The 52,627-nt window shown below is 37.3% G+C and overlaps 3 protein-coding genes and 1 long non-coding RNA gene across 4 annotated transcripts in view; 2 read left to right on the top strand and 2 right to left on the bottom strand.

Annotated features, from left to right (window-relative positions):
* Positions 1 to 101: 101 nt before the first annotated feature.
* LOC112143771 (double-strand-break repair protein rad21 homolog A) lies at positions 102 to 8,267 on the bottom strand. The gene is made up of 14 exons (XM_024267970.2): positions 8,113 to 8,267; positions 6,946 to 7,136; positions 5,920 to 6,049; positions 5,722 to 5,821; positions 5,164 to 5,270; positions 4,852 to 5,049; positions 4,621 to 4,746; positions 4,391 to 4,516; positions 2,511 to 2,734; positions 1,821 to 1,974; positions 1,512 to 1,657; positions 1,126 to 1,305; positions 877 to 960; positions 102 to 774 (listed from the first exon to the last, which is right to left on the bottom strand). The coding sequence occupies exons 2-14, from the start codon at positions 7,087 to 7,089 to the stop codon at positions 583 to 585; spliced, it is 1,911 nt and encodes a 636-aa protein (XP_024123738.1). The 5' UTR covers positions 7,090 to 7,136; positions 8,113 to 8,267; the 3' UTR covers positions 102 to 582.
* Positions 8,268 to 11,162: 2,895 nt separating this feature from the next.
* LOC112143494 (exostosin-1b) lies at positions 11,163 to 42,091 on the bottom strand. The gene is made up of 11 exons (XM_024267523.2): positions 40,202 to 42,091; positions 20,099 to 20,192; positions 18,067 to 18,174; positions 17,418 to 17,537; positions 14,790 to 14,922; positions 14,330 to 14,448; positions 13,869 to 13,964; positions 13,503 to 13,592; positions 13,199 to 13,359; positions 12,934 to 13,105; positions 11,163 to 12,579 (listed from the first exon to the last, which is right to left on the bottom strand). The coding sequence occupies exons 1-11, from the start codon at positions 41,134 to 41,136 to the stop codon at positions 12,394 to 12,396; spliced, it is 2,214 nt and encodes a 737-aa protein (XP_024123291.1). The 5' UTR covers positions 41,137 to 42,091; the 3' UTR covers positions 11,163 to 12,393.
* On the top strand, positions 18,190 to 20,300 carry LOC118599791. The gene is made up of 2 exons (XR_004949294.1): positions 18,190 to 19,931; positions 20,062 to 20,300. It is a non-coding gene; the product is annotated as an uncharacterized LOC118599791 (long non-coding RNA).
* A 7,169-nt stretch (positions 42,092 to 49,260) lies between the features above and the next one.
* The window catches only part of washc5 (WASH complex subunit 5), an 11,988-nt gene continuing 8,621 nt past the window's right edge, over positions 49,261 to 52,627 (top strand). The window contains exons 1-7 of the mRNA XM_024268125.2: positions 49,261 to 49,881; positions 50,701 to 50,955; positions 51,133 to 51,278; positions 51,456 to 51,540; positions 51,901 to 52,001; positions 52,099 to 52,291; positions 52,373 to 52,525. Of these exons, the coding sequence (XP_024123893.1) occupies positions 50,770 to 50,955; positions 51,133 to 51,278; positions 51,456 to 51,540; positions 51,901 to 52,001; positions 52,099 to 52,291; positions 52,373 to 52,525 (864 nt within the window). The 5' untranslated portion in view covers positions 49,261 to 49,881; positions 50,701 to 50,769. The remainder of the gene's footprint in view (positions 49,882 to 50,700; positions 50,956 to 51,132; positions 51,279 to 51,455; positions 51,541 to 51,900; positions 52,002 to 52,098; positions 52,292 to 52,372; positions 52,526 to 52,627) is intronic.

Below are 52,627 nucleotides of genomic sequence, written 5' to 3'. Positions count from 1 at the left end.
TAATGTATAAAGATACGAAAACAAAAGAAACATTTTTACATAAAACTTGAAATCAATTACTTTTGAGAATTATACATCTGGAACATGACTTTAATGCCAGGTAAGATTTGATGATTTATTGAAGAATTTGCTTTTTGATTGTTAACCACCAAGTGCAACAGGGGAAGAAAATAGGGAAGGTTACATGTCTGAGTAATAAGTACCTTTTCAGGATATTTGCAGTCAATACAGGATTCATTGAGACAAATGCAGGTATTTTATCTAAAAAGTTACATATTTCAATTGAAAGAGGGGCACCAATACAAAAGGCATGGAATGAGCGAACAACAGATTTAAGTTAAAAAGTGAAGCTAAGTGTACAAATTGGTGACTGAAAAAGGTTTTTATTTTTATAAATACACTTGTGACACATTCTTCCTCACAAAATATGAACCACTACTGCATGATTCCATCTGAGGTACAGTAAAATCTTTTTAAAAATAAAAAAAGGGGCAATGGGAAAACAAAACAGGTACAGTTGAGTAAATTATATTAAAAAAAAGCATGTTTGTTGCAAGCAGAGTGTATTGTATTTTCCAATGTCTAAATAAGATTGAATCTTGGTCCAGCGGTGGCGATGATGTCGCTGTAGGGCTGAGTCTGAGTGACCTCAATGGCTTGCTGCTTCTTGAGGACCAAGAAACTGTAAAACTTGGCAGCTGCCTGCTTCCTGTTGTTATTTCGGCACAGGTCAAGCAGGCTAACTGAGTCTGCACCAGTTTTAGCCATAACACGCTGGAAGGAGTCAAGGAGGGGATACATTCATAAAACTATTCATCAAATGAGGTGATAAAAAACAGGCAAGAATTAAAAATAATCACAAAACAACTGTTTTACCTGTAAACCGTGCAGCATCTGTTGGGTTCTTTTGTTCCATCTCTTCTCTTCCTGATCCTGGTCACCACCCTGACCTTCTTCCTCCTGAGAAAGATACAGAGATTAGCATCAACTAGTCAGGTCAACACATCAACGGATAAAATAGATCTAAAGTGTCTATCAATCGAGTGTTCAGGTTTTATGTGACCGATTTATAATAAATGCCCCAGTGTTGTCTTAGGAGGTTGTTGTTTATTCGTGCTCTCTCACCTCCTCTTCATCACTCTCGTCTTTCTTGTCTTTGCCTTTGCTGCCAAGAAGGTCAAGCTCAGGGACAAGCTGGGTGAGGTTGACAGTGGTCTCCTCGGGCGGGAGATCGACCTGAGGCATGTCTAGCCTCTGTGACAAGTCTGAGCGGTCAGCCACTTGCTGCTGCTCTAGAGGAGTCATCTGTCAAAACATGGACAAGGTTAGAGTTCAGCACAGCCATGTATTACACATCATTTCTCATGAACATATTTATCATTGATTAATGTTAACAAATTATGAACTAGCAGATAACATAACAATGCTTAATCATCATTACAATAAATCTGATTCTATATTTGTGTTTTGGGTTAAAATAAATAAACAAGTCTTGAGCTGAGGCTACTCACGGGAAGGGCAGCCTCTTTGTCAATGTTCTTGTGTTTTACACCGCGGGGGGTGGATGGAGGGGGCATGACAGTGTCACTCAGTGTTGCCCTGCTGCTCTCCATGGCAGAAGCTGACAGCATACTGGGCTCCTCCATGATGGTCTGGTCTGAGAGACAGACGGTGGAAATAGTTAAAACAGCAGAAAATGGGAGGCGATTGCAGAATTGTCTACATCTTTGACAACATTAACAATAGCAAAGTAAATTAGCTAATTTCTTTACTCTTGATTCAACTAAAATGTAAGATATGTAACTCCCACAGTAACTCACCAATGACATCTCTGTGTTGAGTCATGACCTCTTCTCTAGGAACTTCAGGATTTTCAAGTTCTTTAAGGAACTCATCCAGGCTGTCTGCTTCACCACCTTTTCTCCTCTTCCTCAGTTCATCTGGCACCAGAGGTGTTAGGCAGCGTGTAAACATCTGGCAAAAAAAGGATTAAGAGCCAAGAGTGTCACTAAAAATGGCAGTGACAAAGAACTCCCCAAAAATAAATATCTTGACTTTTCTAAAAAAAAATAAAAATAAATAAAAATAAAAAAAACACAATCTAAACAGAAAACCATAAAATGTTCTAGAAACTATCAAAATTCATCCAATTTATAGCAAAGTTTTGCATCTGCACATGTATAAATGAAAAATCCTGGATAGCAATGCAATGCATAACCTAAACAATAACAGTTTTCTCCTTGCATCGTTAAAAAATAAACACCAAGTTACCAAAGCTAATCTTACAATTGTTGATACAACATTTACCAAGAAAAGACACCCAGAAGTATCAAAAAACAGTTTGAAATATTTGTTGTTACACAACTGCATTCGACAATATAAATCAAATGTTGAACAGAATTACTCCAAATGATCAGATTTGGTGGGTATGTTAACTGGCTCATTGATTGACTGATTCTATTCTAAAGATTTAAATACACATTCATAAACGGTTCAGAACTTCATGATACCTTGAGCAGCCTGGCATTCCAGAGTGGTTGAGCAGGAAGAGAGAAGAGCTTTTCCACTCCTCCAGTCTCTTTCCACATCATGAGCTTCTTAGTGGGAGGTGCAAGGTCCAGGGTGGTCACAATGTCAGAGTAGTCAGACAGCTGGGCTCTGATGGTCTTGCTGTCCAACTCTTTCACGCTGTCCACAATCAGTTTCCTCTTACGCTTCGCCTTGGTCTCTTTAACTGGACATACGAAATACAAATCAAATGAAAACCGCTTCAATAATTATTCTGATTATAATTAGTCCCCCCCCTCATCAAATATTTTGAACACAGATTTAGAAAAACACCATGGATAGGTATGAATTTAGACTACAAATATACAAGGATGACCTGGGAGACAATTAAACAAAAAACTACTGCAAGTTAGCTAACATGGTTGTGGTGGTCGCTCTGGCATGGCCAGCATGCCAAAGATGTTCCCAAAAGAGTTCAGTGGAGTTGAGGTCATGAATAACAACTGACTATTCCTGACTAAAATCATCTGGAGGTTCCAGAAGTTTAAAACTGCAACAGCAGAATGAAGTGTTTGGGATTTCAGAGAAAGTGGGAAAATTTGATTAGGAATCTTAATCAGCTCTGCTGCTAATTACAGAAACACAAGTTCCCTACAAATGTGGCCCCAATTAAAAATGAATTAAACTTGTTTTCTAACAGAGAGAATCTATTGCCAAAGAGAGTGGTTGAAAAAAAATAATTGACCAAACAAGAATTTTAAAGTTTAGTTATAAGGTCCAGTGTTTTCTTTTCATTTGAACGAGTAAAGAGATCCAAGAATTGTGTGATTTGTCAGCAATTAAACAGTAAGTCCAGTAGTAGGGTTGGTGCAATGTGAAGGTGGAGCACGCTTCACCTTTTCTTAAAGAATAAGACATAAACCCATCTCCAGAGGCTCCATGACGTTTGTCAACATTATAGATTGATAGTTTTAAGTTCTCTCTGATATTGTAAACGGAATTTCTATAACTAATAAAACCTGATTGTAAAGATTAAATTTAGTGTTCACATTTAACACAAGCCAGAAGGGTTGAAATGTTAACCATCAATGAAGCATTTGGTCATTTGTGGGAAAAGGGACGTTTGTCTTCCTGTCTGAAGTGTAAACATTTGAAAACCACCGGCAGCAAAAAATAACCAATTATGAAATAAAAATCTCTCTTTTAAACAACTTCTACATTTACAGAAGAGATAAGTTAGACTATATATTGGGAACACTGTACCTTAATATTTTAGTATTTGTGCCTTGCAGGATATTCACTTTGTATCTGCTTAAACAATAACAAAGAGATGATGTTTTATAATAAGATTCAACTTTAATAATGTTGTGATTTTTAAAAGGAAAACCAACTTCATAGAGCTGCAGTCGAATGAATGGCGGTCTACACCACATGTGTCAAAGTCAAAGCCCGGGGGCGAGATTCGGCCCGCAAGGTAATAATATCCGGCCATTTTATGTTATTGTTATTAATGACCCAATGTTATCTTACGCTTATTTCTAACTAGTATAACTTTTTTCAAACTATATTTTAACTGAGAGTTAAATGTTGAAAGTTATTTTAGGTTTAAATTGATTTATTCTGGAATAACATTCCTGCCTTTTTATTATTAATTTTTATGTTAAAAAGTTGTGTTTTTTTTTTAAGTTTTAAAATTGTAGTTTTAGTGTGTTCAGTAAGGCTTTATCCTGTTCGGCCCAGGAACTACAGTGTGTTTTAGACTTTGGCCCCTGTGCAATTGAGTTTCACATCCCTGGTCCACACAGATTCCAACAATAACACATTAGAACTACATAAAACCCCCTTTTTAGATGCATTTGTTCACAGAATAGATGAAACCTACCTGTGATGTCAATTGGCTCCAGAGCAAAGGCCTCCTCTTCATTGTGGACCAGAGTAGTTTGCTCTGTTTGGTCAGCCATTGCTGGCAGTGGCTCTGCTGGACCAGAGTCTGGACTGTCTGGATTTGCTAGATTAAAAAAAAGGTATAAATTAGTGGAAAAAAATAAACATTTGCTTAAACAACAATGAAAACTTCTTTAATTTTTCACAAGCAAAGTGTTTTAGCCTTACGTGACTGGAGGTTATCAAAGTCGTCTTCATCGTTGTCTTGGTCTGGAGGCATTATGACGCTCTCCGGGATAGCAGGGGGATCATCAAAGATACCACCTCCATCTTCAGAGCTCAGTAGTTTGTCGACTGAAAGATAAACATTTTTTTTACTTCACTATAAATATCTCATGGATTGACAGCTGATCAAAATAGACGAGAGTGAAATAAAAATAAACATAAAAGACAGCGTACCCAGCATTCCTCCATCCGAGTTGCCCATGGAACCATCCCCAAAGTCATCATAATCCATGTGGTTGGATTTGTCAGGAAGATTAGCTGGACCAGGCTCAGCCTCAAGCAGAAGGTTTGATGCTGTGGCACCGTGGATGATGTCCTCCTCAAATGTACTGGCATCACGCATCATCTCTCTGTCATCCATGCCAAAGTCAGCTAAGAAGAACCAGAAATAATTACATATAATAAAGTATAAAAAAACAAATCTCATGACTGTGGTATAACATGTTTGAATCAAAGTGGCAGAGTCAGATTACCGGTTTGACCTACCAAAGTCAGTGTCCTGCAGGAGGCTGAGGTTACCAACATCTTCTCTCATGGTGATTTCTTCTACTCTGCTTTGGTTCAAAGTGAACTGCTGAGCAACATCGATGTCACTGTTGTAAAATAGAAAAGTATCAAATTAAGCCAAAACTCAACAACACAATTTTCTTCAAGTGTTCATGCAATGTAGATGAAAGTGAGTGAGAATCATTTTAGCCGCACATCACAGGGACGCTTCAATTTTGAACTGCTGAATTTTTGTATAAGATTTCATATTTTTAAAACACGTCAAAAATTTGTTTCAGTACTGCAGCAAAAAAAAAATCTGGTAGTTGAATATTAAAAAACTCCTACATTCTAGGGGGGAAAAAAAATCAGATTTAGTAAATGATGTGCAAAATAGCCTTAAAGAAAACATTTAAAAATGTATAGTTAATGTGTTATCAAATATGAAGCCTTTACAGGAAATAGGTTTGTACTCATGTGTCATAAAGAACCACAACTTCTAACTAACACAAACAGGTCTACTTGATTTAACAATGATTGTTAATCTAGTAAACCTACTCCAGGTCAGGAAGTGGCTGGTCAAAATCATGGAACTCCTCAGGTAAAGTGATTGCATTGTATGCAGCCTCTCTGTTTTCCTCAGGTAGATCCACCACACCTGAACAGAAACAATGTCAACATGCAGACCGTCTCTACTATCTGCTTAGCATCAAGAGAATCTCAAACCATCAGCATTTTGATTAAGTTTCCCCTTACCTGGTCTGAAAGCCATTTTAATCTTGATAAAGGCTTCATTGCAGTCAGCAAGCAGGTATTTTGCCTTCCTATGGTAGATCCTGACCACCCCAAGGAGCAGGTGACCCGATGTACGCAAAGCCATTTTCACCTTTAGGAAAAAAAAGTCAAAGAAATATAAGGAGGTATTTACTTTAAGAATATAACAAAACTAGCAATGGACTTTAAAAGTGCAAACACATTTTCTGAATGGTCAACTGTTAGCGAGCACCTGGTCTAACAGAAGCCATTTTAAAAACGAAAATGTCATCACTCAGTTCCTGAACTTCCACAAAAGCTTAAAGTTTTGGGTATATCATAAAATTTTTTAAATAAAGTCTTTGCTTTTCAAACAGTGTTGGAGTCATGTTAGTCAATGAGCAAAGTAGTAATTGTTTAATGGAAACATTGTTGCTTTGTGCACCGTTTAATCACAATATTTTTGTCACAATTTCCTCAGACACTTTCACAGCACGTGGCAGAATCAATCCAACCCAAAAGTAAGACTTTTTATGGTTGTGATTAGCCTGGTGCCATCTCTTGACTCTGCCTGCCAAGCTCACCTCAGAGAGGGGTGCCACAACACTGGCCCGTGGACTCAAATACGGGATAGTGGTGCTATGAGCACAAGCTGTGACTGATTTATCAGCCAATAGAAAGAAGAAACATCTGAGAGTTGTACTAGGCACTGACTAAGGAGCAGAGCCAGGAACGGTTAGCAATCAACTCCCTGTGGTGCTGTTGGCACAGGCCAATTGGTGTACTTTTGAGTAGAATTTTAGTCAAAAGTTTTGCCTTTGCAGTAATAAAAGGAGGAACCTCAAATTGCTAGAATAATAAGATCAATCAGTTAATTTCTATATATTTAAAGTGGGTAAATAAAAAAGTATCGGCTGTACAAGCTTTGTTTTTGTGATTTAAGCCTATACACCTGGAGTAATTCTAATAACAAACATCCCTTAAGATAGCCAAACAGAATCACTACATCTTTTCTTTTCTTTTTGTTACCTTAGGTGAGATGATGCTTTCCACGCTGCTCTCCAAGTTACACTCAAACACATGGGCCTTGGTCAACTTTTTGTCCCAATGGGCCGCCAGCCAGATTTTGGCCAGCGGCCCACGTTTGCTGAGGACAAAGTGGGCGTAGAACATTGCCCCTGTTCACCTGGCCCACACACTCAGACTGCGGGATGGTTCACCTGAAAATACACAAACCTATTTTATGATAACCGACCACTCCAAGGAGAAAAAAAGATTAGACTCGAAACATAGAAAGTTCATAGACAAAAGACAAACTAGTTTTATTCAAAAGCATTCAAAATATGGGCGTAAAAAAGTTATAATAATTTTTCAATGGATGAAAAACGATTAAAGAACACTTAAAAGCACATGTGTGTACGATAAATATAAAGACATTTGAATTCTACTTTACGGAACTCAGGAAACTTCGGTTAAACTTAGTGGCGCGGTACAGACTTTCGCTAAATTAATACTAAAGTAATCTTACTATTTTTCTAATTTTGCCAAAAGACGTTTACAATTTATAGACTTAGCTTGGTAAAAGACTTTATATACGCAAGAAGCAAGAGAAAGAACGAACGTTTTCAAAATAAGCGCCGTCTGAAGTTCCACCTATTTTCAGTCTGGGACCCAAACGCCGCAGAACCACATGTCAATCGAGAGAAAAATATAGCATATTACACAACGTCGAGTACAAATTATGTTGCCTTTTCACGTCAAAAACATTAAGAGAAGAGAAAAAAAAGCAAAATGTGTTACACTGGAATAGAACATAGATATGAATCGTTAAGAGCGCAAAGTAGTACGCAACGCCAGTACATAGTCGGCGCCATCAACGGTTGAAACAAATTAGCTAAGGGCTAACTTGTGAAAGAACAATAAAATTACAGGGAATGTGATTAAATAATTGGCATGTGTGTATTTATAGTAAATTCGCACTTCAACTAATAAACCCCAAAAAACAATTTTCATTTAAAGAAATAAGGCGCCAATCGATTCCCGTTCATACTTTTCTCCGACTAACGTAGTTAGTTGATGGCTAACGCTTGTCTATACAGGAAAGGCCGCATCGACAATACCCGAAAATGCATGAGTCTTTCATTTATTAAAACACACCAAGCAACACAAAAATATTCCCGCTGCAGAAATACGTACGGAAAAGTTATTCTTTAGAGTGAAATCCCAAACGTTAGGTTATTTCTCCCAGCGAATTGTCCCCTGTTGTACTCATTAAAACAGTCAAGATGGCGCCAGCCGCCTTCCTCCCGCTCAGCGCTGTCCTTTTAAAATCGGCAGGATGTTTACAGTCAAAAATGGCGGAGGAGGAGTCTAGCGAGGAAGCCGGGAGGCCGGGAAACTGCCGTGCCCTCTGCCGGACCATAGGGGGCGTTGTTATACCAAATCTTTATAGGCAAATGCACTTGGTTAAAAATTAGTAGGAAATATAAAGGAAAATATAGACAATAAAACACAATATATGGTGCAGGATTTTTTTTATAATTGCTTAACATGTTGGGTGTAATTTTCCGTAAAATATAAAAATGAAAGGCTATTAATAGAAGTAAACACCTAATAATTCAACAGCAATTCATTTTACTGCCAGTTTTTGCTTTTTAAAACATGTCTATAAGGATTTTTGTTTTTTCCTTGATTGCAAGTTTCAAGTTTGTTTTAATTTATTTAATCTAAACACAAATCTTGTTATTTGAACTAAGAATGACATGCAATACCTTTAAATTGCATTTATTTGATTGGTTGAGTGGTAAACTTCAGATAGTCAAAAAATGTTCTCTAAGACTGAACAGATCCCCAAACTTCTTTAAATTAAATAATTTAATCCAATTGCTCAGTCAACTGGACATAGATGGAGACTCTAAAACTAATTTCCTGTCCAAATAACAGGCACAGAGATGAGAAATATGCTTGACAGACAGACTGACTCGTCTACAATCAAATTGTGAAATGGGTGTGCAGTAAAGAGGATTTGTCTCATAGGCATCTGTTGCAGTAAAACGGCTGCCAGTGGAGCTGGTTCATAATTCAGCAGTAGCAGAAGAGCTTATTGTTACTGTGTAGACTGAGAATCTGTTTGCTTTCATTATTTTTTCTCTTTCTTTTTTTTCTGAAACTATTGGAAAGAATAGATTAATTCCTGAAAAGATAGATTTAGTGAGACCCTCTGATGTTTTCATTCAATTCTTTATCATTCACACATTTGTGAAATTCTAATATTACTTTTGATCCATAGGCCAAATGTCGTCCTGAACAACACAGAATCAAAAATTAAATTTCAAATTAAACATGCATGTTCAGAAGGAGTCGTCAGTCCTTTTTTCAGGCTATTTTTGTCCAAGATTTCCAAGGCTGTGCAAATGGTGCTGAGCGTGGTACATTATAACACAGCAATGCCGAGTCATAGAGACACAGCTTTGTGCTCCCATCTGTTAACCAAGATAACTTTGTTTAGATGGGCAGCTGCTATAATGAACTATTCAGCATGATTAAAGAACGAAGAAAAAAATACTTAGAAACAAATTCTTTAATTCTGGTATTTTAAAGTTGTGATTCTCTTTAAATATCTCACAGCATACATGAATATGACTCCCTTCAAACTTGAGAAGCCTTTAATGTAAGAAACATCACTGATTAATCATTATGTTTTGCAGAAGATGTACATAAAATATCTATTGTGCTGATTTTTTTCCACTTTTAACCTAAGATCTGGCTTGCTATTAACTTTGAAGCATCTAAACCTCCTTAGAGAAGTCCCCTCTCATTTTTTGGAGGGGTGAATTTTGAGTATTTTTCCTGGGGATTACCTACATTTCTGCAGGTTTTCACCTCAAAGGGGATGGAAATTGCATTTGACTCAATCTCCCAAAAGCAATTCAAAACATTTCATCTTCATAACTGCAGAAAGGTTGGAAAACATGTGGGGGTAAATTCATTTGTTATGGAATTATGAATGAAAATGTTTGGAATAAGTTTAACTCAGATGTATGTCTGAATGAAAGGGATCACATCAGAGGAAAGCAATTTTAGAGCCATAGGATTTTTTTTTTTTAAAGAGGAGAATCAAAGCTCTTCTTCACAAGCGTGAGTTTATCAGCAGACATTTGACTGAGCGTGCTGCTCCGATATCTGATGGAGAGATGACAGGAGGAGAGGGACGTTTCTCAAGCTTGCCCTTAAATCACAGTTTAATCCAGCAGCAGACCCGTTTGCATGCCAACTAATATTTATCTCATCCATAGGATTAAGAGAAGTTGAGCTAATGCCCACCATTAAATCAAACAAGACTGTTGGCCAAAGATAAGCTCCAGGGTGAAGAGAAACACTGCAGCCGTAATGTGACATTTTATGTCTTGGTTTATCAAAAAGTCACATCTTTCGACACACTACATATGACAATCTTGTGCGTTTTCCACAAAACTAGTCATGGTTGGTAATATTTATGATATTTAGAAATTTTTGATCGCTCCTAACCGTTAAAAAAGAGGCAGAATTCTTATCAAAAATTTTATTTATTTTGGATTTTTTTCAAAAATTAGTTTTTATAAAAACTCATTTACAAAATTGTGACGTTCTTTGACAATTTTTCCACTGTCGTAATTCAAAGCATGTCAGCAGTTTCAGCAGTGTGAAGGAAACAGATGAATCCCAGACATGATCTTGATAAATATTCTGTGGAGGAGAGAGATCCACATGTACTACTTTAACTGTGACGGACACAGAGAGCTCCTGGGGTCTAGCATGTACAGCGAAGCAGTACAATAAAATGACTGTCACAAGACGGCAAACATCTCTGCATTAGGGAAGCCGGAATGTCAATAATTAAGAGGCGAGGTGGCAAATCTCAGGAGCATCCAAGTGTCATACACATCTGTGTTACCGTATGCTTGTAAAGGAAGACAAACGCACAAACATGCTTTAAATTAAACAAAAAAATGCTTAAAAATGGAGAAAAAAATTAAACTTGTGAGCTGTATTTCCTCTGAAGGCACATTCATATAGAATATATCCAATGCCCCGCCATAACTTTAACACAACGGAGAAAAACAAAAATGTAATCCTAAATATTGCACTTTGAAATCTGACTGTCAAAATATTCCGATGTCCTCACAGCACCATGCTTAGTTAGCAAAAGTGTGTATTTGCTTTCAAGCTGCTAACACTTTCACACAAGTAAGACACCAGCCCTCCTCCTCTGTGCAGCTTCGCATCTACTTTTCACTCCCACGTTCTTCTAAAGACAAAAAAATTCAACTTTGATGAAAAATACAAAAAAATAAGCACTTCTGCAAATGTCAGTCTGAAATACTGACACATGTCAGCAAAGGAACTTGGATTTTTGATTAAGGATACATTAAAAAAAAAAAGTACAGCAGTTTCTATTTTGAGTAGAGTTGTTTTCAACTCAAACATTAATTATCTAATGCAAGGGCTGGCTTCTAGTAGTGTATCTTTATTTAAATTAATTCAAATGAAATTAAAGAAATAATTGTCCTGGTTTTATTCCAAACAGAATTATGAATATTACTAAATAGCAGTCTACACATCTGTTCTTATGGAGCTAATAAAATAATCATGACATGTGACTTTGGGATTATTATGTTGCTAGAAAAAAATGTTCAGAATGGCACATAATGGCAAATATATATATATATATGTGTGTTTAAATCGCTTAATAGTTTTCTCTTCTGACCTGGAGAATGTAACGTGCTGCACTGAAAGTCACAGTTCACAAAAATAAAACCAGCAAAGGTAGCAATCTGTGCCAGGTGATTTTTTTCTTTTTTTTTTTTAAGATTTCCACACCCGATGCTTTTGGATAAATGGTGAGGCACTGTGGATGTCACAAGGACTTGACCTCCTAATCCACCTTTCATTTGGGTCTAGTTAAGACATTACATGTAGAGCGGTACCGGCCTTTCATTCACTGCATAAAAAAATAACAAAAACAATTCAAAATAGTGTTATCCTCTTCACAATTATCAATAATATATACCATCGGCTAGAAAACATTCAGAAACCTGTGCATAGTGTACAGCGCAGAACACACGCAAGTTTCAGCAGGTTGGAGTTGGATTCGGTTTTGTTGAGATCCTAAAGCAGCAAGCTGTGATTTCCAACTCCACCAGTCTGGAGTTCAAGTCCACAAGGTCAGGAGGAGGTCCAGTTATTCATATGAGAACTATGAGTCCCATTTACAGCAATTCCAAATATGGAGATGTGAGAACAGGATACAAAACAAAAACAAACAAGAACACAAACAAATAAAGTCTCCTCCATATTTGTTCGAGTTTCTTCACCCTCCTCAAGATTTAATACACTTCCAGCCTTCAATGATCCGTAGGTCATCTCGTCTCCCACAGGTGTCCACCCCCCTCTGGCTCTTCATGGTTGTGTCCACGGAGTGAGGGGTCTTCAGAAAGGTTATAGCCTCTCAATGTCTCTGTATTTCTTCCGTAGTATGGAAACCTGGTCTTTGAACAAAACAGGGTCCATCCTCATCTGGGAGTGTATCAGGGGCATGGTGCCGAACCAGTTGGCAAACTTGTTCATGCATGTTTGGCGCTGGGCGAAATGGTCCGGGTCAGCCCATCGAGACGCTCGGGAGCTCTGGGGTTGGGGTAAGAGGTGATACACAAAAAAATAAACAAAATGAATAATGCAAGTAAAGCGAGACTTCAAGTTCAACTGAAAGTATTCTAGAGGTGCCTGATCATCATTGTGGCATTTCACTGTCAAGACAATGTGAACAAATGAAAAAAGTTTTGCTGATCAAATGACAGAAAAAAGAAATAGGCATTAAATTTTTGTTGTTACATTAGGAATCAAGTAGAAATATATCTCTAAAGTCAGAAAAGATGAGGCTTAATGAGAAAATCTATGAAAATTTCTACTTTTTCTGTCTTGTTCAACCGAGAGACAAAACACTAAAACTCCCCATGTATCAGCTTTATTCTGCCTTACCTGTCCCATCATAGTCTCCTTGTATTGTTTCTTTTGGGTGACTTTAACGGGTGGAAGTTTAGTCACAGACGACACAAGGAAATTCATGAGAATGTCCTCGCAGTTGGACATCTGGTCCACCATTGTCCTCAGACTGGCTGGAAGGTAGGTTGTGTACAAGTAGTGGTAATACCTAAGGGACAGGCGAGAGAGCATGGGGGAGTGTTGATAAGACGGCGCACAGAAACAGCTTGTGTTCAATTAAAACGGAGAGCAGTCTCTGTACTTGTGATAGATGGCAGCCCCAGTTAGCACCATGGAGTAGTCATTGGTCCACTTAGAGGTGTAGCCCCACCGCTCCTTGTTACTGTCCCAGAAGTGGCTGCGCGCTGGGTAACCAACAATCCGGTCGGGGAAACTCTGCCACACCGTGAAAGCAAAGTCAACCTGGATGGAAAGAACATAAAAAAAAAAGCAAGAAATGAATTCCGAGGAGGAGAACAGCCAGGAAACAGTATTTTAAAGACGCTTAAAGCAGAAAAGAGGACATAAAAACTAGAGTGAGATTTTACTCATTTAGATGGACTGACCTCTGTGGTGGAAAGCACTGTGTCTTCATCCAGACTGAGCACAGCATCAGTGGGGATTGTGTTGTAGGGCAAAAAGCGGCTGTTTATCACCTGAGGAGATTTTCAAAATAAGAGCCATCTAAATGGGTGCTGAATGAAAGTAAATATTCTTTAGATGTGGTTCTGTATCTTTAAATGCGACAAAGACCTGTTTTTTATTTATCTTTTTTTTTTAATCAAGTTTTGAAGCACCAATAAAAAGCTCAGGTGAATGTTGGACATTTCCCAACCAACAAGCAATGCCGGAAAATGTTTTTGGTCAACTTTACTCAAATAAGGCTTCTAAAACAGTATTTGAAAGAGTTTTCTTTTATCACAAAAATGTACCTTGCTTTCTCCTTCAATGACAGAAACAGGCGCAGAGGTGACAGGCCAGCGGTGCTTGGCTGGAAGAGGTTTGTCAGAGTTCCACAGAACTATCACCTGCACAATGCAAACACATGAAAGAACCAAATATTCATTATTAGTTCTGTAATTCATTGATTATTTGAACCAAATTTTGATGATTAATATTGAAAAACCTGTTCATATATTAAAGAAAAAGCTTAGAATGATTTAAATTTTAAAAAAATTATGTAGAAATTAATTTCAACCTGTAATCTAATGTTATTACCACCAAAACACAATGATGTGATGCAAAAGCTGAAATAAACTTGCACAAATCTCAGTATTTTTAAGAATCGTTATACATTTGCCAAATATTTTTTGAATGTGTATATTAGAAATTATGACTTGCTGATCTGAATAACCATCTCTGTGCAAAACAAAGAAACAAGTAGTTAAATGACCTGAGCACAGTACTGGGATTTGGCCACAGCTACAAGCAGCTTCATCACCGGCTGGGATTGAGAGACCAGAGGGGTGACCATGTGAATGATTGCTGTAAACTTGGGGTATGGCTTGGTACCTGTTCAGAAGAAAAAAACAAGACAAAATGCTTTGGTGCTGTTGTTTACATCCATCACCGCTCCAACTTTGGTACTTAACAAGTACGACTAAAGAATGGTGAACAATGACCACTTTTGATCTGTAATACCTCATTTAAAGCTGCTTTGGTTCGGATGTTTAATTCAAAATGTTTTGATAATGTAAAACATGGCCGATCAAGTCTAATTAGACTTGTGAAGGAATAAGTGCTCTTTAAATCCTCTAATCCTTGGTCATTTAAGCAAGCATGACTACAACATGGCCGTTTTAATTGGTGCTTGTCTTGCATAGTGTGAGTGTGTGCATGGTTTGTGTACTGACCCAGCTTAGCATAGTAAAAGGGGAAGTCTCCTAAGTTTGTAGAGTATTGAGGCAAAGTGAAAAGTCCTCCAGGAAGGCTGTTCCACATGAGGCTACTTCGTGAGGCGTGCAGCAGAACCCGGTCCTGGATGATCTACATCAGTGAAGGAGGAAGAGCAATCTGTCAGTTAAAAGATGATACCTGAAGAATTGATAATGTGTCAAATAAAATTGAGAGAATTGCTTGCAAAACCTTTTTTTAATAGAATTAAAAAATTAATTTATATGTTAGTTTTTTATCCTTTTTTTTTAGAATCTTTGCATCTTACTTTTTTTTCCATTCTAAAGTTGTTTGTTTTATGTCCTTAGATGTACGTCACTTTGGTAAGGATTTCTTTTTTGTTTTGAAAGGCTTTCTAAATCAAATCTTGATGATGATGATTCCATTTGACTGTTTTTGTTGGACTGCCAATTCTCGTCAGAGACAATCCTTCCCATCATCCAATTATTCCACTCTACTTTATCCTGCAGTCTGTGAAGAAGGACATTTTATTTTTAGCGCAACTGTCTATTTTTTTTTTAAATCTTTCTTTTATATACTCAAGATGATTTTTTTTATCAAATAAAAGATTTCCATAAAAAAACTGTTTGCATAGAACGCTTAAGCAGCTGTAACATCCAATGAGTCCCTTTAGGTTTAAAACCACATTCATCTGTCCTTCCGGTCCATTTGAAGAAAGATAAACACAGATTTTTTACAGATTTCATTGTATGACCTTCAGTGAAATTCTTAAATGTATTTGTTTAGCTTCATGACACATCAATGACTTCTGCACACCCACAGAATCCACTTCTCCCACTCCAAAGCTCTGAGGAGACTCTCAAACCACGAGAGTTATAATTAGCCACTCAAACAGATCATGCTGCTGCAGACCAAAGAAAACTCAGCTCAAGTCAGACCAGAATTTGCTCTTTGATTACCCTTTCACCCACTCGAGGTGGAAATATTAGTTTGTCATTAATAAATATTTAAAAGTGTCAAGATTTGAGGAATTATGTACTTCAAAAGACACTCTGATAAAAATAGTGTTTTTGTGGCATTTTTAAATGAAGTATTTCTTTATTCAAATAATTGTGAATCAGGAGGAGACAAAAAAATATGCTGAGTAAAAAGGAGCATATTTGTGACGTAAAAAATATGCTGGGAGGGTCACAAGCTCCCTGCTCTGCTCTGCAATGGAGGAAAAGGGGGCGGGGTTACTTAGTGCCAACACTCCCACCCCCAACTCAAGGTGAATTTCTAATGAACTACCGTCGCTCTGCAGAAACTATGTCCTAGAAAACAGTTAATTTTTTTAGGCAGAAAAACAGCATTATCCTAGTAAAAAAAAAAAAAAAAACCCTAAATGCTTTGAAAATAGACTAAAAGATGATTGAAGTAGCACTTCTCTGAATATGTGGAAAAACACTTTGATCTGTAAAGATTTATAAGATGCTGGCTCACTGATAGTGAACTTGAATCTGGAACATGGTTGATCTTCCGTTGCATTATTACGATCTCTCGACGGTGTAAACAGATCGAAGATCAGCTTCTTGGAGCAGCAACCTAACCCTGCTGACAGAGGACTTCCACATCTGCCTGATTCAGATGGCAACTGACAAATAGACCTTGATCTAACACAAAACTGACAGCATTGTAAAGATGAGATACTTTAGGAAATCCTAAACTTGGGATCCCAATTTTAAAATCCCATGCTTATTAAAAGGATTAAAGTTAACTGGTAAAAAAATAAAAAAAACATATCTGTTTATATGGAGATTTAATTTACAGTAAAAGAGTGTGTCCTTATGAGTCTGCGTTCCACATCCTGTTCAGTGCGGTTCCTCTTATCAATTTTCATTCCTTCCTCTTCTCATGTTTGCTTGTTTGTAATTCTAGCCCTATGAGGAGTGTGATGGCTTGTTCCTCACCGAGAAGAAAACCGATAGACTATGGAGCAAACTACTGGCAACACTGATAGACAAGCCGCAGCAAGATGCAGCCACAAAACACTGTAAACATCTCACTTCCTCCTCCCTCTGGTTTACAGCACATTTTTCTTATACGTTTAATGCCTGTAATTAAACATTCTAAATTTATTTCATCACAATACAAACCAAGAAATACAGTGACACTTTTTATCCTAAAGAACACATGCATAATTTGACTGATTTAAAACCCTTGGATAAAAAAAGAAACTTTAAATAGCTGAAATCTAAAATGCTCTAGCATCACAATGGTTGTTTAAAAAGTACTTTATAGCAAACTAACTGGAAAGCACAATTGAGCACAGCTGTTATTGCAACGTCTCATCATTATTAAGGTGAAAATAAGTTTTATGATGGTCAATCAATCTATCAAATGATTGATTTACAATTTCTGTGGCAGAACCAATTTCTTTTGATCTGAGGTTATAGGCTGAGATTTTAGTGATTTAGAGAGTGAGGCTGTAAAATTAGGAATCATCATATCTGCAAATATGACAAATTCTGACATTAGCATTTTTATCAAATAAGTAATCCAAGTCAGGCTAGAACAAACTTTCTTCCAAAGCAAAATTGTCTGCTTCAGAGTACGCCTCCTTTAAACATCTGTATCTCTGAGTGTACCTCCAGTGTGGTTAGTACTATCTTCTCCAAAGAGTTGAAGTAAGCCTCCCAGAGGAACTGTGTCTGCTGTCTCAGAGACAGAATCTTATCCTGGTGGATGGAACGCACAGTTGAGGGAATCTGAGGAAGAGATAAGACATTTTAGATCATTTTTTTTGCTCAGAAAAGAAAGAAAAACTGTAATCTAGCCCTAAGTTACAAAGCTTTCTTGCACACATAAGATGGCAATCTAAAGTAATTTATATTTTAATAAAACTAATTAAAAAAAGACTAATAAAAATATGCTTTAAAAAAAATGTTGAAATGCAATCGATCTGGATGATAAAGTTAGGAGACAACTGCTACCACGAATAAAACCTGTTTCTGAGCTTTTAACAATGAAATGCAATTTATAAAAAAAAGAAAGATTAAAATTATATATTATTCAAAATGTCAGTGCCGGGAAAAAAACATTTTAATACTTAATGTTCCTAACTTAAACATGTTGTAAAAACAGTGACTTAGAAGTATTGATAGAAAGCCAGTAATAAGAAGTATTTTAGTGTTTGCTTCCACAGGAACAGTTCAGCTCTTATTCTCGTGCCAACTTTTGATCACGTTTGTGTGCCAACTTAGGTAATTAAAACTTTTCAAAACATAAAATATGTACCTGTAACAGCAACCTTTCATCCCCAATCACAGCTGCTGTATTCCAGTTGATGATTTCTGAGAATGGAAGCTCCCAGCCATTACTTAGCATCACCGGCACACATGCTGCCTGCAAACGGAACAACATGTCGAGGATGAATCAACTGAGCTTCTGTCACGAGGAAACATATGATAATAACGGATATAGTATTGAAATAGTGCAAACTAATCATAAAGCTTTTGAGAGTCTAGAATAAAGTGTAAAGAATTTGTTAGCTGATTTCCCAATCCTTACAGCTTTAGACTTCCCTTTAACACAGTTGAAAAAAACTAAAACGAGCATTTGTTTATTCTAACTTTTACTTCTGCAGTGACAAAAATACACACAGTAAAAAATATTTTTAGCTGGATTAAGATAGTGCCATTAGGTCTAAATATTAAAAAAAAATAAGTTTTACAAAAAGTTTTGTAACAGTAAACAGTTAGGAAATAGAAGAAAAAGACTAATTTGCATAGAATAAACACAAAGATCAAAGTCTATTCCCTATTAAACAGATAAAAAATTGAACCACAAATTCTATAAACCAATCTGAAAATAGAAACTGTTGGTTGCAGCTGAACAACATGGCACCGCATTGAGTATGTTTTTGCATACAAATACAAATCTGTCATCAGTTTGTGTGCTTTCATGCAGATTGCAGCACTAGTGGCCTCATGCCAGCAGCGGGCAGCTTTCTAATCGGCTAAGCAGGATACTGATCACTGATTGGTCGCTACGCACACATACGACTGGGCACCAATTCCACTGAAATAGAGCTGCAGTGCTTCTCTAATCTCCGCGGTGTCATTAGCAAAGGTAGCAATCTGCTCAAAGGCCACCATGCTTTACCTGCTTATCTTGTCTTAAAGAGCAATCCACTCAGGAATCTAGTGGAGCGACGCTCTCATTACTCAGCATATTACAAACGGGCAAAAAAATGCAAGACGTGAAGTTTGAGTTTTCTGCATTTTATAAATGTTTGTAGAACATGTTTTTAGAACTCAGTAAAAACTTAGAAAAATGTCACTTTGATATACATTTCTTTCTGTTATTCCCTTTGCAAAACTAGTAAAAAGTAGATGCACACAAATGCGTTTGTTTTCGGTTTCTGCAAGTGTCAGAATCTTCTTTTTTTTTAACTCAGATAAGTTTATTCTTTTAGCCTTTTGCATCCCAGGCAGCCTTGACAAAAAGACATGTGCTCAGATGAACAGCCAACTCAATGTATTGAACTTCAGTCTGATGCCTCACACCTTGCTCCTAAATCCCTGGAGGAGTAGGTTTTCTTACAGTTTCATTCAGTTGAAGACATAATGTCAATTCCCGTCTCTGAAACGTAAAGTAATTATTGTTGTTCTAATCAACTCATTAGATTTTTTCCCGTAGTTAATTTATTTTTTAACCCACAGTAAAGACTGCAGCACGCTTTGGAAGGCTGATTTACGTGAAACATTCTCAAGTGAAAAGACATGCAGGTATTGGAACAACGAAGCAACTCACTTGAAAAAAAAACATGTAAAAAACTCCCAAAATGAGGATACAAAGCCAGAATACAGAGCACTTACATGGTCGAAAGAAAACAAAAAAAAAAAAACATTAAATGCAACTGAATTTAAACAGACACATACATGGCAAAATCAGAGAAAAAGGAGTAAAAACTGAAAAGAAGATAAGATGTGACGACAAGGAAGGCATTGAGGACTCACTGAGGCAACATGACTGGCAGCGAGTGAAATAACTAAGCATAACCACAACTTCACTTTTCAAAAGGCTCACAGCTTCAGTGGTGATGTCTTAAAAAAAGTTCATCTAGATCAGTCACCAAACGTTATTATGGAAACCTTGAGGTAAGAAAGTCATCTCAACTAAATATATCTGCATGGGCCACTGATGTATGTACTAAATTTGGGTCTGAGACTAGGGCTATTTTAAACACATCCCATCTGCATCTTAAATATTTTATTATTTTATGTCCAGCTGCAGTTATGACTGCTGACCGGTATGTAGGACTGACCTGTAAAGCTTCTAAAAAGCGAAAGGAACCCAGCCGTCGACCTCGAGGTACAAGACAGAATGTGGAGTTGTACAGCATCTCTCTGTAGTCGTACCTGCAGAACAACACAAGAGAAAAGATAGAAAATGAAAAAAAGATCTGTAAGCATTCTGAACTAACTGTTGGTGGTTTCTTTTATTGTTGGAGGAAAAAAAGAAAAAAACTAGTAAATTAATGGATTAGAAATCCAGTATTAAAATCAAGATGTTCTTATTTTTAACTGTATTTCAAGGGTACAAAGCAGAAAACTCAACCATCTTTGATAACAGCTTCCCCTTTTCCTTCTATAAGGCTGCGTTTATGCATAGCACCCCTCTGACATCCACATCCCATCATCCCTTGCGCCTCCTCAATCCAAATCTATCCTCCGTCAACACTTGCTTGATTGGTGAAGCTGCTTGGAATTCCTTCACTTATGAAAGCAGGACGGCGAGAGAACCCAAGCTCATATTTGCACAACAGTGTTGTGCATTTGGTTGGATCTTATTAATCAGGACAGGAAGAATTTGTTTTCAGTATTTTCCATATCAAAGCAAATTTACATGCAAATGTGTGGGATGTAAACTGGGTGGCAGTACACCTGCAGAGAAAGGAAATATTGACTTAAAGGCAAACGTGAAAACAAACAGCTAACTTGTGCACAAAAACCATGTGCCAATTTAACTAGAATTGTTGATTATTGTTTACTTGTGTAGACAAGTTTATTACATCAACTGGACCTTCACTTTGTATCAGAACAAGAGCAATATTACCAAACAACATAAACACAAACCTCTATTTTAACTGACTAACTAAAAAACTGAACATCGATGTATTTTCTAGCAAGCCTGTGTTTACAAAATAGCTACAAATAAACATTAGCAGTACATACTCTTGTTTTTAATACATTTTAATAAAGTGTGAAACTATTGCACTACAGAAAATACAAATGTATATCTAGCACCTTCTGTGTGGCTAAATGGTCAGAGATGTGATTAAAAAAAAACAGACAGAAACAATTAAATTGCAAGTAAAAACCAATATCAGCAGACACTATTATAGGTAAGAAAGTCCATAATCTGAAAGAATGTGATACACCAGCTTAAATGATTCATTATATAAAAATGGGGTTTCTTGTATTGAGCAACAACATCAAATACCCTCAATTCACTAGAAGGAAAAACCTTTTAAAGTAAAGTAATCCTCTTATTTGCTCTTGATGGAGGCAAGAACATCTACTGTAGATGCAGAACATATAACATGCAAATATGTAGTGAAAAATGAATTTGCTCAATAGCATTGTAAAAAAATAAAAATAAAAATCACATATAGAAATATAAAATATTCAATTTAGTAAACTTCATATCTCAAGCAAACTTTTGCAAATAAGTTTGCTTCATTTGGTCCGAGTCCTGAAGCTTATATTTGGTCTGTATTTAGAGTGGCATTTATCAGAGATTTCTGTTTTCAAACCAATGCTTGTAAACAAAACCACATGACTAAAGATCTCTTCAGTTATTGGCCAGGAGTTACAAGGGCAGGTCAAAAACAAGAGAAAGATAGAGGCGGTGGGCTTTGAAATCCTTGTTGGAATAGTTCACCTATTCAGAATTTATGTTTATATTTAGAACACCTGTATCAAAGTCAAGTACAACACTTTTTATTGCTACTTCGGTACAGCAGAGGCATGCTGCCAGTCAGTTACCGACAAGAAGATGTGCCATGTGTGCTTTAACTCAGAGGATATTAGCAACTGTGGTGCTGAGGAGACGTCGGCTATCAGTATACACTGGTAAGTGTTTAGGACATATCAGATACCAGAAGAACAAAGTGAGAAGCAATGCATATCACGTTAAAAGTTGTTTTAATGAGCCTGCATTCATCTGACCACGTTTCAATGAGCTTCTGCGTTTCATTGTTGTGCCGCAACTGTGTTAACAACTGGTTAGTGGTTTTGGTTCAGTTGTTCTGCTCTGAGCACGGACTGTATTCCCTCTGAGGAAAGTCGGAGCAAACCAGAACTGAGTCGATTGGAAACGAACCGAGACCACCTCAAAAGATAGTTCAGAGAACCATTTTCCGACTGAAAAATTGTTCTGGACTATCAGGGGGAAACAAACTCAGGTTTGCTTCAAGCGAACTAAATGTGTCCAGTCTACAGACCTACAGTTTAAGAGCTTCCTTAAACAAGGAGAGGTTTCATGGCCACAACTTAAAATGATCGGAAACTAGAGCTGAACGATATGGCCAAAATATCTATCTCATATTTTTTCATTCCAAATTCAATTCTCAATTTGAATCGATTTTTTCCCTCCCTCCTTTTATTTTATGTAACAAAGGTTACAAACGACAGAATATTTTAACAACTACTTTATTTTAACATGTCTTTTGGAAATTGGCTCGGAGACTAAGTGCAACTAAATATAAACTGTAAAAATGTTTGTAGAAAAATGCAGCAGATTTTTGTGAGCTATCGCTAGCTTAAGCATCTAATAAAGAAAAATGATACTCTCATTCGGTGGGGATATTGCACAGCCCCATCTGAAACCCTATAAATAGGTGCAGTCAGTGATGAAAAATAATAATTATTTAAAGTTTACAGTTCGAGCTGGAATTTATCAATTAGCAGCTGCAAAGTAAGTAACAACAAGGCCTAATCTGATGAAAATTTAAAAGGTTGTAAACTTAAAATATGGCTTATACACAAGGCAACATCACAAACGCTCATTTTGAACTGCTCATTCATCACTGCAACTCCATTTGAAACTTGACAGATTCCACTATTAAGCAAAACCAATAATAATCAAGCCTGAACTGTGTGACTAACGTCTTGGAAAACTAGAAAAAAAAAACCACGGGTTTAACTCCAAATATGAAACCAGGCTGAGTTCAAAACTTAAAATCACTCATACTTCAAGCCATGGCAAACTCAAAGAGGACCAGATGTTCCTCGCCTCACATACCTCAGTTCTTCCCTACTCCTCCAGATGGCTGCTGGTGGGAGGCGGCATCCCCACAGTAAACTATTCAGTGTGAGCTGAAATGTCAAAAAAAAGTATTTGGTGCTTCTTTTTTTTTTAACTGTACAATTTCTAAAAGTCAGATTTGAAAAGATGCAATCTTTTGCAGGGCTGTGTGAAATGCTTTAGCCAGAGAGAATGCATGTGGTGAGCAGTCACAACCACCAAGGATTCAACTTCTGCCAGCTGTGCAGGCAGAATGACCATACTGTTGACATTTCCCAACTGTGCGGGGAATGATGGTTAGAGATTGGCACCTTTTTGCAAGAGCCAGTTCTTTCGTTTCATTTTTATGTGTTGGCTTTTAACAGCAACAAAGACAACATTCTTTTATTTTGACCAAGCGTTATGCTGCGTTTTTTTTTTTAGACACACGTTTTTTTTTTTTTTCACAACAATAGTCTTCCTATTGGCTTCTTAAATTGCTTCCAGGTTTCTTAAAATTACCCAAGTTTGACTAGCTCTCCTCCTCACCACATTTTATGATTTAAGAAATACAGAAAATGTCCAATTCTAAAGATCCTAAAGATATGTTTATTATAATTGTAAATAATAAAAAAAGGGAGTTGGATAAGTCCAAGTAACAAAGACAAAATAAAGTATTTGAATACAGTAAGAATCCAATAAACAGCTATAGGGCAAAAAATTGGAATACATTGGAATACATAACTGAAGCCAAACATGCCTTTTGTGGTTTGTTTACAGATATTATTTTTTTATTAAGAATGTGAACAGTATTATTCACTTTTACAAGTTTAGATATTGTTTTTGGTTATTACAGTTTTCAAACAGTCAAGAACTTCAGATTGGTTTTCTGGAAATGTTATCTTTATGTTCTTGATTGTCCTAACTAGGGAAGACATTGTTTTGGGGGGTTGGAAAAAAAAAATCACAATTTAAAAACAAAACAAACCTGCCTGACAACTAAGCTGCACTGAATTAAGCAGTAAGAACAGTATTTCAATAATTTTAAGTTTGGGACTTTTAGAGTGGATCATTTTCTTAAAGGGGCCATTCCATGTTTTTCTTAAGCCTTTCAGAGCAAAATATATCCATATATTTGATCATGTATTACCTTTGGAACTCTAAAAAACTAATCATTTATGAAATAAGAGTTATTTTTCGGGAGTTTTTTCTTACCCAGAAGTAAAACAAGTCAATTCCTGAAGCTCCGCCTGCCGCTGCATGTGCCTGCCGCCCATTTCATGACATCATCCCAGACCAAGCAGTGTGTCTGGATTTCTCCCACAAAAATAATCCAAACTTCTTCAAAGATGGATGCACATACCATGTATATGCCTTTAGCAGGCCCGGCCATCGCTACACTGGTTCACAACACAAATACACTCGATGTCTCCACAACTGTACCCGGCAGGGGTTGGAGGGTGGTGGGCTTAAAGGAGTCTTGTATCTGAAGTAACAAACACCTGTTTGAGTTGGAATTTATTGATGATAGGACACATTTGGAAGATATACGGTATTGTGAATCTAAAATCAAAGTTTTTTGTTGATCACCGCTAGCCCTGTGGAGAAATTGATTGTTGGTGTTAGGCTGGGGATGGTGCTGGCAGAACAGATTCTTCCTGGAGGGAGCGGTTCACATCTCGCTGACGTCAGCAAGATATGACCCACTCGTTTTTGTAAGTATGGGACGGGCTGCTGTTGAGAGCGCAAGTTATTAGAGGATTACTCTTAAATGAATCAACGGATCAAAATAGCGCTTTGGGGTGCTTTATAAAAGGAATGAACAAGTAAAATGCACTTAAAACCTCAAAACGTAGAATTTGCATGGTATGGCCCCTTTAAAGTTTTCAAACATTTGCCCTGAAAAGGTTCCAGTTACCTATATGGACCAGTGTCACAGTAAAAGGCACATTTATTTCTTATTTGGATTAAATTTGAAACTATAACCAAAAACATAGAATTTCACTGAAGATGTAAACATTTCCTTTTTATCCACTAGATAATATACTACATTTCCAAATTATTCAAATAAAGCACTCTTACAATACCAATATGGCAAACATATTTATCCATCTGATCATTCTAAAGTTCTGTAAATGTGTAAAAAGAATAATTAACACTTTAAATAGATTTTTTAAAGCTAACTCTTTAGTCAAGTGTACATAAACCCACTTGTTTATTAACTGTTATCAAATGTCAGTTTCGGTTAAAGCAGCACAGTATGACAGAGAAATACAAAGCGAGCCAGATCAAAAAAAAAAAGATCAACCAGTCTCCTAGCAACAAGAATGAATAGTGTAAAAAGAAAATGTGAAGCTCACTTTGTCAAAGACTGAAAAGGACTCAGGAAAACAGGCAACGTGTTTGTCCTCAATTATCTTTGCAAGAGACCACACACTTGTACAAAACAACTGAGAGACTGGACGACCCTGACCTCATCTACATACTGTGTAGAGCAGACGAATGGAGCCTCACCGTCTTGAGTAGTGAAACCAATACAAAAGAAAAGCCTTAAACTACACTTCTTCCCCAGATTAAGACTTTAGTATATTATTTTAAAGAAGGTTTAGGTTTGCTTGTCTGTTTTTAGATGTAAATTAAGAAAAAAAAAAAATAAAAAAAAGACAGCTTTCACTCAAGTCTACGTTTTTTTTAAATGTAAAACTAAATAGGGTCAAGTTTGAAATCTCACAAAACTTGTTATGTAGTGGTGTTGATATTGTTGGATTTCTCTGTAAGATTACTAAATAGTCTTGCAGTGTAATAGCTGTGAATCTGTGCCAGAGATACATAAAGAGGGATGTCTCTAAAATCCTTACCAAAAAGTAGAATTTCCCAAGAGGAAGCTTGGATTGAAAGTAACTAGAAAACTATTTTCATTAAGTAATAAAATCTTCCTCTCGTCAAACTAAGGTTTTATCCACTTTTCTGATTTTTCCATTTAGTCACACTGATGGGTTAATTGCTGTTCCATGATTGCAAGCTCAATCCATCAGGATTTAACCACAAAAAGTAAAAGTAAACCTCAATAGATAAAAAAGTTGAGAAGGAAAAAAATTGCAGATGATAATTATGCACACAAGTCTTGAACAGTCACAAACCACAAAATAAATGTACACAACTTTAGGGCAGCCGATCCAAACTTTATCCATATACAGTTAAATACTTATGTTAGATTTTACAATGCATTTTTGTATGCATTAGCTGTAATCACTTATATTTTCTAAAGCACTTGGTCAAACTCTACAACTAACAATAAAATTATGATTATATCTGAAAAGATACTTCTGAGATCATAAAAACAAGTACATGGTAGTACATCACAGCATTTGTTTGGGTTTCAGAAATGTTCACTTAAAATCAAGATTATGTCTAATGTGAAAACAGACAATAAGCTGAATAATTCATCAAATAGTGAAAGAGAAAATGGAGGGAAAGTTAGGTCAGAGAAGGTTCTCACTCCTTAGCTTAAACAGTAAAACTACTCTATCAACAAATGCAAGTTTATAACCCAATTTAGAAGCAAACATATTTGGAAAGATTGTCACAATAACTTACTTAATGTTATGATGCTGAAAATAGACCTCCTAGTGGCCTAAAGGTGGGACATTACAGATTAATGACTGAGCCTATTATGAATGAGCTTCCCTGCAGTATTTGGGAGTAATGGCATAGTTAATCATGACTTTTTTTCCCCCTGAAGCCACGTTAAATGAGAAAATCTGTTGAAGCATTAGCACAGGCCAACAACCCTTATAGCAGGTTTGAGGAAACAACACTTGGACAAAGGAAATGGATAACAGCAAAAGTATTAAGGACAAAAATAACATTTAAAGTGAAATGAGGCAGTCAGGTCAAGTTGGTGATAAAGGCCATTAGGACTGTCAACAAGCCTTTAATGTAGGTTGTTAATGTAGGTGTACTATTGGTTAACTGTCAGTCTATACTTTACAAATCAATCAAAACATTCCAATTTGTACACAACCATCTTAAAAAGTAAGTCTGTTAAAACATTACCACTAAATGAGTCCAAAGAAAAAAATGTTAGTTGTAAAATGCTTTTTTTCCCCTTAAAAACAAACCTTTAATAATCATACCCTTAAGGAGTATTTGGTGTATTCATCCTCGCTGGTTAATGAGTTCAAAGACAGCTTTATAAAACATTTACAGACACAAACAGAGGTGGTGGAGTGTCTACAGCTTCAAAACATTCCATAATCTCAGGTTAAAACACCTGATTAACCAAGCTTCAGTCTGTTATTTTTTTCCCCGTTGTGCATTTTTGCTCCTCATCCATGTTTTCTTTAAACAGGGCAGCATTAAAAACTAAATTTTTCATTTGTACATTTGTCAGCTATACCAATACCAAGTTAAAATCATGCACAACCTCATTTACTGGACCTAAACTTCACACATAAATAAATTAAATCATGTGGTTCTTTATATTTTAGACCGTAGAACTTTTAAAATCTCTAACAAGCCACCAAATATCTTGAGGAGTCAGACTACTTTAGGTATTGGAGGGAGTGGAGACCAAAGAATCCCTTATAATTCAGTCATTTCACAATTCTCTGAAGTGTTCGCTATTAGAATCAAACACAGACCTTGAGATTACTTAAAAAAAGAATGCAGGTCAATTTGAAGAAATAAGATCAAGTAGTTCTTACACGACATGTCCAGAAGCAAACACCCAACTACTGTAATAATCGTTTCTACAGAAGAGGCAAATCGAGGTCAGAGATTTTTCCTGAAGCATGAACAGTCGACAGGAAAATACAGGAGTAAACCATTAATAGGGACTGAAAGGTAGTCAGTGCTGAGAGGCAATAGGTAAAAAGGAAAATGGAGAAACTGCAGTGATAAATAGGTGAGATTTGAGGATGAAAAAAAGATGGAAAGAAAACAGATAAAAAGGTGGGGTGTGTGGAGAGGAAAAACTAATAAATTACATTAGAAAATAGGAAAAACATTGAGCTGGCACAGGCTGGAGCCCCTCATCAAAGAAGACTGACTCTCTTTAATGCTAAAGATATTATAACAAAAGCAAAGAGGGAGAGAAGGGAACTGGATAAGCCTATCTTAGTTCAGAACATTATCAGCTAAAAATCTGCTATCAATGCAGCATCGAATGGACTTGCAGCCTGCATCTGATCTGCTGTGATATCCATCATGCTGGAGAATTTAGATAAAGCCTGGCTGCTGAGGCAGGGATATGCCTGCACAGAGTCACTTTTGAAGGGCTTTGTGGTTATGTGTGGGAGTGATTTTAAATCATGACGGGGGAAATACAACAACCAACAGGTCATGTGTGCAACATTTTATGTTTGTTTCCAAGGGTCAATGAAAAGATATTATTCAGGTTTATACGTGTAGAAGTATGGCACTTTAAAAAAAAAAATCATCTAGAAAGCAATCAGACAAGAGGTAAATATCAACCAGCTAAACTTTAGCTTCCTTAAATTATATACAGAAAATAAAATTTATTTGGATTTTTTTTAATACCTGCACAGAAAAAAGTTTTTATTTGAAGACTAGCAAACAACTAAATTCTAATCTGTGCACACAATTGCTTCACTAAAGTAGATTTGATCAGATTAGGATTGTTTCAGAAGAACTCTTACATAAGAGGAGATGTTTGTTTTTTATGATGATTAACATGTCTTTAAAAAGTATACTTATTTGAAATCTCACTTTATATGAATCAAATACTTTCAAGAAGTTCAACCAGTAATGAAATGACATCAAGTGCTGCAGTTCATTTTGGCTTGATCTCTAGCTCTTGAACAAAGTAGGTGTGCATTTTTGGGCTACAGCTTTTCCACCTTACGCATATTTTCATTATTCTGTAATGTGGTAGAGGTAGCATTTTAACAGCAACAAATTAAAAAGGTAAATGTAGTCTTTCAGAACTGCAACCTTAAATGAACATTTATGAAGCAATCAAAGTGGCTTCATTATGCTGCTCAAAGTAGAAATTAGTGTCTAGCCAAGTGAAGCCTCAAAAAATGAAGTGTAAACACAGCATTTTAACTCTCAAGAGAGAATAGATGATTACTACACAATTACAAGACCAGACGAGAGGAAAGCCTCACTGACACAGTGACAAAGAGGGAAAGATTAAAGGCTGGCAGCTTTGGTGAAGATGCAGGCTAAAGTGTAAAATACTGCAGATTTCCTAAGAGCAGAGGAAAACTGCATGAACTTGCAGAAATTGTGACATTTTGCTAACGCAATGATATTGCTCGACAATATAAAAGATTAAAAGATGAAGTTAGGGAGTCCACTGCATGGAGGCAGTCTCCTTTTCAGCAAAGCACTATTCAAATAAAAAATGCAATCCGTTACCAGTAAATAGGTTTTCGAAACTAGTATGTTACTAGAAATGTGCGTGTGAAAACTTTTCTAATCTAAAAGCAAGACAAGGGCAACAGTGCATAGATGCATAAATATTCAATTAGAAACTATTCCAATTCAATCAATACCTGTGATTGTTACAACATGGACTTGATTAAAGTCAAAGTGAGAAACAGTAAAAACTCATTTGCTTTGGGTTTGGGATCTTATTGTGGCAAATATTCGATTTAAATCCTAAAGAAATGGAAAAATATATGAAAACTGTTGAATATTATTTTTTCTGTTTCTACGAAAGTCATAGGCCATTCAAGGAGATCAAAGAGAAAACATGTTCATGATCATTCTTTCATGCTGACAGCCACAAGTCGTAGTGAACACATATATAGGGCTGGGTGATATGGCAAAAAAAGAAAATCATAATATTTTGTTTCACAATTTCGATTTTATCACAATTTCTTTAAAATAAATTCAAATCGACAAAAACTGAATTATAATGATTTTAGTTGAAAGAAGTAAGATGTACACATTTTGAACAAATATATATATTTATTCAAATTAAATAGTTACTATCCATTAAGATTAATCAGTAAATATTGCAAGAACTGCGCCTTCTACTGCTACAGGTAATCCATTGCTGTCAAATGAACAGCTTCTAAATATCCGTGAGTTTTTATTTTGCCTCTGTGCTAAAATAAGTATAACAGAGCTTGTAAATGTTTTTCACCCAGGACCAGAAATGAGGGAGATTGATGAAGTTTAATGGCATAAATGAGTGATAAAGTTTAGCGAAGTCCTTTCCCTATTAAAAACATCTCAAAGTGCTAAATAATAATAATAACATTAATAAAAGCACCCTTTACCACATTTTCAAATGAAACTAAAGCTTTTATTATTTTTGGATTACATACATGGTAAATAAATCTCAATTGCTTTAGAATTTAACTTCAAATAGAAAATTTCATTGTACTTTGAGAAAAATGCTCCAGCTAGGATCTTTAACTAATACAAAAAACATTTTTTAAACTTGGATGATAACATCAAATACATCTCCCAAATTGTTAAGATTCAAAACACAGAGATAATAGCAGTAAATGGTGTGGCAGGTTAAAGTTTACATCCACAGCTCCTTCACCAACATCTGCTCTCTGCAGTGTTTATGTCACTGAGCAGAAAGCTAGCGTTAGCGTTAGCGCTGTTTATTCTAGCTGGGCTTTCTCCGGTCCATACGACCAAGAAAGAAGCTCAACAGTGATGCCACGGATTAAGAAAATTATGTGCGAACTCACTTACGCTTCTTACAAAGACAAAAAAAAAAAAAGTGCGACCGACAATAAGATTTAGGCTCTTACAATAGCTAGCTACGAGCTAGCAAAACAATGCAGCAACGTGCATCTTGACCGCACATTTTACGTGTTTCCAACATAAATTTCCATCAGTTTTTGTGCAGGTTGAACATGAATATGTGCGATTAACATCCGCTATGTTTTAAAACATGAAACATTAATAAAAACATACATCTAAGAACCAAACTAGCATGCCTCTCATGAGTTGCTAGCACCCACTTTAGCACACAGTTCACGATTCCCAGCCTGATTTCTCTCTATTAAAATATGATTCCTGTCCTGTGATGATTCCTCTCCATCGGATTATTTTGTTGTCAAGGTTTTTGAAGTCGATTGTAAAACACTGCGTCTCCTTTTGTGTTTCTTTTGGTACTTATTCGGACCTCCGTAATTCATAACTAGAGGAGACTCGATTCCTAATGATGTTGCATGTCTGTCACGCCGTATGTCACATGACTTCTAATCCAGTAATACATCTCATTGACTACAAGAAAAAACACCGGGGAGGGGGAGGAGGAGGAGCAGCTCAGATTTAAAGTCAAAGGCAGTCAACAAGCTTTTGCCTTCTGGCTCTTGCAGCTTTTTGTAGAAGATCGTGATAAAACGATCTCTCAAAAATGACAGATCGTCAGCTTTGGAGATCGTAAGACAGTTTAATATCGTCATATCGCCCACCCCTACTTATATAACATTCAAGGGTAAGTAAGGATTTTTCTGTTTTTTTGACCCCACCTCAAATCATGTGGACTGCGCAAGGGCTATTCATGTGATAAGTCCGTAAGTGGCAGTCATTTCTGATCAGTTAAAACGGTAGAACATTCATACTCATTCTGTACTTTAATAAACAGGACTGGCCAACTTGTTGAGAAGAAATGAAAAAGTATGCATATGCTTTGGGTTTTTGCTCCCAACGCTAAATGATTAAACCCCCTCCAGGACACGACCAGCATTGCTTTTTAGAGAGATCATTAATTCTGAATCCAGGATTTTCAACATATGTCATTGTGCATGAGGGATAACTGATAGAAAAAAAGAAAAAAAAAACATCTGTCATACTCAGCAAGTGGCCGCGCTTCTTGGTCGACTAAAAGCATTTGATGGCTCACGTAAACACTGGCTTACTTAATGATGACACACTTCCATCTAGTCCCACATGCATCCCTAAATCTGGGCACAACTTCACAAGCTTTAGATGAGAGCACTATTAAATATTAAATATTAAATCCGGTGTTCTTTTTATAGCTCTTCTTGTGCAGCTCTTTACAGGTTGGCATCTGAATCATTTTGACACAGGCCACCAAAAACGTTATTCACATCAGCAAAGCACAGACTATGTTTGAGTGAGACTGCATTATCTCAAATCTATTATTTTTTTTATTGATGCAACAGCAGCTTTAGTAAATCTGCTCATTAACCATTTATCATTGGGGTCATACTTTTCTTTAATCACAATTTAATTACAACTTCATCTTTCTCTGAAACACCTTCATTCCCACAGCTTCATCACTTATGGTAGAAGTCTTTCTGTCACACTGTTACCTCGGTGGATCACCGTTGGCCTGTAGCATGCGCATATCCCTTTCCCCTTTTCACTCTCTCAGCGTTCCAAGTCGAATACATCACCTGAACATGGCGGCCAAGGACAAGACATACATCATTTTGTCAGGACAAGAGCTGGGATGTTGGGGGAAGGGGGTATCAAGAAATACCACTGCTCTTTGTCCTAATCCACTACCGCATATTGATAAATGACTTCCCCTCTTTACTACTATACACAAGGTAGTTTTCCCAACCACCATGATTTGCACTTCTGCAAAATTGCACTGTAGGCTTTTTTTTCACTCATAACATACAATGTTGATGTTATTTACTCATTGATTTACCAGCATGCTTTTGTTTGCTGATTGAATTCACTGAATGGTTTATTTTGAGTCAAGCAAAGGAGTCAAACCAGAGTTAATTTGCAATCGAACCAAGAATCATGTCTTTAGCTCATCCATAATTTGCTTATTTGGTCAGCATGAGAGTTCAGGTCAGACTTTACAGACCACAAATGATGGCCTTCTCAATTCAGAAAAGAGAAAAATGGCTGGTGTTAAAATGCTGGCCATAGAAATAGAATTTCCACATCATGGTAGATGATGGTTGGGTTTTTTCTGTGTCATTCTAACTATGTATTTTGCTTTCTACATAAAGGGATACCCATTGTGATACTTTAGTGGTCAAACTTAGGCGACAGCTACTCAAGAGTCCATTTTCCTCCATCTAACACTAAGCAGAAGTCATTGTGCATAAAGCTACTGCAGGTGTTTGATGAATCCATGACAGAAACATATACTGAAAAGACAATGCGCGGCTTTTAAAAACTGTATAGTTAAGGAAATAAGATCTGCAAGTCTCCATTTCATTGCACAAAAGGAGTGCATCCTCCTTGTTTTAGTGATGTGCAAAGCACTAATCAGGCTGACTGAGCATAAAAGGGGCTTTAAAAAAAAAAAAAAAAAAAAAAAAAAAAATCAACAAAACCAATCAAACTAAGCTCAGGAAAGATACTTGTAAAGTACCAAGCTTTTTCCAACAATATTTCAATATAAAATGATTTATGGATTACTGTCCATGCATTGCCTGAAATAGGACCTTAGTTTATCTCCTTAAAAATACAAATTAAGTGCAGAATTGGTGAATGATATTAGGATACACAGTGAATGGAAAAAAATGTGATGACTTGCTGGGAAAACTTCACAAACAGCTCAATTATTTTATTGACACATCTTCTGCAAATTGAACCATTTGTTCAATTCTATAGGAACCTCACTATATTAATACAAAAAAACAGGTGTGTTGACACTGCAGATAAAATTGAGAAAAGATCCAAATGTGGCTGATGTGCAGAAACTCAGATCAACCATCCTCCTAAAACGATTATCATTTTCCCCAAGCTCCGTAAAGCCTGCATCAGGTTGGCTAGCAGCCCTCCGCCCGGAGCTTTGGCCAATACGGGGGATTAAAACTCTGCTAGTCTATAAATACACCTAGCAGACTCACGTCAGCAACCAACCAGCTATTGCACTCACCTCTAATTGTTAGATATTTGGCATATGTTTTCTCTTTTCTGATGCTTTCACTCGATCCTTTCTATCCTAATGCACTCTCCGGTTTTGCTCTCTTTGTGTTCCCATTTCTACTCCCAACTTCCTCACAGTTGGTTTTCCACTCTTCTGTGACTCTGCCCTCGTCTCTCACTTTATCCTGATCATGCTCTCTTGCTTGGCAAGGTCTCTTAATTGGAAACAAGCTGTGAGAGAGCTTTCAGTTTGAAGTTAAAATTGCATCTGACCTACCTCCTGCTGAATCTTTTCTTCTGTATTTTGGCTGCATTACAAGGATGAACACAGTGGCCCAGAACTGACGTAAAAGAGGACAACGTGGAGAAGACGGAAACAAAATAATGGGCTTGTGAACTCCAGAACAGAGGCTGACTATGTTTACTCCAGTCCCTATATCAAACATACAGTAAAACTTGACATTTAATAGTGTGTCTTGCATAATTCAAAAGATTTCTCACATCTATTTAACATTTCAGAATGTGCCAATAAAAAAATGTTCACATTTTACAGAGCCAGTGAGGCTTAATAGATTTACCGTCAACTTAAAGGTCTATCTCATCCAAAGAGTGACAAAAAAAAAAACTCATCACTGAAGAGTCTAGGAATTCAAAATGTTATAATAATGATGGTTACAGAGCGCTTAGATACATAGATCATTTTCTGGACTAAAAATTATGCCCTAATAAAGTCCAGAAATATAAGCCATAGATAAGTTAATCAAAAGGAAAAAAGCTAGATATGCTAAATAAACACTTGTAATGTTAATTAACCATAAATTCACAAAAATACCAGTCTTTCCATAGCAGTCATTGTGTGAAGCTGCTTTGAATCAGTCAAAACTTCCTTGTTGTGAGTGGGAGAGGATAAGAGGGATTTATAGCACAAAGGACTATAGAAACAATGACTTCCCATCCAGTTAGATTGCACTGTCTGACCTAAAGGGCTGTGCAATGGGACACTGTAACCCACCAGACATAAGCCTTTATGATTAATACTTTAAAAAAACAAACAAAGATCTGAATACCATTTAATCTTTGCTTCCGAGAACTAACATCCTGTAGGAATAACGCTATGCTAAACAGTTGATATATAAGCTTACTTTTCTGAGCCAGCATTGCATTCCATTCTGCTTAAAGTCTTGGCATTCATTTTTAGAGTTGGAAAAACAATCTTACCGTGATATTGCAACTGTCCTCATAAAACATTCCTACTTTAACAGTTAAATCAAAAGCAAAATATTTTTAGATAAAGCAAAAAAAGAAAATAAACTTTAATAGATCAATCAGCCAAAGCTGGTTAGCAGCCAAGCAGCTACACTTTTTTTTGGTAATAAAAAGTTTTCCACAAACATAATTAAATTTGAAGAGAAAACTGATCATCCTCTGAGAGAGCAGAGCCTCCGAGTTGCAGTTCGAGCAGCAGATTTTTGCCGTAATCAGTCTTTGAGTCTAAAGTTGAAACAAAAGTTGAATTAAACTCCACGAGTCAGCTGCCCTCCAATAGTACTTCAAGAAGGGATGTTTATACCAGATGAATTACCCAACTGCCGTTCACTTTCCTTGGATGTATAAAGGCACTCCTTCATCTGGGTATTGTTACTATGCACACTGGTACGTTAGGTGGTTCTGTTTATTCCCGTCAGTCATGAGATGTGTCAAGCTTGCCTATGCCACAAAAATGCCAAATGTGCAGTTTTGTACGAATTCGCTCACTGTTCCCTAACTCCCAAAAGACTATATAGTGCCCTGGAGTTTAAAGGGCCTATATCATGCTATTCTTAATTATTTCAAAGTAAACTATATTCATATATACAATCATAAATTATCTTTTTCCCACTAAAGAACATTTTAATGAAATATGAGCGATTTTCATAAGCTCTTTCCTACCCATAAGTAAGATGACTCGATCTCTGAGGAAATGCCTTTTGGTCCTTGTGGGTGCCGCCCATTTCATAACAGCAACCTAGAGCCGGCCTCAGACGAGTCTGCGTTTTGCCCAGAAAAACAAACAGCATACGAACTTTTGCAAAGATGGATGTGCATAGCGTATATATTCCAGCAGCATGTAAATTTTGGTCGGTAGCATACGCCAAAGAAAATTCTGGAAAGGAATCTGCACTACATTTTTGAGGTGGATCGTAAAAGTATCCCAATATGGCGCAAGCAGATTGGTGATATTAGGAAGATGGCTGCAGAAAAATGAACAACAACAAACAACCGCCAGATAAAGGTGCAAAGAAAGAGAGTGATTAATTAGAAGAACTGGTTTGAACATGGATTATTGAGCAAAGACAAAAAGGAGCATGCGTCTCCAGGAAAAAGATTCACATGAAGGGCGAAGAGGGCTGCACGGTGGCGCAGTGGTTAGCGCTCTCGCCTCACAGCGAGAAGGCCCCGGTTCGAATCCCGGCTGGGACCTTTCTGTGTGGAGTTTGCATGTTCTCCCCGTGCATGCGTGGGTTTTCACCGGGGACTCCGGCTTCCTCCCACCGTCCAAAAACATGCTTCACAGGTTAATTGGTGACTCTAAATTGCCCCTAGGTGTGCATGTGAGAGTGATTGGGTGTGTGATTGAGGCCCTGTGACAGACTGGCGACCTGTCCGGGTGTACCCCGCCTTCGCCCATCAGCAGCCGGGATAGGCTCCGGCAACCCCGAAAGGGACGAAGCGGTTAGGAAAATGGATGGATGGATGAAGGGCGAAGAGGAATTTTGATACAGAGATTGATGATACTTCAAAGAGAAAAGAATCGTTCACAACCAGTGCTAATCAGAACATAATGCAATGTTCTCATCATTTCAATAAATCCTAAAATGTTCATCTGGAAAATGAGCCCATTAGCAATCACCATTCTGTTTTTGATGGGATAAAAGCCTTCCTCCAACTGATGTCTGTCTCTTATTCGAGCCGGCTGCCAAATTTTTGGAATAAGAGTCTGGGCTACCAAAGCCAGATGTACAGCCTTGTGCATAAATAAATTGTGCATAAGTGTTTTGGCAATACCCCCAGCTCCATGGAAAAAATGGGTGTGTGTGTTAGCCTGGGGGCCATGCTGGTAGTGCAGACTCTCTGGAACGGGCTGGTCCACACTTTATGATGTCATAATGTGAGGATCCATTTGCTTTTGTGAGTTAAGAGGGGCTGGTGCTCAGAGCTCCAAGTTTTAGAGAAATGCTCAGAAATGCATAAATTGATCAAAATAAAGTTTTTAGGTTTTTTTGAGAGGAATTAACATTATAATACACTTAAAGCTAATTTTCACTGATTTTTGAATTGTAGATTTGGACAATCCAAAAAATGTCAAACATCCTTTTTAGTGCAGTAAGTAGTGAGTGAATTTGGACAAAGCCTTTATGTCTGCAATCTGTTTTTGTGGAAATCAGTGGACAATGAACTTTAGCTTTAGTCCGAATGAATCGTGTGCTACAAGTTGACCTTCAGTAAAACTGCTTAATAACTTAAGATGCTTAACTATACTGGTAAAAACATTTTATTGACAAGAAATACCTGGATGCAACTTGTACTTTTATAGTATGAGTCACTTTAAGTGATTCACAAAAGTTGAAGAAATGGTCACATCTCTGATTGATGTTTATAAAACACAGAAAGTCAGCTGATCTAAATCAACTCCATCAGTTCACACAGAACTCACTTTGCTGTTACTACTTCACGGGACACTGCTAAGTGTGACAGAGGTCGAATAAAATGTTAAGCCGTTAAGCAATGTTGCAATATTACAAAGCACAGCAGAGAAGATAAAGTCACAGATAAACAGATGGTGTGAATGAAGCTTCAAATCTAAAATAAAAAACCTCTGAACCAAAAGGCTGAAAATATTACTAAATATTTCTTGACTTAATTTTAAAAAAATAGGAAATACTCAAGGTTTTTGACTTTCTGTACATTTTCGAGACGTGCAAAAAAGGAAACTTAATTGCTGCCAAATTCTGGTAAAACACTAGAGCTGCAAGATAAAATTCTGAAATACAAAACAAAACTTGATGAGCAGAAATACCCCATACAATATCATTTTGTCACGCTTTCCAGCGAGGTTTTTTTTACTTTGCTGCAAAGGATGACAAGTCATTCACACAAAGCCAAGCTGCCATTCATTCTGTCACTTTGGTGTGTGTTTTCTCACAGCTATGTTAATGTTTCAAATGCTCAACATGACAACGGGGTAAAGATTAAAAAGCTTCATAAAACATTAAAAATAGGGCAAAATGTGTTTTATTCAATGTGTCTCCTCACTTGCCTTAAAAAAAGAACTCTGATCAGCTGTTAGTTACAAAACAGAGTTGTTTATGGTTACAAACATTTGTACACATCCGTTAATGATCTTAAGACTTGGCGGTCCTGCATGAAGAACAATTTAAGAGTGTTTTATTGTCACTGTCATGTGTGGCTTATGGAAACACATAAAAGTAAAAGCCACCCTCTCAACAAACACACTCATATTTACAAGTAGATGTGCAAGTATGAAATCAATGAGGAATTTCAGCAAGAATGATGCTCAAACCAAATAACGAAGAATTATGGCTAAGAAGAAAACGTTTGCACAACATAGAAAAAGAAAATCCATTGCGGTAGCAGTTTTTTTCCATGAAAAGTACCACAGGGACACAATATCATGTGACACTAATGATATATTGACGGAATGGCAGACAGAAAACAAGTTTTAATTTCCATGAAAGCTATGTAATACCATAATTCTTTAGTAAAGAAACAAAATGTTGTTTATAAGATAAATTTAATTATTATTATTACTTAGGGAAATATATATTTTTTTACCTTGAATTTATTTGAATATGTGAGCATGCTTCTTCACTAAAAACTCCTTAAAGTGCAATATTTTTAAAGTGACTCCCTGGTGAGCAGATGATAAAATCCTAACATCAAATAATCAAATTCTAATAACATTTGCTTGGATCTGAGATTAGAATCAACCTGCATACTAAAAGGAGTGTATTTTACTGGAGACGTACAAAATGAGAAGCACTGGGCATGAGGTTACTATGCAATACAGCTAAGCTGGAAAGCGCCAGATAAAGATCTGTTCTTCACTAATGCCACTTATTGACAGCAGGATTAACATTTTATTTGGGCTACGGTGCCAGTGCCCCCCATCTCTCTGTATAGTCATTTTCTTAGCCAGGCTGGCAGGAAGCAGTGAGCTGACAAAGTATAGCTGACAGGACTTGGAGTTTCTGTCGGAAGAGTAATGGGAGAATGTCATTTGCTTAGACAGGAAATGAGCATAACGAGCAGCAGTTACATCTTCTTAAATTCAGTCATACTGTGAGGAACACTAGCGCTCAAGAAGTCCTGAAAATAAAACCTAACCAGCTTATGAATGGGAGGATGTGTCAAAAACATGTCAATCTTTTACTTTTTGTAGGAATAGGTATAAAACTAAAATAAATTTAAGATATTTAGAATTAAACCTAGATTTAATTTTGATTTGAAGAAATTTTCCTTTTTCTAAAAAAATGTTTACAGTTACTAAAAATATGCAAGAATCCATTAATTTAATAATAAACGTTTCTCCTTTGTTCAATTTATATGGTGTGAAAACTGTTTCTTGATCAAACAAACTTGGCTTTACTAAATCAAATTGTTTTGAATCATGGAAACCAACATATTTTGGTAAAATAAAAAATACGGCTAAAATGAAAATTCAAAAGGCTATAATGATAAAAACTAATATTAAAAAATGCTGACACAGCGGTCAATCTTAACGAGCACCCAAACAGCGGAGGGGGTCACACGGGACGCCGACTGGGGCCACTGCATTCCTGGCTGATGCAGCTGGGCCCGTCTGGGAAATGACTGTGCAAACAGGAGCCAGAGTGGCTTCCCCTTACTGGCACCAGTGCTTTGTCCTTACTAATCCACTCCACAGAGTGCCAGTCAAAGACCCAGCACCGTACAGTCATCAGAAATAACACGCCATAGTCTGGGGGTACAATCCCACTGGACCAAGCCAGAAGACAGACGCCAGCTTGCTCGATCCACCACAAAGAGTGGCGACGATGGGGCTGGAGTTTTCAAGAAAATACACTATTATTCCATTTTTTTGTTCCAATAACCCAATGACTGTGGTTTCTGCCTTAAAGCTTCTTTTACAACTGCAGGAATGCTAATCAATCAACTTGGAGACACTTAAGAGTGTTTTTAAGACAGAAAAATGAATCAACTAAATAGCTCAAACTAACCAATGCAATAATATAAGGAGTGTGCCTTCTTCAGATAGGGAAAAATAATAAAAAAGAACCCACAAGAGTAAAAATTCACTCACTTGTCATACTCTGCGTTGTCCTTATCACAGCGCGCATCCTTGTGCTTCTGCCAGTCTTTCCCATGCTTGCAGGTGGTGAGGAGGACCACATCCTCCGAGTTATGTACATGATATAAAGCATTCCTAGTGTCTGAGCCTATCCCGGTCAGATAGCGCTTGCCTTTGAAAACAAGCATGTATTTCCTATAAGGGGGGATTGTGTTGTGTTTCAGAAAACCCCTGTCCCCTCCTGTCCTGGGGTGGTCTTTAGAAAAAAGTGGAATAGAAACATCAAAGTTGGGCCTGAAGTTCTCTGTGCTGATGCTGGCTTTGGCCAACATGGCAAAGCCGATGTCGAAGCCCAGATCTTCCGTGTAATCTGGCCAGGTGCCGGAGTATAGATTGAAAATGATGTGGTTTCTGCCTTCGTTCCAGAGAGGAAGGCTCTGGATTTTTGCTTTCAAGTTGTGGACATATTGAGGCGAAAGCTGGTCCCGATCCAAAGTGTCCAAGCTCAGGACAAACAGGCAGGCCTGTGCCGGGTCTGGGGTATAGAACCTGGACCCCTCGATTGAGGACAAGATGTTCTGGTAACTTTCAGAAAGCTTCTCTCCCTTCTGCTGGGGGTAAACGTAAACTTTAAATCCATTCTTCTCACACAGAGAGAAGTCAAAGCAGGACTCCATTCTGCAGCGTCTTCCAGTGTAAAGCCCTGAGTTGGAGTCTCGTTTTTGTCTGGGAGATATGTGTTCGTGGAAGTCATGGTCCTTTTCCCAGGTACTGAAAGCCCTCAGGTAACCCTGGAGACGACGCCACCGCGCGCCGGGGTGATAACCGGTGAGGCTTTGGTCATCACGCCGGCCGGACAGCGGGACTTGGATCCCACCAAAGCAGAACAGCAGAATGAGACTGGCACCAGCGGAGAACAGGATTAAGTAGCGTTTTTTGGCCTGCATGTGTCCAGCGGTTAGAGACCAGGCGTCTGGCGATGAATCCAAGCAGCCCCGAAGTTTGGGTCTCACCACCTCCGGCGAGAACGCTCCGCCATCTTCCCCCGAGCTGCAAGGGTTGTGCGTCTCCCTCCTTCTGTTTCAGATGCCGTTCACAAGTCCGGGAACTGATCCAACGCATGTGGGCGATTTTTTAATATTCATCCACCGCGTCCCCTCGTCAGCCGTGCCACTGCTTAACTGACAATCGCTCTTAAACAACAGAGCGCCGCAATCTGGGCATCTCGAGTCAGGCACTACTTTTTCAGACGCCACTATCCAAACGGAATCAACACGACTAACAACAACACTCGTTCTTCGTTATAACTAATGTTGACACATACGATAGCATGGATTAAAGCAGCAGCGTGTCCAGGACTTGTTGCCTGGACACTCAACTATTGTCCCTAACAAATAGTGAGCAACCGGGCACGGGAGTTGTACAACATTCAACGCACCCAACAACATTAGCTTTGTTTCTCACATCAAAACACAGCTTATATTTACCGCTTGTAACAAAATACAGCACTGGTATTCCGTTTCTGTCTGTAATAGCCCCCCGTTCACGCTCACTAACTAGCTAGTTTCAGAAAACATTCACAGTTAGCTTCTAAGCTAATCGTTCGAATCAAAGAGGCTCGAGCGGTAAATAAAGAAGCCAAACGGGCGTCTTGCTGAAAAACATTGTCGCCGCCTGTCGTGAACAACTTATCTCCGACTTCTCCCTCGTTTCCGGCAAAAGAGCGTCTCAGAATCGCGCCAGGCGTCTGAAAAGCACCGGCGAAGGCTCCCACACACAAACAAGAGTGTCGTACAGAACACAAGCCAAGCAGCTCAGCATAGCTGGGCCGTCCCACCAGCTCCACCGCTGCCGCTGAAGTGACGTGACTCCACGGCCGACGGCGCGCTGCGATTGGCTGCGGTCACGTTCGAAGTGGGCGGGGCTTCCACCGCATCCATTCCCGACCAAAGGTTTTAAAGGGCTGATCGGTCGACTTTTGCTTTGTGAGATAAAATAAAATAAAATAAAATAAAATAAAATAAAATAAAATAAAATAAAATAAAATAAAATAAAATAAAATAAAATAAAATAAAACAAAATAAAATAAAAAATAAACAAGGACATTTGTGGAGTTCAGAAAAATCATTTTCAACCTAAATGTTAGTTAAATAGCTTATCAGTAACTGATTTACTGATAAACAATGCAAAACTATAGGAGCTTCCTGTTCTGTTCATCTTTTTTCATGTCCCCTTTTCTTTAAAAAATGTTCTGCATTTGCTAAAATTAAAAGATTTAACAAAATTAAAAAATAAAAACAAGTCTTGTCTAGTTTTTAGCTTTAAACAACACAAGTTTTAAAAACATGTTTTTTATTTATTAAATGTGCAAGTAAAAAAGTTCACACCCAAAGAAGAGATGAAGTGGTAAACAAAAAAACAAGTGCCATGAGTCATAACTACGGTAGTTTTCTTTTTACTAATATTGAAAAAATATATTACATTTGTAACTATTTTAGACATTTCGTCAATTTTTTAAGGTTCTACTGCAACTTATTTTATGCTTTTAATTTGGTAAAAATCAGTGGGTTGCTAAAATAATTTTTATTTGTAATTAGAGTATAATTTACAAGCCAGGTGTTTAAATCAAACATCTATATAGTTGAGTATAAATCCTCGAAAGTGAAAATCAAGGTAAAAGAGCAGGTTTATTACCCAGCCATAAATCCTGTGCATAAAAGAGCCATTGCTGGTCATGCCTTCAGTCCTGCAGCACAGAGGCCAACAATATTTGCTGAGCTGTAGTCTGGGTGTTTTATTTGATGCTTTTGTTTTGTTTTTTTAAAGTTATCTTGTTGAAGTACCTTTGAGCTAGACACTTGAAGCCTTCTTTATCACTATATGCATCTTTTGATCCTCTGCTTCAGGGTTGAAAAGCAACAAATTAATAAACAGATGTAAACAGAGGAAACCTACTGGGCATAAGTAGCTTTTTCAGTCAAGAATCAAGATTGAGCTTTGAGCACATAAGATTTGATATAGGTCAAGATAAAGGTCGGGATGTTTTCACAGCCTTTGTACACTTTAGGTCATTGAACCACAGCAACCTTTTCGTGTTTCCACAGTGGAAGAAATGTCCTCTGTTATCTGTGTCTGTACTGTAAGACCTACAGCTAACAGAAATGCATTCAAGTTTTTTTTTTTTTTTTTTTTGCAGTACAGCAGGGGAACAACATAAGGCAGTGAAACAACTGCAAAGATTTTGATTCTTTGTAAGAATTGAAAACACAATCCGGTCTACCACCCACCATCTGGTCTGTTTGTGACTTCAGCACGTCTGAATGAAGTGTAGATGCAGCAAGACAGGGAAAAAATGACACAGTGTACACAATCTGCAGTCATTGGAGTTGTTTGGTATTAATGCATCTCAAGGCTGTTTATAAAAATAAGGAAGAATGTTAGGATGCGAGGACTGACTGAGTGCACAGCCTCCGATCAATAACAGAGAGGGACGTGGTGGCCCATGCATCACTCTTTCTCTGCTGTCTGCCCCCTCACTCCTGCATTTCCAATTTTTGACTCCCCTCATCAACCTTTACTGTACATTGAATGCTTTCTCGTCTCTTTTTCATCTCCTCATCTTCATCTGCAATAAGGCACGGTTGCAGTGATGGATTGCAATGATAAGATGTTATCCTCCACCAGCCAAATCATCTTTGTTTGAGCTTTTTCAGAAGGTCTATTTCTGCAAAACTGCATCTTTTCCCTTTTATTTCACAGTCTAAAAGTATTTTGGTACGTCTGTGATCCGACTGCTGCACTTCAGAGCCAGCGAGATGAAAGACAAGTCAACAAAAATACAGACAACTGAATGCCTGAGGGGGAAGAAAAAAACTTTGGAGAAGACTTTTTGTCTGGAAATCAGACTCGGCTTAACGAGGCTGATGCATTCGCGAGGATGAGTGCTGGCCAGATTTAGAGCGGGAGAATGACTGAGGGAGGGCAGCACTCCCCACTGTGTACTACGTGCAACCATGCCAGTATCTAATTTGCATGCACACAGGTCATAGTTTTCCCAGCCAGCCTTGCAAGTCAGCCTGCCAAGCAACCAAATAGAGATGCATTATTTCCTTCTGAGGATTTTTTGATCATTCTTCGTCCATATAACTGGTAAACTTTAGAGATGTTTTTTCTTTAATATATTTTTTTACATCAAGGATAATTGTGTGAATCCTGTCTGTATATGTGTGTGCCTCTTTGATGTAGAGCGCAGCCTTGGAAGTGATAATTTAAGCGTCCCTCCTGACTCACAGTGACAGCCTTGGTGCGATGGCTCATCCATCTGTGTTGACACGGGAATGCAAAAATCACATCTGAACCTATCAAGGCAAACATTAAAATGAAGGTTTCATGTGACAAATGTCTTGTGTGTGTTGATGCAGCGAAGGCCAGCATGATCCCCCACAAAGATGGAAGTGAAAGCTCACAGGCTGCTGGATCTTCTCCGTTTTAGGAAGAAAGCTGTCGGTAAAGAATGTGGATTTTAATCTTCTTAAGTGACAGTTATTTGAAATATCATGCATTTCAAAATAAACTAAAGTGACTAACTTTTTTGTTATAAAGTGTCAGTTGTTGCCCAAGCATCCTGCTGGGAACTTTGGGAGCAAAACAGCACAGAGACAACAGACAGTAACTTGGAGTTACCAAGGAAACAGCAAAAACTGATTAAGCATCTTAAGCAAGATCACAATTAAATGTGAATAAACACAGAAACAAACAAATTGAAACTACATTTTTGGTTGAATTTAGATGTTTTATACAAAAGTAAAACAGCAAAAACTGTGAAAATGTGACCTTCTGTGTCATACCTGTGGAGATTTTTTGTTCTTGTTACCCCCAGCATTCTGTTGTTTTTGGAACTTTCCCTGATCTCCAAAATTCGCGAGGCTTTGTTATGAAATATTAAGTGGTATCTGATAAAAGATGGAAACAGAGGAACACTATTTCTCCACAGTAAAATAAAATATGTCTTTCATTTCTTTCAGACTTAGGTGCAACATTCATATTAAATTGTTGTATTCAGTTCTGCAGATCAGTATCAGATGGATCGTTGGATGCAGTAATATAAATGCATGATTTTCATAATCAACCTATTATATATATATATATTATAACAGTCTACAAGAGATATTAGTTAATTGACTGATTTGTTAACATTTGACACTATAAAGTAAATTTGAGTCTGAATAACGAATAACTTAATCTAATTTAAATTTGCTGCTTACCTTTTTATTTTTATTTTATGTCAGTCATCTTTTTGGTAAACACTTTATTGACATTTAAAAAAGGAACTTAAAGCACTGGTGTGTATGTTAGGAGTATTTGCACTGATTTGACGACATCATCATGTCATCATCGTAGTTTCAAAGCTTAAAAATACAAGTTACAGTGAAATTGAAGTCGTGGTATCGAGGTAAGAACCTATTTGACCTATTTTTAAAAAAGCTGTGAGGGAGGAGAATAGTGTCCTCCTCAAAGATGAACACATGTGTCTTTTGTGTGTATTGTGTTCAGCTTTTTAGCTTGTGCGTGCATGTGTGTGTGCTGGAAGACGTCCATCACAGAGAAGACATCAGGTTCAATTACACGTACAACAACTTCCAGGTCTCCGCAGGCCTAAAAACCATTTATATGCTAATAAGTGAGACAGCAGTAATGACTTGCAATAAAAAGACATCTGCTGCTCCATCCGATCTGATATCGGAGCATCACCAAAGTCGACCTTTGCTGTTTGGTTTTAAACCGCTTGTTAGCCTTGTGGCCCCGCGAGGGAAGTGTTTTGACACCTTTTATTGTCAACGTTACAAACATTTTTGTGGCCTTTCACTGTTGTGTTGGAGGTATGTTCACGTTAGGAGCACGGGCGGACTTACCATTAGGCATGTGGCCCCCCCCAACACACAGGGGAGCTAAACACTTAATAAATATATCTAAAATAAGTGTTGCATCTATAATTATTTAACTCTGTCATGAAAAAAACACTCCAGATCCCTGATATGGCATAAGACTGAGCTCATGATAGTGGTTCATCCTCCCCCGTCCTTCTGCAACAATGGAATATTCCAGTCAGGAGCAAGTCAGCAAGATGGGAATTCGGTTTTCCCAGAAGTTTTGATTCCAACTTTGCAAGTAAAAATTGCTCTGGGTGGGGGACATACTTGGTATCAGCTATGCAGCTTTTAGCTCCTTATCACAATTTGTTTTAAATGGTAACCAAACCCTAAATCATTTTTTTGAATGTTGATCTCTATAAATGGGACTTTATAAGTGCTGTTGGTCATTGCCAAATTTTTGACAAATTAAAATAAGATTGTTTAATTCTTTGAAATATAGTCAAAAAACGTCTCTGTGCTGCCCCTTACAGGTCGAATCGAGGTATTACAGTTGAATTTTGTGATTGGTCAAACCATGTAAGTCCCAAGTCATGATCTGCAGCTCCAGTAATGGTAACAGTCCTGTTCTCTAGCCACACCTCCTGACTGGATTTTCCAGTTGCGGCTGTGGGTGGAGTCTGCCTCCAACTTCCCTGTTTGGTTACCCTTTAACCATGTAGTGATGGCCGCAGGTAAAGCAGTGCCTCACCTGCCACCATGAGATATAGCCTACCGATAATAAAATAAATATGTGTCCACTAACCTGCTCTATAAATGCAATTTTTGTTTGATCCTAATCATTATATTTTTATCCTCAAAATCGCTGTATTTTGAATATTTTCTGTTCAATTTCAATTCCTCATGGCAGTTTTGAAATTATTTCAGTTTTTAAATGTGTTTCAAAGCATTTTGTTTGCTAGTAGACTAATGAAGAACCAAGATAAGGACTTTTAAAAATACAACCGCTGCAGAGGGCACCATTTTATTTGTCGCCCGGGGCCCCAAAACTGCTATATCCGCCACATTTATAATCACATCTCAATAGATACATTTAAAACACCTTTATACAACAAAATTGTTTGAAATTATCATTTTTTATTAAGAAATTCGTGCCAAATTTATATTATTTACAATATCTATATCTGTTTTGCTAGAAAAAGACCTAATCAAGCTGTCACACGATCATAATTAAACTCTACAAGCAAAAGGCAGCTCCTTGGATTGGGGAAACGACTGTTGAATGCGTGCTGACATGGAGACATCCACGGGGGCATCTTGTCTTTTCTGCATGAGAATGGGCTCTCGCTTTAAGGGCTCGAAAGAGATCAATGAAGGGAGAAGAGTAGTGGGACCGGACTGCAAATTGAAAGCTCTTTAATCACCTCACACAGAGCACAGAGGTGTGAAAGCTGCAGCCATGAGAAGGTTTAATCACAAGTCAAGCTGAATGGAGTCAAGCTGCTGTTACTGAAAGGGCCCGAGGAGACATGGACACACATGTGCGCACAACTTTGTGTGTGTGTGTGCTATTACATATTTAGAATTTTAATAGAAATCTTGCAAATATTCTTCCTGTTAAGCAGATTTTACTACTTTGTCAACAAATCCAGAATGTTATAACTTTCAAAATCAGTTGAAATTTGCTCGTTTTAAGTTTATTAGAAACAATTAATTAAGAATACAGCTTTGTTGGAGATGTTCCACACTCAAAATCAAAGGCGACTGAAAGAGAAAACCTAAAGGGCACATTTAGGGTTAATGAAGAAAGTTTATAAGTTGAGGCTTCATTAGTGAAAACCTTTCTTGGTGATAGGAGGAAGCCCATATTGCTGACCCAGCTGCCCTGAGACTGTGACCTCAGTGTGATGGAAAACAGGTAATAAATCCAGTGACCTCAGGGACAAAGTGTACGCTCTGTGGACGGGGAGGTCAATAAGGAGCCAAGCCATGAATCTAAATGTGCATCTATCTTTGTCTGGTCCTCCTGGTCTCCACACAGCATTACCAAATCCTCATAATCAACTTTATGTAGAATAAAAGAGGTGAATACTCTGATTCACAGTTGTGTCATGAAGTTATTTTCAGTTTTCAGAGGCCAATTTTGGCACGAAGATGTCATCTTTGATTTAAGCTGAGTTTAAACCTTGCTCCGCTGCACAGTGAGGTAACAGGTCAAACAAACAGCTGTCACCATGCAGCCGTTTTTATCCTCCGGGACGCTCTGCTTAAAGGAAGAGAATGCCATCAGGTGAGACTTATGGAGCAATAAAAGTCCAGTTCCATCAGGGCCTGAAGGTGATGTTAGAGATGAAAGGCGCAATCAAAGCAGACCGGCATGCAGACAGGATGGACACAGAGTGACAGACTGAAGTATTTATGGGTAAAGTTAATTATTTGAGGACCTAATCTGATTGTCAAGGAGTGTGTTTACATGTGTTTGAATAACCAAGTTAGAATGGATGTTTGCAGGTAACTGGTTTCCTAAATGTTATTTAAACCTCAACACCTTTAACTAGAGGAAGAAGGGTTGGGGGGAAAAAAGAAAAATATTGTGCTTTTTTAAGACATACCAAACCCTGCTGGCATTCAGCTTTTGACAGAGCAGGAACTTGACTGAGGGAAGATGATAATCTCTAAAACTATCTTTTCTGGTACATACATTTCTTAAACAGTCTATTACCTCATACAATTTTGAATAAAAATGATAGGACACATGTTTATCACACTAAAAGACAGTGTTATACAGTATAACTCTTTTTAGTGCACTGCACTTTGTATTTTCAGACAGTAACAGATACTTGTGTACACATTATTGTATTATCAGTGTACAATACGACTCATTAAAACAGTCATAGTACTATATAGCAACTCCTGCATCAAAAATTATATTAAAAGGAAAATGACTTGTTGGATTCTTATCAATTTATGGATTAACAATAAAATGTAAAAAATGCTAGTGAACATAGTATATTAAGTTTCTCTGATAAAATAAATTTAGAAGGATAATTAATATGTACTGATAAAATGTTGCAATTTATTGCAAAATAAAAAAAAATATTGAAAAGAAATGACAGATTAAAAGAAAACAGATTTCTTCTTTCTTTTTTTTATCTGTCATTTCTTTGCAATACCTGTATTTTTGCCTATGACTTTTACTTTTGGAAGTCTAACAGGCTGCAAAGATGTTCCACTTCTTCATTTAAAACCAGATAGCATAAATTTCAAATTCATGTTTTTAATCTAGATTCTCTGGCAATTCAGATGACTGTATTATTATTATTATATTATCATTATTGCTGTAGTAATATGCTCTTATTTTGAAGTCCCAGTGTTATTTCCGTGTTGAATTAAATTTATTTTTTAGGTTGTTTTTTTTTTTCTCGAATGGATTGAAAACAGAAAATGTGTTTTTTTCTTTACGTTATCAAAGTGATAGGTTCTCTTACTTGAGTTGAAGGAAAGAAGCCACAGAAACAATCTGAGGATTTAGTGGATCTTTGTCGCCATCTAGAGACGTCTAAAGGAATGGCAATAATTTGAAGACACTTCAAAAACGGTTTTAGTGACTTAACTCTTTTTTTTTACCTTAAGTAGCTTGAAAAAAGAAAAGCTTGAAGTTGGTCACGACATTAATAAATGTATCAAAGACGTAAAATAAAACCGATATCTGAAACGCTCTCACATCGTTCCGGTGAGCTCCGTAATGTGAATCTAACGTACCCAGCAGCGTAGTCATGTGACTGGTCATGAGGAAGTAAACAGGGAAGAAGAGCTAGAAAGGTGAGCCCTTTTGGCCGCAATTTCTACAATTTGGAGGATACAGTGAAGCAAATACAGAAAATTGAAGAATGCTTTTAGTCATATGTATGCATATTTGCAGATAGTCTTACGTTTGTTCCGATATCACGTATTGTTGCAGTATGCTACATGCTAACGTTAGCATTCAGGCTGAAGTAACAAATGGTGCATTCTTTCTTCATAAGCACCTTCCTCACGTTCTTAAACGTAGTTTTCATAAAAAGCATTTAATACGTGATACATTTATTTTATTCTGAAGCGTCCTTACATGAATTTTAATAGAAAACATTCATTTATTTTATTTTTATATTAATTACAGGTTTGTGTGAAAACAGGTTAAGTAGCAAATAAAAAGCAAAATAAAACATTCTTAAAAACTTCTCAGCATTTTGATTCCTTACATTAAAGAGCTAAAGTTTTGGCATGAATATTTATTTGTATGCTTTTAGTCTGAAGGGAAAAAACTGTTTCCTTTTTTCATATTTCACATGAATTCAGAATCCCTCATGACTTCCTGTGTGAAACAGTTGTAGACCTTATCTTTTTAAGAGATTCTTAGTAGTCCTTTTCTTTACTTAACTTTTTTTTTCAATGAACTCATTTGATCTGATGGTTGTGTTTTAGTTTTTGTACATATATGAAACAATAATAATTCTTTTAATCCAAAACTGTTGGTTCAGAAAAGTATTTTTCTGTGTCAGGAGACAGCTTTTGTGCTTAAAGGTTGTGTTGCCCAAGCAGTCTATTTCCTCGAATGGCTTTTGTGTTAAATCTTATCTTTTTTTCAATTGTCATTTACAGGACTACTTGGAATTCTATCTGTAGCAACAGAATAGAGTCGCCGGCTTCTATAACCTACATTAGGCCGCCATGGTGGACTTCCTGGCGGAGAATAACCTCTGTGGTCAAGCCATCCTGAGGATAGTTTCCAGAGGGAATGCCATTATTGCAGAGCTCTTGCGTCTGTCTGACTTTATCCCCACAGTTTTTAGGCTCAAGGACAAAAGTGACCAGCAGAAATATGGAGACATCATCTGTGACTTCAGCTATTTTAAGGTAAAAACTACACTTGGTAAGGTGTTGGAGGCAAGTATTTGAATTAAAAGTTGTTGTTTTTTTAAAGCAAAATATGTTTCCTTGATTAAATGATTTTCCTGTGTTTTTGTTTTGTCATTTTTATGTCATCTTAAAAATAATTTATAAAATGCATTTCCTTTGCTAATCTGTCTTCAGGGTCCAGAGTATTATGAGGGTAAACTGGAAGCCAAACCGGAGCTGCAGGACCTGGATGAGGAGTTCAGAGAGAACAACATAGAGATTCTGTCCAGATTCTATCTGGCGTTTGAGAGCGTTCACAAGTACATTGTGGATCTTAACAGGTACAAAAAGACATGGGTGTTTAAAGCTGCTCTGCAGTTCACTTGGAGATCATTATAAATTATTAAAAACGGATTTAAAACAAAAAATACCAGTATGTTAGCCAAACAATTACTATTATTTCAAAGAAAAGAGGAATTAGGGATGTGTTTTTTTTGTTTTTTTTTTTTTACTTTCAGGTATCTGGATGACCTACATGAGGGCGTTTACATTCAGCAGACCCTGGAGACTGTGCTTCTAAATGAGGATGGGAAACAACTCCTGGTACCAAACACACATCCACATCATTTATGCTCAGTTTCCATTTTAAGAACAGTTATTAGTAAAATGTGGCAACACTGAAAAAGTTGGTTAATACAAAAAAAAAAATATTATGATCCAATAAAAATGATTAAAATGTTAGTGAATTAGGAATCACAGCCTAGAAATGAAAAAAGTTGGATCAACTATTAAGTACATTTTTGGACTTTCTTTGGAAGAAACCACATTATTAGTTGTGTTGTACAAACATTTTTTCATGGTAAACATTTTGCTGATAATTAGTTGTAGATTTGAACTGCATCTGTGCAGATTAATATTTGTGGGGTTTAAGTGCAGCTGATTTCAGGTGTTTTCTTCTCTCAGTGTGAAGCTCTCTATCTGTACGGAGTCATGTTGCTGGTTATCGACCAGAAAATTGAGGGAGAGGTCAGAGAGAGGATGCTGGTTTCCTATTATAGATACAGGTAACCCGCACAGCCAATCTCACAAACACTCTTTCTGCTGATGGGTTAAAGATGCACACAGAGTTCAGAAATCTTTGGACTTTTCTGGGTTCTTCAGTGCTGCCCGCTCCTCAGCTGACTCCAACCTGGATGACATCTGCAAGCTCCTGCGGAGCACCGGCTTCTCTAGCCAACCCGGCGCCAAACGGCCCGCCAACTACCCCGAGAGCTACTTCCAGAGGGTTCCCATCAGCAGCACTTTCATCAGCATGGTCATCGGGAGGCTGCGCTCCGACGACATCTACAACCAAGTGAGAATCGCTGACTCAGATTTTTGACTCTTAAATGTCACGTTGGGCGTTGACGGTCGCCCTGTCGTTTGTTCCTCTCAGGTGTCTGCGTACCCTCTTCCTGAGCATCGCAGCACAGCTCTGGCTAACCAGGCAGCCATGCTGTACGTGTGTCTGTTCTTCAGCCCCTCCATCCTGCAAACACAGCAGGCCAAGATGAGGGAGATTGTTGACAAATATTTCCCCGACAACTGGGTAACCTAAGCCGAGTAACTAGAAGTGTTTAGATTTTCTTCTCAGGAAAAGTTATGGTTTTCATTGTTGTCATTAAGTCTTCGTGTTGTCTCGTTTGTAGGT

This window comes from Oryzias melastigma, linkage group LG16, assembly GCF_002922805.2.
Source record: "Oryzias melastigma strain HK-1 linkage group LG16, ASM292280v2, whole genome shotgun sequence".
Lineage (NCBI taxonomy): Eukaryota > Metazoa > Chordata > Actinopteri > Beloniformes > Adrianichthyidae > Oryzias > Oryzias melastigma.
Note: the sequence above shows the minus strand (reverse complement) of the source record. Positions and strands in the feature narration are given on the sequence as shown.

Excerpts from the sequence above, each read along its gene's own strand:
- LOC112143771 (XM_024267970.2), bottom strand. The coding sequence starts at position 7,089 with ATGTTCTACGCCCACTTTGTCCTCAGCAAACGTGGGCCGCTGGCCAAA. Across the intron at positions 5,271-5,721 it reads CAGCCACTTCCTGACCTGGA|TGACATCGATGTTGCTCAGC; the intron begins GTAGGTTTACTA and ends ATTTTACAACAG. Across the intron at positions 775-876 it reads AGATGCTGCACGGTTTACAG|CGTGTTATGGCTAAAACTGG; the intron begins GTAAAACAGTTG and ends GACTCCTTCCAG.
- LOC112143494 (XM_024267523.2), bottom strand. The coding sequence starts at position 41,136 with ATGCAGGCCAAAAAACGCTACTTAATCCTGTTCTCCGCTGGTGCCAGT. Across the intron at positions 14,449-14,789 it reads CTTTTACTATGCTAAGCTGG|GTACCAAGCCATACCCCAAG; the intron begins GTCAGTACACAA and ends TCTTCTGAACAG. Across the intron at positions 13,106-13,198 it reads GGGGCTGCCATCTATCACAA|GTATTACCACTACTTGTACA; the intron begins GTACAGAGACTG and ends CCTGTCCCTTAG.